This window comes from Indicator indicator, chromosome 14, assembly GCF_027791375.1.
Source record: "Indicator indicator isolate 239-I01 chromosome 14, UM_Iind_1.1, whole genome shotgun sequence".
Classification (NCBI taxonomy): domain Eukaryota; kingdom Metazoa; phylum Chordata; class Aves; order Piciformes; family Indicatoridae; genus Indicator; species Indicator indicator.
In genome coordinates, this window is record NC_072023.1 from 17,262,374 (window position 1) to 17,316,177 (window position 53,804).

A 53,804-nucleotide genomic window follows, 5' to 3' on the forward strand; every position below is an offset into this window, starting at 1 on the left:
CCTGGATGCTTTTTTTGGACAGAAACTGCCTGGGAATGTTTCCTGCCTATTGAAGATGGATTGTAAGTTCACCTGCTGATCTGAAGAGCTGTGCCATTCCCTCCACTGCTCCCCAGCCTGTCGTGTTGCCTCTAAGTCTCTCCTCTACCACACAGTGCCTAGTTCAAGTTTTTTCCATTTTTAACTTCTTCCCAGCATTTCTCCTTTTCCATTCCAGCACTGGCTCTGGAACAGTCCCCAGACACAGTGATACGACAAGACCAGTCGGTGAATCTGAGCTGTTCCAAGAAGAAATCCTCCAGCACAGCTATGTACTGGTACAAGATGCCTTTGGGGAAGGACTCCAGGCTGATCATAGTGGCTTCTGCACTAGCGGGTGGTAAAGCAGATGTTGAGGAGAATTTCAAAAGCCATTTCAAGAGCAGCGAGATACAAGGAGACAGGATAGAGCTCTTGATAGAGCATGCCTTCCTCAATGACTCTGGCACCTATTACTGTGCGGAGAGTGAGGCACAGTGGCTGGGCTGCTGAGGGAGCTGAGCGCAAACCTCTCCCTGCACAAAAGGGACCTGCTTTTTTCCTCACAAATGCTGCATGAGGCAAGATGATTCCTTTCCACTCATTACCTCCTCTGCTTTCTAGCCTTCCCTCCATCCTCTTGCCCGGCCTTCTCTCCTTGCTGCCCCTTTCCTCCTTCATTTAACTCATTACATTATATTCATACAGGGGAACATCTTCACTGCAAAGCCCATGACAACTTTCAGCAGTCAGGCACTTGCTCTCTTTTATGGGTTAACCTTCCCCTGCCACACGTTGCTGGGCCCACAGCATGGGCACAGGCATGCAGAGGCTCCATCTGGCCTCTGATGCACAGAACCAGGGTACACGAACTGGGAGCCTTACTTCCTGCCTGCAGTGATTACCCCCAGCCTTGGGTTGGTGAACGAGGCTCATGCAGAGAAGACAGATGTTTTTTCCAGCTCTGTCCATTCTCATCCTTCTGCTCCTGTGCAGAATTCTGCAAAAGGGAGATGAGCAGTCAGCTCTTCTCTTCTGGAGAAGGCTAAGTCTGTACCATCACGTCCCATGGTAAACTTGCTGCACGGTGAAGTCTCCCTAGAGGTAGACCCAGTACCGAGCCAAAGGTAGCCTTTTCTCTCCTTGAGATCTCCCTTTGGAGGAAAAGAAGAGCAGTCACAGAAATCCTCTCTCCCATGATACAAACAGACACCAGGATGAGCAGTCAGCAGTGTTTCCCATACCTGGGCAGCATAATGAGGGGCACTGGGATAAGCTGAGAAGATTCCACATGGCAGCTTGCAGAGCAGGGAGTCTCTGAGCGTGAGGGTGTCTAGAGGGGAGACTCAGCACAGACACAAACATGCATTTCTGAGTTCTCTTTCTCTTCCCTTCATTTGGTGCCTCTGTGCTGTGCACGCACTCAGGCAGCCCCATCATGCTCCTGTGATAACACTTTGCCTCCTGCCCATATACACACCCACACATACATACAGCAGGAAGTTGGTGGAGCAGGATGCGTGCACTTGATGCCTGCATGCAGATGCCACTCCCCACTGTTCTCAGCCAGCCAGCTGCTCTCACTCATTGCCCTGCCCACCTGTCCACAAGAGACATCTCTCTTGCTCAACCTCTCCTCTTCATGAATCTTCCTGCCTGTGTCATCACCACGGGCAGGTTGCTGGAAGGAGGTGGCCTTTCTCCATGGTTCTCCAGTGGTTCCTTATGACCATCCTGGTGCCTGTTGGTAAGCAAGTTTCCCTTCCACTTGAACAGCTGCACTGGAGTTGCTGCAGCTCCCTCAGCTGTCTAGCCAGTTGCTGGCAGTGCCCCATTCCCCAAGACTTCCAGGAAGAGGATGGGCAATGAACAAGATGATCTTTTCCTCCACCTCTTTAGTCTGAAAATTCTACAGATCTACAAAATTAGGTTTTTTTGGTTTTTCTTTTTAAACCCATCTTAATATTTCAGATGAGAGTACTAAAGGAATTATTTTCCCAACAAATTTTCTGTTTTATTTGAAGCTGGTTTGTGGAGTTTTATTTCTCATGCATGTCTCTCTCAGAGAAATGGAACACTGTCCCATAGCTTGCTGATATCATTAGCCACCCTATCCCATATCATGCTTCAAAGAAGTGCTTTCATGCCCCTTTCAACATATTTCACTCCTCCCATTGCTTCCCTTCTCTTTGCAGGCCAGGCACTTCAATCGCCAGACATGGTTGTCCGAGTGGGAGACTCTGTGACTCTGGACTGCTCCCAAAAGACAAATGCATTCTTGACCATGTACTGGTATAAATTGCCCATGGGGAAGGATGCCACCCTGCAGTTGGTTGTATACTCAATGGAAGGTGGCACAGCAGAGATTGAGAAGGAATTCAGAAACCGCATCCAGAGCAGCGGGACGAAGGGCAGCCGCTTATCTATGAAGATAGATCATGCCCTACTCAATGACTCTGGCACATACTTCTGTGCTGAGCAAGACACACAGTGACTGCAAAGCCAGAGCAGCACAGCACAAACCTTTCCATGCAGACAGGGATCTGGCCATAGCACATGCACAACCCTCTATTTGACAGTACCAAATTTCTGCTCTTGCCCTCCAGCCCTGCCTGCATAAAGTAAGAGCTGGTACAGTCTGCTTCTCTTCCACTTGGCTCTAATTTTTTTCCTATTCTATCCCACCTCAGAAACACCTTTTGACCCTTTTTACCTATATACACTGCCTTGCCTCATTTCTCTTCTTTCCATAGATTTCCTTTCACTTTACTGCTCTACTCATTCTGTCCCTTTCTCCTGTGTCCTCTCTCTCACCTATTTCTCTCCTGGTTTCTTATGTTTAAGCATATTTTTAAAACATGCCTGTTTTTGTCCAATCTGTTGAGCTTCACAAAACTCTTATCAGTTCATTTACCCATCTAGTTGAGGTCCCTCTGGATGATAGCAGTCTTCCCAGTTTTGCATTGCCTGCTGGGGGTGCTCTGTCCCATTTTGCAGGTCCTTAACAAGCACGTTACATACTATTGGCAAATCAGTAACATAGCATTAACAACTCAGCCCTGTGCTACACCTCTTGTGACCAGCCTCCAGCTGGACTTCATGTGCTGGTTACAACCCTTGGAGCCTGGCACTTTGGTCACACACCTTACTCCCCACTTATCTAGCCAGTATTTCATCAGAGTGCATATGAAGAAGTGATGGTGAGAGATGGTGTCAGATGAACTCTGCACATGTCTGTTGCTCTTTTTAGACAACACAGAGGAGAAAACAACTTTGTAAGTGTGCTGGTTTGGGGCCAGACAGATCTTCTCTTGCCCCGAAAGGGACAAAAGAATAAGACTCACACAAACGGATTGGAGAGTGATGGAAAGTTTAAATGGAAAAGCAATTGGTGAAGCTACAGAAGACTACAAAGTATAGTGGCAAAGAATATCCCAAAGCGTACAGAACCCCTCACAGAATTCCCAAAGCTTCCCAATCCTCCTTTCCTCCCACCTGAGGGTATACCCAAAACCCCCAGGGCTCTTTCTTCCCCCTCCCACTGCTAGGCAAGTCTCAGGCTGGCCAGGTCTGAGACTGCCTCCCCCCTCCATTCTCCTCCTGGCATTAGGCCTAGACAGGCCTAAGAGGCCTGAGATACTCCCCCGGCATTACCCGATAAGAGAGAGCATCTCCCATGGGAGCAGAGAGGGAAGAAAGAGGAAGAGAATGACTCTGCAGATGGCTTTATAGGGCGCAGGATTTATGGGTAGAAATACGCCGTTTCCTGTGTCCACCCCTCTGGGTGGGCACCCACGACACCAGAGGTGTATCCCATGTAGCAGTGGCAGGGGGCACCCAGCCCAAACTGCCACAGTAAGCTACCTCTTTTCATGGCACAGTCCACTGCAGGCATTAGTGATGCTCTAACCATGTAAGAGGGGAAGTCCTATGAGGATATTCCATCAATCTGAAAATCAGAAATGGCCTAAACTCTGGGAAATGGAATTCTTCTTTACCCACTGGAGGCCTTAATGATTTGTGAGAGAAAGTGACAGAGGACTGAGGCTGATTCCAGACTGTTCTTCTCAACGTTCCTGTCTGCCATATTTCAGAATGCACTAATGATAGTATTTCTTTGACCCTATTTTCATCTCATTATTTCTTCATCATATGCTCTCCTCTGTCCTCCAAAATTTTTCTCTCCTTTCTCCTAACATACCAGGCAAAGATATCAACCACCCCCAACTTACAGTAGTCAGAGAAGGATACATGGTCAGGGCATCACAGGTCAGGGCATCACAGGTCAGGGAATCTGTGTCTGTTAACGCTCTCAAATAAGAATTCTGTCTCCTGATGGAAACACACTGAAGGGAAGGATGCTGGGCTAGAGCTCAGGGCTTTTTCTGGAAAGGGCAAATACTGAGAAGGGATTCATCCAATGCTTCCAGAGCAATAGGACACAGAGCTACGGTCTGACCCTGTTTGTACATTGGGCCTATCTCAACAGTGTTAGGAGATACCTACACATCCCACTGGCAACTTTATCACCTTTTGCATGGACTTCCAATTTCAGTGCTAGATGGGGTCAGGAGGAGTTAAAAGCAGAAGCCAGGAATATCCATGTCCTTTTGAATCTTTCAGGATAACCGGGCAGTCCCAACACAAGCAGTTAACTGAGTAGAATGGTGTAGACAACAGCCTCAGTGGCATAAGTACAAGAAGAGAGCAAGCTCTAGCAAGAGGTTGTGCCATTCACCAAGAAGAGCTTTTGAGGAGGTTCCACTAGGGACTCTTCAGTCATACCTTTGAGAGTGGGAGTGGGGGCAATGGTGAGCGCTTGTGTGGCTGCCTGCTGTTTTCTACAGCAGGAGTGTGCTGCCTGCAGACTCTCTCAGCTGCTTTAAGCAGTTTTGTAGCCCCTAACTACATGCTGATAAACAGCAAAGATGTTCTGCTCCAGAAATGGCTGCATGTGTCTGATGGAAATGTCTGCAAAATGGTCCAAAATCCTGCCAGCTGAGAGGCACTACAAATATTAAATATTTTGCCCAGAGTGACATTCCCTCCCTCTGTCCTCTGTATCTCACCCTATGGAGGTACCCAGAGATATGCTGCACAAATAAGTTGTGTCTGAAGATTTTATTTTTGTATAGTCTTGCCATGACCTGTCCTGCAATGGAAAAAAATGTGGAAGAGGAAAAGGAGGTCACAGAGTGAGAGTGTCTCAGTTGGCAGCAATAGTTGATTTGATCCAGGAGACGTAATTGCAGACCTTGGTGTAAACCCCAGGGTAGCCTTCCCTTGCACATCCAATACCCCAGGAAACAATGCCCTGGAGCTGTCCGTTGCAGACTACTGGACCGCCAGAATCGACCTGTGCACATGAAGAATGAGGATATTCAGCAAATGGTATCAGTGTAAGTGATGAGCAAGAACACTGCAGAAATTCAAGGGAGCTCCACTGTGCTTTTCCAATTGCCAGGTGTGCTCCTTTTCCAGACTGGATGAATCTTGGAATACTGGCTCTTCATTTCTCAGTGACTCCAGAATGAACATTTGCATCCTAAGCTCTAAAGTTCTTGGAATTACCATTGACTCTCTAGTGCAGCACTCCTCCCTTTTCAATAGCCTAAGGGGCAAGAGGTGGCATAGTCTGCTTGTGGAGATTTAGGGCAGAGGTATTTGCTTCCTCAGAAAAGGGCCAATGGCTAACTGAGGGGAAAAACCTAGCCTCACTCAAGAAGCAGCTCTCACCTGAAGTCTCCCCTGTTGATCATAAAAACAACATTCAGCTGCAGAGAGTATTAGTGGATTCTCCAATAGGATGGCTCCTCTACTGGCAAAAGACAGGAGAGAAAGCTATGGGAAAGGAGAGGCAGATGTTTTACCTGGCAGGAGTCTTTTCCTCCCTCCAGGAATCCGACACATATCATGTTGTCTGTGATTTGCCCAGGGTAGGCTTGGGAGCAGGCACTTGCAGAGAGTACAGGAGCCTTCAGGCACTGCAAGTCATCTGGGAAGTTACCTACAAGAAAAGGAGGAGAGGTGGTTGATGACATCTTCCAGTTTACTGGCAGAAACATAATCACTAAACATGCAGTTTGAGTGGTCTTTTGTTCTCTGAACTGGCATCACAGCATGGATTCCTTTTGTTTAGATGGAACAGCTTCTGCCATAGGACAATGCCCTGTCCTACCCTGCAGCTATGTGAATTTTTCAGATACCTGGAAAACTATCGATTGGCAAGCACAGAGCTAAGAGCTACTCTTGTGGCACAGATGCTGGGAGGAACCGAGGGCCTCAGGAAAACCACCATCCCCTGCAGCACAGGCTTAATTGTCATCAGTGCATTAGACACCAGTCGCCAGCCAGACCTCTGACAACTGGTGTGAGAGAATGGAACTGTCCTGCAGGAATTTTAGATCCAGTTGTGGACTTGGACCTCGTTGGCGGAGAACCGACAGCCCTGTGGATCTTAGTTGAGTGCTTGGCACTGTGCAGCTACCTGTGCCAGGCCACAGAAGTTGTGGCAGCAAGAGGCTGCTGTTGAATGGAGCATGGATGACTCGAGTGAGTCCAGGTTTGGAACACCAAACAAGAGGAAGGACTTTGCAAAAGCTTGTCTTTAAAGCAGGTAAATGAAAACTGCCCTACACAAATGGATCACCCCAAACTCTCTGTCCCACAGCACTTCTCTGTGCTTAGGCTGTACTGCTTGGACTTAATTGTGAGGCCCTAGAGTGTCTCCAGGGCCCTCATGATGCTGTACATTCCCAGAGGCTACTCACTGCCGCTGCTGAGTGTGTTGCCCCAGCCAGAGATCAGGCATGTGGTGCCTGCTGTCACACAGCTAGTAGGCAGAGGAACTGTCTGGACAGCTCTGTTCAGCTTGGCTGGTGTGGCAAGCTTGATGAGCATGATGTCATTGTCCAGGGTTGAGCTGCTGTAGCGGGGGTTGCGGATGACTTTAGCTGAATTAATGAACTGCTGAGTGGACTCCGTGGCTGCCAGGTTGTTTTTGCCGAGCTGCACCTGGATACGACTGCAGAAGAGAAGGAATGGCCACATCCATTACTGCTCCTGACAGGGCATGGGCAAGCTCCCTGCCACCATAGGCACTCCCTTCACCACTGCTGTTGTAGCAGCTGCAGGTGGAACACATAACAGTGCTTTACTCAAGCATTCTGGAAAAGGGCAAACTGCCTTTACCTTGACCACATTTGTCTTCCTGTTCTGCACTGACTATCTTTTACCAAGAGTAGTGCCACAGCCCATACCTGGCTATGAGATTATCACATTGCCATTTCAGAAAGTGCTCTGCATGCACAGAAACACTTGCAGGAGTGGAAAAGCCCTTCAGATGCCTCAGCCCAGCTTCCTGAATGAGCCACCCATTCCTTGGTTGTCCCCTGTCACGCCGGAGTCACTTACGTATCTGGATCTCAAAGCTCGGAATACCTGCTGGCAGGGAACTGGAAGAAAGAAGCAGGCTATGGAAGCAGAAATTTTATTCCACTCACGACTTGTAGCAGTGAGCAGCTGAGAGGACCCACTGGCTGCTGATGAGAGAACCTCCACAGAAGTGATACCCAGAATTCAGGGACACCTGATAGGGAACAGAGTTCTTTGCACAGGTGTAGCCTCCCACGATCTTGTCATCATCATCATCATCATCACCGCTGATGGGATAGGCAACTGGGAGAGAAGAAGAGGCACATGTCAGCATCTGGCATAAGGAATCCTGTGCCCCTGTGCCTGACTGAAGCACCTCACTTGTAGGCTCTGCTTCCACAAAGACTCAGAGTAGCAGTGGTGGGGAAGTCTAACGGACACTCATTTGCTGCTCCCTAAAACAATGCCATCAGGGTTAGAAGCAGATGGGTCTCACACACCTGCATCTCAAGCACTGGCTGCTAGTCCCAGGGCGTCTGTGCCAGGATGCTGCCCGCAGTAGCGGTCGATAGGGGACCGAGTGCAGGTACAACACAGGTCTGCAGTGGCATTTCCTCGGCACGCTCGCCCTCAGCTCACACATTTACAGCAGCTCCAGGACTTTCTGGGCCTGGGCATTATCTTTGTATTTCAGAGTCCTTAAGAGAGAGGCAGTCTGGTTTTTTGAGGCTATGGCCATGTTTCAGCAGTCCTGCATCAGAAACCCCTGGGAAGGGATTCATTCCTCTTTCTGTGACACGAGTGGTGATCAACAGGCAGCAGTCAAAAGAGGTTGTAGGCTCTGCCTTAGAACTTGTGCAAGCTGAAACTGAATTTCACTTTGGCAGCACACACTACCTTGTGAGTTTGCTCAGAAAATGAGCTTCCTTACACACTGCAACAACAGGAGTGAAAAACATACTCACCAGCCACACCCAGAAAGGCCAGCAACAGTATGTGCTTCATGGTCTCCACACGACCTCAAGCCTGGAGAGGTGGACTGCAAGTGTGAGCTGCTAGAAATACACTTTCTGAAATGGCCTTATCTCCCATCCAAGGCTTTTTTCCAGGCAAAAATTACATAGTGGAAAATTCAAAGCTCCAAATGTGGGCACTGGTAGAAAGTACAAATAGCATATCAGTTAATCATAAACCTTCCTTAGGATAGAGAGCTATTTTAAAATTATTTCAGAAGGCAGCCTTCCCTTTGGAAATACTTTTGGGCTTTGGAAGATCTGTGGTTGCTGGTCTGCATCATTCTCACATGCAGCACCTGTTGAGAGCAGCCTTCACACCCCTTTGAGCTTCCTCTGTGCTGATGGTGTTGTCCTTAAAAATGTGAAGTTTTTGCTGGAAGCTGTAAGTTGCAGCTAATGAACCCTAAGACACTTCTGCATTTATTCTGAAACAAACAAAGCCAAGTCCAAAACTTCTCAGTGCTGTTAAGTTCATTTGAGCAAATTCCTTTTCTTGATTGGAGTGTGTGTGTGCTTATCATATAGGACACAATCTTTTCCCAAAGGAAAACGTTCAAAAATAAATTCAATAGGCATGAAAAAAATCTCTCCACTGCCTCCCATGTGAAGCTGTTCAGTTGTGGGCTTGTTCCCCATAGCTCTTGGGAAGTGTTTTTCTCTCCCCTAGTCCATATGATAATCTCAGCCTGGGTACTGACAATTCTTTCTTTTAAGACTCTGCCTGAAATGTAAACACTTCTTCTGCTCAGTGCTGCTGAACATCCCACTGTAAGGGGTTTTTAAGGGTCTTTAAAAGAGATATGCTCCAGCTGCAAACAAGTTTCTCATTTCATGCCTCAGAATGCTGGCAGCTCCAAGGGCACAGAAGGGAGGAGGATTGGTGAATGGGGGGCACCTGTGTTAGATGTTATCAAAGGACAAGCAGAGGCAGCTGGTCTTTCTAGAAGTCCATGCTCCTAGTCCAAGTGTTTCAGTCAGCTGTATCATCACTGAACTCAGATACAGTAAATAAATCTGTCCAGGCTGATGCAAGATCGTGGGAAGGGGAAACCTGGAAAAACTATGGGCTGGCAGAGAGAAAGCTGCCCAGGAGCATCAAGTGGGAGAGTTTCTCAGGATAGCTCTTGTACTTCTCACAGAGCTTGGTGATACTCTCTTCCCAAGACTGTCCTGCTTTGGAGCAGCTGTTACATTCTACAAAGCTTCTGACCCTGGAGCTGTTCACAGCTGTGCAAACCTTCTGTCACACCCTCTTGCTTTGTCCTCTCTGTCTGTGTTTCTCTTTTCCCAGTGGCACAGTGTTCTGCTTTCACGTCAGAGATTTGGACTCTCAGTTTCCCAGAGACAAAGGACTGTACAGTAACTGGGGGCTAGTAGGCAAATCTAGGGCCTTGGTAATTCCTCCTTTTTCAGGAAACCTGCTGTTGGTATTGATGCTGCCAGCATTCCAAAAGAAGATTGGATGAGTCATTGGCAGAGTCTGCCTGAAAACCCAAGCCCCACTGCCTAGATAGTGCTGTGAGACAGACACCTCTGCTTCCAGTCTAAACCTCTCTTTCCCTCTCCGTGCCTTCCCAGGCATTGTGATATCTAGGGTCATTTTACCTGAGGAGCTTCCATGATGCATACCAGCACTAAGAGACAGTCAGGAATATAATACAAATTAGCTCCTGCATTGCTCTTTCCTCAGCCTGGGGCACCTGTGCCCTTCAGGTTGGAGCTCTGCAGGATGCCGAGCCCAAGGCTAGATTTTCAAGGGAACAGCGAGATCCTGCCACTTCAGCCCTGTCTGAGCCAAGCCCTAGTATATCCCCACCAAGTTTCTCAGTACTTCCAGTCTCTGCCATGGTTTATCACTTATTTCTCTCTTCTACTACTCCCTTTTGCCTCAAATTTGTTTGGGTTTTTTTTTTCATCCACATTCTCCAGATTCTCAGGCATGCAAGACTTCGGCTCAGAGACTTCAAAGCAATGTCAATGAATTGCCACAGTCCAGTTGGTGGCTCCTCAAAGAGGCTCTTCCTCTTGTCCCAGAGAAGAGGGAGCTGAGAGAGGACTGGGAGTCAAGATATCTGATGTGAGCACACAGGAGAGTGTGTGTGCTCGTGCACCATGGTGTGTACCCAGGTGTGATAGGCTGTGGTGTGCGTGCGTACACATCCACATGTGTTTGTCTGTGTGTATGTGTCCATTTATCCATGCCACCTCCCACCCTCAAACTTGGTTTCCTCTCCCTGGCCTGCTGCATCAAGGATTGATTTTGGCTGGTGAGCTGATCGGGATCGACACCGGGTCCGCTGTGCCTGCTTTGGGATCTCTCTCTTTTCGTTTCTTTTCGGGGTTTGCGGGTCGGAAGGACCCCTGGCAGAGAGCGACAACCAGCGGTCGTCCTCTCGCGTGCCTGCTCGGGATTGTGACGTCAGCCACGGGAATTTTTAAAACCCACGGGGCTGAGTGCACGACGCCATTTTGGCTGGTGAGCTGGGCTTCTTGCCTGGTTGCACGTGCCAGGTCAGCTAATAGGGTACGGGGGAAAAAACAAACAAACAAACAAACAAAAACCCACACAAAGACCCACAAGCAAACAAACAAACAAAACCTCTCAATAAAATCTCCGATCTCAAGATCTCTTGCCAGCAGGTACCTACCATGGTAACAACTCGGACAAAGGGTGTTAAACATGCAGTAGGTTCCCAGACTGAGTCTCTCTACAAGCATGCTGGTGTTCAGGCTTCTAGCTGCAGTGAGTGTTCGAGCCTGGCACTTGCTGTGGAGGGTGAAGGAGACACCTGTGTCAGGTGTGACCAGGTGAATTTTCTCATAAATTTGGTAGCTGAGCTGAAGGATGAAGTGGCTGAGCTGAAAGCGGAGGCAGCAAGGCTCAGGACCATACGAGAAAGTGAAAGGGAGTTGGATATGTGGGAACAGGCTTTGCAACCCTCTCCAGTTGAGGGGAGCAGTGGAGGATGGATACAGATCCCTGTCAGGGGAAGCAAAGGGAATGCACCCCCACCCTCCTCCCCTCCCCCGCTGCCCTTGAGCAATAAGTATGAGACTCTGCAGGCTCAGGGCAATGTGGACGAGAGTATTGTAGAGGAACCGATCAAGGAGATGCCAAAGATGAAGCAGCCCCCCCAAACCTTAAGGACCAGTGCCACAAAGAAAAAGAGAAAGGCTATAGTTATTGGAGACTCTCTCTTGAGGGGAACAGAGCGACCCATATGTCATCCCAACCCATCCCACAGGGAGGTGTGCTGCCTACCTGGGGCCCGGGTGAGGGACATCACCCAGAGGTTACCTAAACTAATCCATCCCTCTGACTATTACCCATTGCTGGTAATCCAGGCTGGAAGTGAAGAAATTGAAAAGAGCAGCACCAGGAAGATTTAAAAGGAATTTAAGGCCCTTGGGAAATCGATTGACGGGGCAGGACCTCAAGTGGTGTTCTGCTCAGTTCCCTCAGCAGCAGTGGTGTACTCTGAGAGGAACAGGAAAACCCACACCATCAACAGTTGGCTTAGGAGATGGTGCCAGCAGCGGAATTTTGGCTTCTTTGATCACGGGGCAACTCTTACTGCACCCGACCTGCTGGACCAAGTTGGGTTGAATTTATCTAGAAAGGGTAAGAGGGTGCTGGCACTGGGGTTGGCAGGACTCATTGGGAGGGCTTTAAACTAGGTCTGAAGGGGGTGGGTGAGGAAACCAGTCTCCCTGGAGAGGAGGGGAAACCACATAAACTGGTGAAATCAGCAGCCCAGCTGAAGTGCATGTACACCAATGCACACAGTATGGGCAAGAAACAAGAGGAACTGGAACTCTTGGTTCACCAGGAGAACTATGATGTAGTTGCCATCACAGAAACATGGTGGGACGACTCTCACAATTGGAGTACCGCACTGGGGGGTTATAAGCACTGTAGGAGAGACAGGCAAGGGAGAAGAGGAGGAGGGGTGGCCCTGTATATTAGGGAGTCCTTTGATGCCTCAGAACTTGAGGCTGCAGATGAAAGGGTTGAATGCTTGTGGGGTAAAATCAGAGGGAGGCCGCACAAAACTGACATCCTGGTTGGAGTCTGTTATAGACCACCATACCAGGACGAGGAGGCCGATGAGATACTCTTTAAGCAGCTGGAAGCTGTCTCAAGATCATCAGACCTTGTCCTTGTGGGGGACTTTAACCTACCAGACATCTGCTGGGAACTTAATTCAGCAGAGAGGAGACAGTCCAGAAGGTTCCTAGAGTGCATGGATGACAACTTCCTGATGCAGCTCTTAGGTGAACCTACCAGGGGCAAGGCTCTGCTTGATCTGCTGTTCTCAAACAGAGAAGGGCTGGTGGGAGATGTGATGGTTGGAGGCTGTCTAGGGTGCAGCGACCATGAGATAGTGGAGTTTTCAATATGCAGGGAGATAGGGAGGAGCAGTAACAGAACCCTCACTTTGGACTTCCGGAGGGCAAACTTCAGGTTGTTCAGGCAACTTATTCGGAAAGTTCCCTGGGTAACAGCCCTTAAGAAGAAAGGGGTCCAGGATGGTTGGACCTACTTCAAACAGGAGCTCTTAAAGGCACAGGAACTGGCAGTTCCCACATGCCGTAAGATGAGCCGGCGGGGAAGACGACCGGCCTGGATGAGCAAGCAGCTCCTGAAGGATTTAAGGGAAAAAAAGAGGGTTTATCGCCTTTGGAAAGGGGGGGAGGCAACTAGTGACATGTTTAAGGATGTTGTTAGATCATGTAGGAGAAAAGTTAGAGAAGCAAAAGCACAGTTAGAAATTAAACTGGCCACTTCCGTGAAGGACAACAAAAAGCATTTTTATAAATATATTAATGCTAAAATGAGGGGCAAGAGGAGCCTCCACTCTTTGTTGGACGTGGAGGGTAACATTGTAACTAAGGATGAGGAGAAGGCTGAGATTCTAAATACCTTCTTTGCCTCCATTTTCAACAGTAAGGCAGGAGGACTTCAGGATAACTGGCCTCCTGAGCTGGTCGATGGGGTCAAGGAGCAGTGTTGTACTCCTGAAATCCATGTGGAATTAGTTCGAGACTTGTTGAGTCACTTGGATATTCACAAGTCCATGGGACCTGATGGGATTCATCCTAGGGTGCTGAAAGAGCTGGCAGATGAGCTGGCCAAGCCTCTCTCCATCATTTTCCACCAGTCCTGGCTCACTGGAGAGGTCCCAGAAGACTGGAAACTGGCCAATGTGACACCCATCCACAAGAAGGGACGGACAGAAGAACCTGGGAACTCCAGGCCTGTCAGCCTGACCTCAGTGCCAGGGAAAATCATGGAGCAGATTGTCTTGGGGGCAATCACTGTGCACCTGAAGGATGGCCAAGGAATCAGGCCCAGCCAACATGGATTTAGGAAGGGCAGGTGCTGCCTCACCAACCTGATCTCCTTCTATGATCAGGTGACCTGCCTGGTGGACGTGGGAAAGGCTGTGGATGTAGTCTACCTGGACTTCAGCAAGGCCTTTGACACCGTCCCCCACAGCAAACTCCTGGCCAAGCTGGCAGCCTGTGGCTTGGACAGCAGCACTCTGTGCTGGGTTAGGAACTGGCTGGAGGGCCGAGCCCAGAGAGTGGTGGTGAATGGTGCCACATCCAGCTGGCAGCCTGTCACTAGTGGTGTCCCCCAGGGATCAGTGCTGGGCACCATCCTGTTCAATATCTTTATTGATGATCTGGATGAGGGGATTGAGTCCATCATCAGTAAATTTGCAGATGACAGCAAGCTGGGAGCAGGTGTTGATCTGTTAGAAGGTAGAAGGGCTCTGCAGAGGGACCTTGACCATCTAGGCAGATGGGCAGAGTCCAACAGGATGGCATTCAACAAGTCCAAGTGCCGGGTGCTGCACTTTGGCCACAACAACCCCATGCAGAGCTACAGGCTGGGGTCAGAGTGGCTGGAGAGCAGCCAGGCGGAAAGGGACCTGGGGGTACTGGTTGACAGCAGCTGAACATGAGCCAGCAGTGTGCCCAGGTGGCCAAGAGAGCCAATGGCATCCTGGCCTGCATCAGGCATAGTTTGGCCAGCAGGAGCAGGGAGGTCATTGTACTCCTGTACACAGCACTGGTTAGGCCACACCTTGAGTCCTGTGTCCAGTTCTGGGCCCCTCAGTTTAGGAAAGATGTTGAATTGCTGGAGCATGTCCAGAGAAGGGCAACGAGGCTGGGGAGAGGCCTTGAGCACAAGCCCTATGAGGAGAGGCTGAGGGAGCTGGGACTGTTTAGCCTGGAGAAGAGGAGGCTCAGGGGTGACCTCATTGCTGTCTACAACTACCTGAAGGGAGGTTGTAGCCAGGTGGGGGTTGGTCTCTTCTCCCAGGCAACCAGCACCAGAACAAGAGGACACAGTCTCAAGCTGCGCCAGGGGAGGTTTAGGCTGGAGGTGAGGAGAAAGTTCTTCACAGAGAGAGTGGTTGGCCATTGGAATGTGCTGCCCAGGGAGGTGGTGGAGTCACCATCCCTGGAGGTGTTCAAGAGGGGATTGGACATGGCACTTGGTGCCATGGTTTAGATAGTCATGAGGTTTAGGGTGACAGGTTGGACTCGATGATCTTTGAGGTCTCTTCCAGCCTTCTTGATTCTATGATTCTATGATTGATTGGCAATAGATCCAGATTCTGGGCCTGAAATTCATCTTTCTCCCAGGGGAGAGAGAATCTCATTTCTGGCACACTCTGGAGCACGATGCACTCACTGTAGGCAGTGGGGGCTGGAAGACACTGAGTACCTGAATTCTAGGGCTCTTTTCCCATTTACAGGGAGATTCCAGGACTTAGTGAAATAGAAGTGATGGACTGGGGGAGCAGCCCAGGCACCCAAGTTGTATTGGATGGATTAAATCCCCATGTGGAGGAATTAAGGCTCTTGCTTTTGTGATAATTGTGCCTGTCTTATATGTGGGCAGGCTGCTTTGCTAATGTCCAAAGATGTCCCCTGAGGCAGAGCTGCCTGCCAATGGACATCATCCTGGTTCTGCATTTGTCATGCCAAAGACAATAGTGATTAACAGCCAGGAATTAAATCACCGTGCCTGAAAGCTGAGAAGAGGACCCAGGGATCTGGTTTCTCAGTCTCTCTTTCTCTTCCTGGATTGCTGTGGCTATCTGCTTCATGCCCAGGGCAAGAAGGAATCAAGATTTTGGAGCTGCTGTTTCTTTCATGCCCTGCCCCATACTTCTTTCTGACAGAGAGGTGACACAACTGATTTGAGGTGGGGTGCAGACAACCTTCCCATTTAATGCACTGGGGAGTTTATTTGTCCCATAAATAAAGCCCAGCTGAGAACATGCACGTTTGGACCAGTGCAGGTAAGATTTTGACCTCTTGGTAGCACCGGTTACTGTGGACAGAACAGGACTCTGCCTTTCTCTGTGTCATGACTCACCTCACATCCTTGATCTGCAGCCACTTCTTCTGAAGGGTGCAGAGCAGCTTCCAGCCCCAGCCCAGCAGGCATCCAGCACCTCACTGAGGTGCAGCACTCCACTGAGATGCTTCAAAAGCAGAGTCCTAGGTGCATGGCCTCCACCCCACTAGCAGTTTCCCCACATTATCCATTAACCCCCATGTTGCCAAAACCTTCTGCCTCCCTTGCCCAGCATAAGCTCCCCTCAGCCAAGAGGGGACTGTATGCTCGCTGCCCACCTCAACATCACAGGTTAACTGCAAAACACCTCCTGACCTTTTCCCCAAAAGCAACTGCGAGAGGCTGTTCCTTCATCTGGCTGTAAACCCTTTGCTTCCTCAGGAAACCAAACATCCAGGCATGCCCTGCTCTAATTCTCCTCTAAAGAAAACAGGGTGTCTTGGCTGCTGCCTCTGGCTCTAATGTGCAGATGCCCCTGGCTTCCCAGAAGTAGGCTGAGAAAGCCATCAAGGTAGTCCTTCCCACTCCCAGATCCACAAAATTCTCAGAGAAGAGTAAGCATGACACTGAAGCAGGAAGCAAATAAACTTGGCGGGCACTGGAGGCCAATTCTCCTAGGGTCAGTGGAAAGAAGAGGTGGATGCAACACATCTAAGGATTCTTCACATGCATGGCTGAAATAGCCATGGCTCAAACAGAGCCATGTCAACTTCTCACCATTTATCATCCACAAAGGACAAACTCAGGTCTTCACCCTCTCCACGTGTAACTCTCCACTCTCTTCAGTGTGGAGCCATGGAGCTCTGGGTTTGTGGAGAACCTCTGCTGTTTCCTAGTGTCTGATCTAGCCACTTGCTGCATCCTCTGCCACAAGATGGCTGCCCTGACTTGCTGACTTTTCTTTATCTTCAGTGTCACTGAATAGTAAAAGAGAATGGCAGTCCCTAGCAGAAGCTGATTCTCAGGTATATTTTCACAGTCCACCAAAGACATAAGCTGAGAAATCCTTCATGCAGTGTGAGACATAAGCCTTGTCAGGGGCTCTCCAGCTCATGCTGCAGCTGCCATGGAGAGGGAGATGCTGACACGTAAGTGAGCTGTGCAACTCCATGGTCTCCACCTGCTGATTCAGTGCCTCCTGTGTACAGTTTTTTTCATGCCTTTCAGTAACCTTTCTTCCTTATACTAACACTGAATTCAGTGACATCCCATTTGCCTTCTCTTTCACAGAATCATTATATGGAAGCACCAGCAGGCATCCTAGCCCACTTCCACTTGTTTATACTTCCCTGACGCTAGGCGTACATCCAGGCACAGAGTTCAAGAGCTCCTGTGAGGAGGGGAAAAGTGTGGCCAGCAATGCTCACCACGTTGAAGACCTCTGTCTTTTGTTGTCTGAGTTCCTTTCATCCTTGTCACTCTTCCATCTGTGGATCCCTATGCTCATTGGTTTCCCCAGGTAGCCTGTGCTGAGTTTGCCCTGTTCAAAAGGTCATTAAACATCCTTCTGAGCAGCAATGCCTGAGGTGCTGCGTAGAGGATACCAGGGGCCTGAATCTGGTGAGGCTGTGAGCAGAGCAGCAGAGGGGTGTCACTGGTAGAGCATGAATGAATGAACTTACACTGTACAGCTGCTTTCAAGACCCTAGTGCTCTCACCAGCTGCATTCCAGCACCACCCCACACACAAGACATGCCAGCAGGCAGAATGCTTGTGCTGTTTTAGTGTCTTTCCTTGTCCTGCCTCCCACTTATGTCAATTTCTGTGCACAGAGAAGAAGACCCCTCACACAGCTTGGGGGAGAGGGGGGTGTGGTATGTGTAAGAATGAGCCATGGGAGAGACCATAAATGCATGGGGAATTGCAAGGGACCTGTGTGTGTTCTTCATCCCTCATTTTCCAGCTCATTTTCCAGGGTCTTCAGAATGAAGCAGGGATCTTTCTTTCAGCATTACTCTGCCTTGCACACACTCCCATGCAACCTCAGCACAGTTCTGGCCATGCAATCCACTCATCCTCTCCCTGTACCTCCACCCCCATCTCTGCAGGGTTTTTACCCTCCTGTGATTGTGTGCATCATCCCCACATGTTCCCAGCCAGCCAATGCTTTTGCACATTTCATGTCCTGCCCAGCCCCAGTATGTTTCACCCTCACTTAATACTTCCTCTTTATGTGTCTCTGGGCAACTACAGAAGGTGGGTCCCTGAAAGAAGAGGGGCTTTTCCCCCATGGTTCCTAGCTGGTTCTTTGTGGCCATACTGGCCCCTATAGGTAAGTGAATCCATCCCACCCCTGCATACCTACATCGAGTCCACTGCTGTTGTCCCACCTGTGTACCCAGTTGCTGGCAGCGCTCTGTTCCCCAAAACATTCAGTGCCCAGGCTGGGCAATGAATGAGGTGGGCAGGAATCCCTGAACCCTCCTGCGACGGCTGCCTGGTTTTGCTTCTGTGCACAGTCTCCTGGATGCTTTTTTTGGACAGAAACTGCCTGGGAATGTTTCCTGCCTATTGAAGATGGATTGTAAGTTCACCTGCTGATCTGAAGAGCTGTGCCATTCCCTCCACTGCTCCCCAGCCTGTCGTGTTGCCTCTAAGTCTCTCCTCTACCACACAGTGCCTAGTTCAAGTTTTTTCCATTTTTAACTTCTTCCCAGCATTTCTCCTTTTCCATTCCAGCACTGGCTCTGGAACAGTCCCCAGACACAGTGATACGACAAGACCAGTCGGTGAATCTGAGCTGTTCCAAGAAGAAATCCTCCAGCACAGCTATGTACTGGTACAAGATGCCTTTGGGGAAGGACTCCAGGCTGATCATAGTGGCTTCTGCACTAGAGGGTGTTAAAGCAGATGTTGAGGAGAATTTCAAAAGCCATTTCAAGAGCAGCGAGATACAAGGAGACAGGATAGAGCTCTTGATAGAGCATGCCTTCCTCAATGACTCTGGCACCTATTACTGTGCGGAGAATGAGGCACAGTGGCTGGGCTGCTGAGAGAGCTGAGCGCAAACCTCTCCCTGCACAAAAGGGACCTGCTTTTTTCCTCACAAATGCTGCATGAGGCAAGATGATTCCTTTCCACTCATTACCTCCTCTGCTTTCTAGCCTTCCCTCCATCCTCTTGCCCGGCCTTCTCTCCTTGCTGCCCCTTTCCTCCTTCATTTAACTCATTACATTATATTCTTACAGGGGAACATCTTCACTGCAAAGCCCATGACAACTTTCAGCAGTCAGGCACTTGCTCTCTTTTATGGGTTAACCTTCCCCTGCCACATGTTGCTGGGCCCACAGCATGGGCACAGGCATGCAGAGGCTCCATCTGGCCTCTGATGCACAGAACCAGGGTACACAAACTGGGAGCCTTACTTCCTGCCTGCAGTGATTACCCCCAGCCTTGGGTTGGTGAACAAGGCTGTGCCTCATGCAGAGAAGACAGATGTTTTTTCCAGCTCTGTCCATTCTCATCCTTCTGCTCCTGTGCAGAATTCTGCAAAAGGGAGATGAGCAGTCAGCTCTTCTCTTCTGGAGAAGGCTAAGTCTGTACCATCACGTCCCATGGTAAACTTGCTGCACGGTGAAGTCTCCCTAGAGGTAGACCCAGTACCGAGCCAAAGGTAGCCTTTTCTCTCCTTGAGATCTCCCTTTGGAGGAAAAGAAGAGCAGTCACAGAAATCCTCTCTCCCATGATACAAACAGACACCAGGATGAGCAGTCAGCAGTGTTTCCCATACCTGGGCAGCATAATGAGGGGCACTGGGATAAGCTGAGAAGATTCCACATGGCAGCTTGCAGAGCAGGGAGTCTCTGAGCGTGAGGGTGTCTAGAGGGGAGACTCAGCACAGACACAAACATGCATTTCTGAGTTCTCTTTCTCTTCCCTTCATTTGGTGCCTCTGTGCTGTGCACGCACTCAGGCAGCCCCATCATGCTCCTGTGATAACACTTTGCCTCCTGCCCATATACACACCCACACATACATACAGCAGGAAGTTGGTGGAGCAGGATGCGTGCACTTGATGCCTGCATGCAGATGCCACTCCCCACTGTTCTCAGCCAGCCAGCTGCTCTCACTCATTGCCCTGCCCACCTGTCCACAAGAGACATCTCTCTTGCTCAACCTCTCCTCTTCATGAATCTTCCTGCCTGTGTCATCACCACGGGCAGGTTGCTGGAAGGAGGTGGCCTTTCTCCATGGTTCTCCAGTGGTTCCTTATGACCATCCTGGTGCCTGTTGGTAAGCAAGTTTCCCTTCCACTTGAACAGCTGCACTGGAGTTGCTGCAGCTCCCTCAGCTGTCTAGCCAGTTGCTGGCAGTGCCCCATTCCCCAAGACTTCCAGGAAGAGGATGGGCAATGAACAAGATGATCTTTTCCTCCACCTCTTTAGTCTGAAAATTCTACAGATCTACAAAATTAGGTTTTTTTGGTTTTTCTTTTTAAACCCATCTTAATATTTCAGATGAGAGTACTAAAGGAATTATTTTCCCAACAAATTTTCTGTTTTATTTGAAGCTGGTTTGTGGAGTTTTATTTCTCATGCATGTCTCTCTCAGAGAAATGGAACACTGTCCCATAGCTTGCTGATATCATTAGCCACCCTATCCCATATCATGCTTCAAAGAAGTGCTTTCATGCCCCTTTCAACATATTTCACTCCTCCCATTGCTTCCCTTCTCTTTGCAGGCCAGGCACTTCAATCGCCAGACATGGTTGTCCGAGTGGGAGACTCTGTGACTCTGGACTGCTCCCAAAAGACAAATGCATTCTTGACCATGTACTGGTATAAATTGCCCATGGGGAAGGATGCCACCCTGCAGTTGGTTGTATACTCAATGGAAGGTGGCACAGCAGAGATTGAGAAGGAATTCAGAAACCGCATCCAGAGCAGCGGGACGAAGGGCAGCCGCTTATCTATGAAGATAGATCATGCCCTACTCAATGACTCTGGCACATACTTCTGTGCTGAGCAAGACACACAGTGACTGCAAAGCCAGAGCAGCACAGCACAAACCTTTCCATGCAGACAGGGATCTGGCCATAGCACATGCACAACCCCGTATTTGACAGTACCAAATTTCTGCTCTTGCCCTCCAGCCCTGCCTGCATAAAGTAAGAGCTGGTACAGTCTGTTTCTCTTCCACTTGGCTCTAATTTTTTTCCTATTCTATCCCACCTCAGAAACACCTTTTGACCCTTTTTACCTATATACACTGCCTAGCCTCATTTCTCTTCTTTCCATAGATTTCCTTTCACTTTACTGCTCTACTCATTCTGTCCCTTTCTCCTGTGTCCTCTCTCTCACCTATTTCTCTCCTGGTTTCTTATGTTTAAGCATATTTTTAAAACATGCCTGTTTTTGTCCAATCTGTTGAGCTTCACAAAACTCTTATCAGTTCATTTACCCATCTAGTTGAGGTCCCTCTGGATGATAGCAGTCTTCCCAGTTTTGCATTGCCTGCTGGGGGTGCTCTGTCCCATTTTGCAGGTCCTTAACAAGCACGTTACATACTATTGGCAAATCAGTAACATAGCATTAACAACTCAGCCCTGTGCTACACCTCTTGTGACCAGCCTCCAGCTGGACTTCATGTGCTGGTTACAACCCTTGGAGCCTGGCACTTTGGTCACACACCTTACTCCCCACTTATCTAGCCAGTATTTCATCAGAGTGCATATGAAGAAGTGATGGTGAGAGATGGTGTCAGATGAACTCTGCACATGTCTGTTGCTCTTTTTAGACAACACAGAGGAGAAAACAACTTTGTAAGCTACCTCTTTTCATGGCACAGTCCACTGCAGGCATTAGTGATGCTCTAACCATGTAAGAGGGGAAGTCCTATGAGGATATTCCATCAATCTGAAAATCAGGAATGGCCTAAAATCTGGGAAATGGAATTCTTCTTTACCCACTGGAGGCCTTAATGATTTGTGAGAGAAAGTGACAGAGGACTGAGGCTGATTCCAGACTGTTCTTCTCAACGTTCCTGTCTGCCATATTTCAGAATGCACTAATGATAGTATTTCTTTGACCCTATTTTCATCTCATTATTTCTTCATCATATGCTCTCCTTTGTCCTCCAAATTTTTTCTCTCCTTTCTCCTAACATACCAGGCAAAGATATCAACCACCCCCAACTTACAGTAGTCAGAGAAGGATACATGGTCAGGGCATCACAGGTCAGGGCATCACAGGTCAGGGCATCACAGGTCAGGGCATCACAGGTCAGGGAATCTGTGTCTGTTAACGCTCTCAAATAAGAATTCTGTCTCCTGATGGAAACACACTGAAGGGAAGGACGCTGGGCTAGAGCTCAGGGCTTTTTCTGGAAAGGGCAAATACTGAGAAGGGATTCATCCAATGCTTCCAGAGCAATAGGACACAGAGCTACGGTCTGACCCTGTTTGTACATTGGGCCTATCTCAACAGTGTTAGGAGATACCTACCTACACATCCCACTGGCAACTTTATCACCTTTTGCATGGACTTCCAATTTCAGTGCTAGATGGGGTCAGGAGGAGTTAAAAGCAGAAGCCAGGAATATCCATGTCCTTTTGAATCTTTCAGGATAACCGGGCAGTCCCAACACAAGCAGTTAACTGAGTAGAATGGTGTAGACAACAGCCTCAGTGGCATAAGTACAAGAAGAGAGCAAGCTCTAGCAAGAGGTTGTGCCGTTCACCAAGAAGAGCTTTTGAGGAGGTTCCACTAGGGACTCTTCAGTCATACCTTTGAGAGTGGGAGTGGGGGCAATGGTGAGCGCTTGTGTGGCTGCCTGCTGTTTTCTACAGCAGGAGTGTGCTGCCTGCAGACTCTCTCAGCTGCTTTAAGCAGTTTTGTAGCCCCTAACTACATGCTGATAAACAGCAAAGATGTTCTGCTCCAGAAATGGCTGCATGTGTCTGACGGAAATGTCTGCAAAATGGTCCAAAATCCTGCCAGCTGAGAGGCACTACAAATATTAAATATTTTGCCCAGAGTGACATTCCCTCCCTCTGTCCTCTGTATCTCACCCTATGGAGGTACCCAGAGATATGCTGCACAAATAAGTTGTGTCTGAAGATTTTATTTTTTTATAGTCTTGCCATGTCCTGTCCTGCAATGGAAAAAAATGAGGAGGAGGAAAAGGAGGTCACAGAGTGAGAGTGTCTCAGTTGGCAGCAATAGTTGATTCGATCCAGGAGACATAATTGCAGACCTTGGTGTAAACCCCAGGGTAGCCTTCCCTTGCACATCCAATACCCCAGGAAACAATGCCCTGGAGCTGTCCGTTGCAGACTACTGGACCGCCAGAATCGCCCTGTGCACATGAAGAATGAGGATATTCAGCAAATGGTATCAGTGTAAGTGATGAGCAAGAACACTGCAGAAATTCAAGGGAGCTCCACTGTGCTTTTCCTACACACAAATTGTACAAAAATTAATTTCTGATTGCCACTCTATGCCTGATGCTTCCGTACCTCACTTGAGCTCCCAGTGCACCACAGCTAAGGACGAGTAAGGTGCCTGGTTCTGATGGATGCAGTCTTGGCAGACACTTAGCGTGTGGATGTGCATCTTAAACATTATTCTACCAAAGAGCTCTGTGGGGACACACTCATGTGAAATGAAGAACAATTGCCAGGTGTGCTCCTTTTCCAGACTGGATGAATCTTGGAATACTGGCTCTTCATTTCTCAGTGACTCCAGAATGAACATTTGCATCCTAAGCTCTAAAGTTCTTGGAATTACTATTGACTCTCTAGTGCAGCACTCCAATCCCTTTTCAAATAGCCTAAGGGGCAAGAGGTGGCATAGTCTGCTTGTGGAGATTTAGGGCAGAGGTATTTGCTTCCTCAGAAAAGGGCCAATGGCTAACTGAGGGGAAAAACCTAGCCTCACTCAAGAAGCAGCTCTCACCTGAAGTCTCCCCTGTTGATCATAAAAACAACATTCAGCTGCAGAGAGTATTAGTGGATTCTCCAATAGGATGGCTCCTCTACTGGCAAAAGACAGGAGAGAAAGCTATGGGAAAGGAGAGGCAGATGTTTTACCTGGCAGGAGTCTTTTCCTCCCTCCAGGAATCCGACACATATCATGTTGTCTGTGATTTGCCCAGGGTAGGCTTGGGAGCAGGCACTTGCAGAGAGTACAGGAGCCTTCAGGCACTGCAAGTCATCTGGGAAGTTACCTACAAGAAAAGGAGGAGAGGTGGTTGATGACATCTTCCAGTTTACTGGCAGAAACATAATCACTAAACATGCAGTTTGAGTGGTCTTTTGTTCTCTGAACTGGCATCACAGCATGGATTCCTTTTGTTTAGATGGAACAGCTTCTGCCATAGGACAATGCCCTGTCCTACCCTGCAGCTATGTGAATTTTTCAGATACCTGGAAAACTATCGATTGGCAAGCACAGAGCTAAGAGCTACTCTTGTGGCACAGATGCTGGGAGGAACCGAGGGCCTCAGGAAAACCACCATCCCCTGCAGCACAGGCTTAATTGTCATCAGTGCATTAGACACCAGTCGCCAGCCAGACCTCTGACAACTGGTGTGAGAGAATGGAACTGTCCTGCAGGAATTTTAGATCCAGTTGTGGACTTGGACCTCGTTGGCGGAGAACCGACAGCCCTGTGGATCTTAGTTGAGTGCTTGGCACTGTGCAGCTACCTGTGCCAGGCCACAGAAGTTGTGGCAGCAAGAGGCTGCTGTTGAACGGAGCATGGATGACTCGAGTGAGTCCAGGTTTGGAACACCAAACAAGAGGAAGGACTTTGCAAAAGCTTGTCTTTAAAGCAGGTAAATGAATACTGCCCTACACAAATGGATCACCCCAAACTCTCTGTCCCACAGCACTTCTCTGTGCTTAGGCTGTACTGCTTGGACTTAATTGTGAGGCCCTAGAGTGTCTCCAGGGCCCTCATGATGCTGTACATTCCCAGAGGCTACTCACTGCCGCTGCTGAGTGTGTTGCCCCAGCCAGAGATCAGGCATGTGGTGCCTGCTGTCACACAGCTAGTAGGCAGAGGAACTGTCTGGACAGCTCTGTTCAGCTTGGCTGGTGTGGCAAGCTTGATGAGCATGATGTCATTGTCCAGAGTCCAGCTGCTGTAGCGGGGGTTCTGGATGACTTTAGCTGAATTAATGAACTGCTGAGTGGACTCCGTGGCTGCCAAGTTGTTTTTGCCGAGCTGCACCTGGATACGACTGCAGAAGAGAAGGAATGGCCACATCCATTACTGCTCCTGACAGGGCATGGGCAAGCTCCCTGCCACCATAGGCACTCCCTTCACCACTGCTGTTGTAGCAGCTGCAGGTGGAACACATAACAGTGCTTTACTCAAGCATTCTGGAAAAGGGCAAACTGCCTTTACCTTGACCACATTTGTCTTCCTGTTCTGCACTGACTATCTTTTACCAAGAGTAGTGCCACAGCCCATACCTGGCTATGAGATTATCACATTGCCATTTCAGAAAGTGCTCTGCATGCACAGAAACACTTGCAGGAGTGGAAAAGCCCTTCAGATGCCTCAGCCCAGCTTCCTGAATGAGCCACCCATTCCTTGGTTGTCCCCTGTCACGCCGGAGTCACTTACGTATCTGGATCTCAAAGCTCGGAATACCTGCTGGCAGGGAACTGGAAGAAAGAAGCAGGCTATGGAAGCAGAAATTTTATTCCACTCACGACTTGTAGCAGTGAGCAGCTGAGAGGACCCACTGGCTGCTGATGAGAGAACCTCCACAGAAGTGATACCCAGAATTCAGGGACACCTGATAGGGAACAGAGTTCTTTGCACAGGTGTAGCCTCCCACGATCTTGTCATCATCATCATCATCATCACCGCTGATGGGATAGGCAACTGGGAGAGAAGAAGAGGCACATGTCAGCATCTGGCATAAGGAATCCTGTGCCCCTGTGCCTGACTGAAGCACCTCACTTGTAGGCTCTGCTTCCACAAAGACTCAGAGTAGCAGTGGTGGGGAAGTCTAACGGACACTCATTTGCTGCTCCCTAAAACAATGCCATCAGGGTTAGAAGCAGATGGGTCTCACACACCTGCATCTCAAGCACTGGCTGCTAGTCCCAGGGCGTCTGTGCCAGGATGCTGCCCGCAGTAGCGGTCGATAGGGGACCGAGTGCAGGTACAACACAGGTCTGCAGTGGCATTTCCTCGGCACGCTCGCCCTCAGCTCACACATTTACAGCAGCTCCAGGACTTTCTGGGCCTGGGCATTATCTTTGTATTTCAGAGTCCTTAAGAGAGAGGCAGTCTGGTTTTTTGAGGCTATGGCCATGTTTCAGCAGTCCTGCATCAGAAACCCCTGGGAAGGGATTCATTCCTCTTTCTGTGACACGAGTGGTGATCAACAGGCAGCAGTCAAAAGAGGTTGTAGGCTCTGCCTTAGAACTTGTGCAAGCTGCAACTGAATTTCACTTTGGCAGCACCCACTACCTTGTGAGTTTGCTCAGAAAATGAGCTTCCTTACACACTGCAACAACAGGAGTGAAAAACATACTCACCAGCCACACCCAGAAAGGCCAGCAACAGTATGTGCTTCATGGTCTGCACACGACCTCAAGCCTGGAGTGGTGGACTGCAAGTGTGAGCTGCTAGAAATACACTTTCTGAAACGGCCTTATCTCCCATCCAAGGTTTTTTCCAGGCAAAAAGTACACACTGGAAAATTCAAAGATCCAAATGTGGGCAATTAGCAGGCACTGGTAGAAAGTACAAATAGCATATCAGTTAATCATAAACCTTCCTTAGGATAGAGAGCTATTTTAAAATTATTTCAGAAGGCAGCCTTCCCTTTGGAATTATTTTTGGGCTTTGGAAGATCTGTTGTTGCTGGTCTGCATCATTCTTGCAACTTGGAGGTCATCCAGCAGACAGACTGTTTCAGAACAGCTATTCAGGCCTTCCCGTGAGAACTGTGAGGGATGAACAGACTCCTTTGCATTCAGGTTGTAATTGGAACACCTCCTCCCATCCCCTTCTCTCCTCCATTCTTTCTTTTAATACAACAAATCTCTACATGAAATGTAAATACTCTCTTCTGCTCAGTGCTGCTGAACATCCCACTGTAAGGGGTTTTTAAGGGTCTTTAAAAGAGATATGCTCCAGCTGCAAACAAGTTTCTCATTTCATGCCTCAGAATGCTGGCAGCTCCAAGGGCACAGAAGGGAGGAGGATTGGTGAATGGGGGGCACCTGTGTTAGATGTTATCAAAGGACAAGCAGAGGCAGCTGGTCTTTCTAGAAGTCCATGCTCCTAGTCCAAGTGTTTCAGTCAGCTGTATCATCACTGAACTCAGATACAGTAAATAAATCTGTCCAGGCTGATGCAAGATCATGGGAAGGGGAAACCTGGAAAAACTATGGGCTGGCAGAGAGAAAGCTGCCCAGGAGCATCAAGTGGGAGAGTTTCTCAGGATAGCCCTTGTACTTCTCACAGAGCTTGGTGATACTCTCTTCCCAAGACTGTCCTGCTTTGGAGCAGCTGTTACATTCTACAAAGCTTCTGACCCTGGAGCTGTTCACAGCTGTGCAAACCTTCCGTCACACCCTAGGCATTTCAAAATAAAAACCAAAAAGGCTCTCAGTCTAGCTACTCTTCAGATGGTAGCAACATGATAGGCAGTTCCTGAGAGACACACTAGAGGTCCTGAGTTACATGTTCCAGAGACTTCCTTCTTTCCAGACAGTGTACGATGATTTTGTGTTTCCTAAGACACAAAATTTACTCTGTATAAAAATCTTCATCCTGGGATTAGCAATCCATTCTAATGGATGTGACTAGATGAGAATGTACAGCCCAGCACAAATCATTTTGCCTTGTCTTAGAGTTCTTAAACAGCAAAATCTTAGGATTAATTCCCAGTTTGTTTCATTTCTCATCACATCTATGACATAGGTTCTCTCTTCAGGAGTTGAAGTCTGGTTACCACTAGAAGAGAAGGTTTTTAACAGGTCCAGCATAACAGACAATAAACTAAAAATCCTGTAGTGTCTCCATGCACAAGACATGTTGGGGTCACTTGAAGAAATTCATCACAGCAGCGGTGCCCCATGGAACAGACTCAGCATGGCCCACAGAAGTGTCTCAAGGTGTAGCATCCTAGTAGTAAAGGGAAAGGGCAAAATGTCAATAAATTCAGATGGTGAACAAGCAGAATCAAGACAAGACTCCCATGGAAGATAAAAAGAATAAGTTGTGAGGAGTAAAGGCTAAAAATTATGCATCAAAAGAAAATCTGTGTCAAACCCATAAATGAATGTGAAGGTAAATTTTGCCAAACTGCTCTATTGACTTTCAAAGCAGCACAAAAATTCAAAGAAAAGTGAAAAAATATATGAAAGATAATAAAAATCTCTAGTCTGTATTGTCTACATTTTCCTGACAAGTCACTGAATCTGTAGGATGTCCAGCATGGGGGTCAGCCTTTCTGGAACATGACTAAGAAATAATTTCTCCTGAGAAAACCTTCAGTAGCAAGAACTGGCAGGGACAAAACTGTAGCCATTGTCAAAAGCCTATTTATCATGTGCTAAGTGCCCAGGACACTGCAGATCATACAAAACCTTTATACATCATACAGAATATCTTTTCTTTCCTGTCCGGGAAGGAGCTATATCCTCTCAGGTCATTTCTGTTTTCTTAAAAAAGTGAGATAGGGAACCTTTACTACCCACATCTTTGAGATTCACACTGCTCTGAATCATGTATAACCTTAGGAACTCAGCCTTAGAGCTAGAGGAAGTACAATACCACCAACTCACAGACCGACATGCCTTTTCTACAGGTATATGAAGATCAAAGGAAGATACGAATCTCTCCAGAGCTTCAGAAAAATACAGGAGGGGGGATATCAACAAAACAAAACACAACAAACCCCCCCAAACAAACAAAAACCAACCAACCAACCAACCAACCAAACAAAAACAACAAAAAAAGGAACCTGATTATGTACCAGTCCATGGGGTCAGAGCAGATGCTTCCATGAGCCCTGAAGGAACTCGTGGCCAAGGTTGCTAGGCCACTGGCTTTTGCTTTCAGGAAAACAGGCTGGCAGAGATGCCTTGCCTTTTGTAATCCAAAAGTGAATTAGAGGTCTCAGGAAGGTTAAACTGCAGGGAATATGCTGTCTGGACTGGAAAACTGAAGAAATGAAGATGTGATTAATTGTCACTTTTTGTTCCTCCTGCTATCCTGGTCTATCACCTTTGCCTCTGTCTAAAATAAGTTCTAAGTTGTGAGGTATCATCTTTCAGGAATTAAGAATGTCTCTCCAGAATGAAACAGTATCTATTTGCATTTACTGGAATAAACTCTTCTGGAAAGATGGTCACAGGTGTAAATCTGTCCAAAAAATAATCTATGCAGTCAGCATCCCCATTTTCTTAGCTGGGATCCAATACTCACACACATATAATGATGGAATGACAGAAAGTCCAAAATTCATCCAGCAATGGACTGGTCTGCAAGCAATTCCAGATTTTTGTCAGGATCTCAGAACACTGCCCATCTTGTGGCAAGGCTAAAGCAAAACTTACAGCCATATGAACACTTAGCTTTGCCTTTCATGGCTCACATCAAAGGTGGACAAATTCTTTGTTCTCTGCCCCATCCTGATGTGAAAATCAGAACAAGGGGAGGAGCATCAGTCTCTAGTCTCTTCTCTCTTAATTCACAATGAGCAGTAACACACTGTTCTGGGACAGCTAATGGGCCATGCTGGCTGTTTTGCTTGTTCTTTTATCTGGTGAGATAGATCCATCTGCAGCATGGCTCTCCTTCAGGCCATGCAGGGCTGATGTGAGTTAAAGAACCCTTTTTGGCTATCATCTGTACTTCTTCACCTCCTTTTCTCTCTTTTTCTCCTTCACTTATACAGGTCCTGGGGTTGGAAGTCTCATCCTACAGTGGCCAGAGCAAACCCTTAAGAGAGCTGGAGACACTGTGGACATTTCCTGCTACCAGAGTTATACCAGGCTTTCTTACATGTTCTGGTACCAGCAGCCTCCAAGAGACAGTATGAAGTTATTAGTCAGTACTTCTACATGGATGCAGAACTCATATGAGGAAGGCTACAGTGAGACCAGGTTTAAGATAAGCAGAGACGATAATGATCACTTTGTGATGACAATCAAGAACGTGACATCCAAGGATGAAGCCACATATTTCTGTGCTGCAAGTGATCACACAGTACAGTGAGGGGGTTGTGCACTATGAAAAAAATCTCTGCCTTGCCTGAGTGAGAGATGGGAGCTGAAAAAAGTGAGTGAGACAGATTGGAGAGGAGCAGAGGGAGAGCAGAAGTAAAACAAGGAAGATGTGGGGGAATAGAACCAGGAGGTTTTTCGGAGGGAAGGGGGACAGACAAAGCAGTGCAGCAGCATGTAGTTTCAAAGACAAGAACTTTTACAAATGCCAACCCATAGATCAGCATTAAGAATTGAGGCACCACTGATAGGGCTTGTGAAAGACTGCAGATTGGTACTACAGAAGCACAGCCATGTTCTGGGCCACCAGTTCCCCATGGACTCCACCATAAGACCAAGAAAAAAGTACAAAACAGAAGAATTCAAGGTTGTGCTACATTGTGATCACCAACCCAAAAGTAGATATGCCCAAGGAGAGAATGACTGGTGTGGGGGGAGAATCCAGCCTCTGATTATGGACATAGAAAGGATGGAATGGATATAGGTGGGACCTGGTATACCTTCTACTGTGGAAGGGTTAGCCCCTTGGCAGCTTTACAATCAAGTGTACCCTGTACCACTTTTTGTTCACCTGCTCCACACACTGCTTAATTGAAGGATGTCTCTCTTTCCTGCCACAGAAGAGCATATAGTTCTGAGCTGCACTAAGGCACCTCTTCACAGCAGGGGCAGAGAAAGAAAACCACACAAAGGTGCCATCACCTGGTGCTCCCATTTGAGGGGCAGCTGAAGGCAGAAACTGCCTCCCATCCTGCCTCTGTCTTCATTGCTTGCAGAGATGAGCTTTTGATGAACTAGTTGCTTTTCAGTGGCGGGCCTGGGGAAAATGAGGGCAGGGTATTAATAGAGTTCTCCCACTTGTCATTCCCTGTCTGTGTTCCTGTTTTTATCATATAACCTATGTGATGGTTTGAAACTTTTTCATTTTTCTTTGCAAAGTTCAAGCAGAGAAAGCTAAAGAGTGTAAATAAGTCACTATTGGGTGTAAGAAAGCAAAATAATGATTGTTCAAAACACTTTCATTGGATAAATAGAAATGTTTAAGAACCACTACTCAAAACAAAGTAGGGGCAGTTGGGGCAGTCAGGGCAACTTGCTGGGCTGTCTGGCTGCTGCTGCTTCTTCTCTTCTGGCTGAAGATAACACACTGACCTTGGCGAGCTAAGGTAACAGCTACTTTGCTTTTAACTAACTCTGCTTTCTGCCAGGAGGCTCTGGGGGGAGGAGGCCCCTGGGAGAGAGGCCCCTTGGGAAAGGCCCCTTTGGGGGGGAAGCAAAGGCAGCTTGGTTGTGGTTTTCTGTTGATTGTATATATTTGTAAATGGTTATGAATTGTGTATATTTGTACATATTCATTGCTTGTGAATACAGCCTTCATTTGCTTCCAGTCTGAGCTAGCCTGGTTATTGTTGGTGTGGGGGGAATTTCAGCTCACACTGATACAAACCTAGGACTTACCTTTTCTTTGAAGGCTAGGGAAATATGGATGCATGACAGAAACTCGTGTTCATTGTAATCTCACCCTGGCAGCTGCAGCGGAGGAGGACAAATCTAGTTGCATCCCAGTTCTACCCCAGTCCTCCAAAGACATTTCTGAAAGAATTTCGTACATCACTCCTTGCACATGGTGGTAGCCAACATTCTTTTGACTCCAGAAGCTGCTCAGTGATGGGTGCAACAAACCATTCATTGTTCCCAGGGAGCATTCATCGGCTCCTTAGAACACTCCCAGGTCCCTGATCTACTTGCTGTTAGTATCAGACTATAAACACACAGCAGGAAGCACTGAGAAAGCATTGTCTGTCACATAGCAGAGACACAGTAAGTTCCTTATTCTCTTCAGCCTCCAATCTTATATAGAGACATGACTGGTGATCCAAAATCCCTGTGAAAATTTTAGGAGAAGTAGTTAATGTTGGAATCATTAAGGAATGTAAACACCATGGTGACAGCTATGGGAGAGACTTCTGGGTGACTTTTTTTCAGATTTGCTTTTATCCTCTTTTCATGAATTACCAGTTCCTAAAAATCATAATAGTCCTAGCTCAGATCTCTTGCATAAAAATGGAAATTAAGGTTTATCAGCTCTAGGGACAGAGGAAGGATCCTTTTCTACTTCTTCTCTCCTCAGCATTTTTTAGTTCAGAGTGCCAAATGCAATTTTAATGCTCTGTGGAAGCAAACTTATCAGTAGCCTTCAAGATTTCTCAAATTAATGAGCTGGCTATTGACTGATCACAGCTGTGCAGTTTCCAGGTGGTAGTAGAAAACTACAGGGGTCTCTAGAGGTCATTGATATCCTGATATTCTGCAAAATTCTCTATTCCAGCTCTGAAGTCCATGTTTTTCTTATGCAGGAATGACAGTACAGAGAACCTTGTGTTCATCATCCAGTACAGACATGGGTTTGGGAGCAGAAGATGAACACTTGGGAAATAATATTGTTCTTCAGTGGAACAACTTGCATGCAAATCAATACCACCTAACAAGCAGCTTGAGTAAGCACAGACTGGAAGAGAAGGGAAATGAATGTAAGGAAATACACATACCTTTAAGTGTATAGCATAGCATCACAGCATATGGATGTGTGTTGGATCTAGCTGGGTTTGAGTTAACTTTCTCCACTGCAGCTCTCATAGTGCTGTGCTTTGCATTTGTAGCTAGAAAGCTGTTGATAACACACTGATGTTTCAGGTACAGCTTAGCAGAGCTTGCACAGCATCATGGCTGTCTCTCCCAGTCTGCCCACTCATCTCACCCTGCTTCAAAGGCCAGCAGGCTGGGGGTGGGCAAGAAGTTGGGAAAAACAGAACAGCTGACCCAGTCTGACCAAAGGGATATTCCATACCATATGATGTCATGCTCAGCAATAAAAATCTATGGGAAAGGAGGAGGAGAGGGGACATTTGTTATTAAAGTATTTGTCTGCTGGAGCAACAGCTGCATGCACCAAGGCACTCCTTCACAGGAAGCTGCTGAACATTGTTTGCAGGTGGGAAGTAGAGAAGTATATTGGTTTTCTTTTGCTTCTGCATGCAGTCTCTGCTTTTCTTTATCAAACTGCTTTTATCTCAACCCATAAGTTCCTTTTCATCTTATTTTCTTCCTTCAAGGAATGTCTAAAGTTTTACACAATTTAACCACAAAGCCTTCTATGACATGGAAATAAAAACCAAATGAGCATCTTTCCTCTCTTAATCTCCCTTTCACTCATTTGAATTCCTGGGCTGCAATGCCTTTTCTTTTGACAGGTTACAGAGGGATAAAGTGGGACAAGGCTGGTCTCTGCTGGCATATCCTGGAAATTGTTTTATGAACAAGCTCTGAGGAGAAGTCAGCATCACATTATAACATTCCTTCAACATTAATACAGAGGTGATTTGCTTGGTTTTAAAACACTACATGGAAGAGAGTCTGTTAGTGACAGTAAGGACATTAATGAAGCTGTATACTGGAGCAGGAGAAAGAATAATCTTAAATTAATTTTAGTAGAATAGTCTTAGACCCTGAATAAACAGTGCTGAAATCAGAGGTAAACTAAGACCAAGGCAGGCAAATAATATCCCACTATTAGCATTATTTATGCAGGGCCAGAAAAACAAAATCCTAAGCGTATTTCTAAACACAATTCAATTTAATCAAAGATAAATGTCTGTAGCTGTTCCCATAGTTAATGACTTAAGCACACAGTTTTGCTGTTGTAGAACAGAGGAACACCTGAGATCACCTGTTCAGTATCTTGACTTCTGTAGACCTGTGTCTTAGTCCTAAATGTTCCAGGTTAATTGATGTTTCTCATTCCCTTCCCTGGGACACTAAGGGTGATTCCCAGCTGAACAGGCCATAGCAGAAATTATGGATCCTTCTGTGATATCTGAAAACAAGAAAACATAATTTGTGATTTTCCTAGTGGAATTAGATAATTTCAAAGGATTGTCCTCTGCTGCCTTTTTTTTTTTTTTTTGGTTAATATAAAGACAGACTGAAGCAAAACCATTAAAGAGCAATAGAAACAAAATGTTTACTTCTGTTGCTGACTATGTGTTGACCTGTAATGTAAGAAGATTAGGCTGAGATGGGCTGTTTGTTCACATGCCTCTTTCCCTGGATTGCTTCAGTTTGTGCTGGCACACACTGTCTCACTGGCATAGATCTTTCCCTCTTGGGAGCTGCATCATACCTGGACAAACCTATGAGGGGAAAAAGATACAGTTCTGTGTCTCCAATTCGTTATATGTAAAAGAGGGTGATAAAAGTATCCTGCTACCAGTCACCACCAGTCCTTACCCTCTTCAGACAATTTCCAAAAGGAAGGCACATTTTTACTTTAGATGAAACCTTTTCATACTCATGGTCACAGGCACTTGGGAGAAGCCTGTACTTCTGCTTCCTGTAAGAGGGCAGTCAGAGGAATACAAAATTCAGAATCCAGCATCCTACTTCCTTCTCTTTCAGAGCAATTGTGACAAGTGCAGCACAGACCAAGGAGGACATCCAGGCCAGGCTGTAACCAGAAACACTGGTCTGTGTAAAGCAAGTTGCTCTCAATGCAAACCAGTTCCTGTGGGCTCGAAGTCTGTTTATCACTCTAAGACAGAAGTAAAGAAGCAGGGAGGAAAGCAGCATGAACACCCTTGTGAAGTTACCAAGTCAAAAATAACTGCATTTAAAAGCAGTTAATAACATTTTTTAAAATTACTTTTATATATTGGGAAAAAATGCCAGGATTATAAATTCAGGGTTAACAGATAGACTGTCATGGGACTGTCACACAATACCAGCAATGACAGAGGAAGGATGTGGCCTGTGGCAATCTCTCATGGTGACTGGGTGACAAAAGCAGGAGAGAACCATGAGTGGGATTGTTTTTGTATGAGGTTGTAACGTTGTGGGGACAGGGGGTACACAATGATACATTCTCCAGGAAGTCTTTACAAAAACCTCTATGGGCATAAGCCTCGTGGGAGTGCTCAGACAGCTACAGAGAATTCTGCAGCACAGCAGTCATGTTCTGTCTTGTTTTTTCTTGACAGATCTATAATGCTAGGATTTGTTTTCATTGTCTGAGAACCAAGTCTGGCTTCTCTAGAAAACACTGAAATAATTTTCTGCTAACCAGATTGACTGCAGATGCACCTAAGACCTACCAGAGTGTGTGAAGCAGAGAATCAGTTTCTTTCTGATGTGATAATGTTTGCAATAGACCACAAAATAGTTCTTTGTTAAGGTGATAGAAGTGTTAGAAAAGGAATTCTGACAAGTAGCAGGTCTCACTTTGAGGCACTACATAAAATGTGTTGAAGCTCTTCACTACGTGAAAAACAGGCTGGGCAGCCAGGACCAAAGAGTGGTGGGGAGTGGAGATAAGTCCAGTTGGCAGCCAGTCACAAGTGATGTTCCCCCAAGACTGGGGCCAGTCCTGTTTAACATTTTTGTTGATGATCTGGGTTGGGGATTGAGTGCTCCCTTAGTAAGTTTGTGGCTGTGTCATGGGTTCAGGTGGCTGAATCAGCTGACAAGTATTTAATACCATACAGACATCATGCCCACTGTAGGAAAGGGCTGGCTGGGGCAAAGTATGGTGGGGCTTGGAGTTCAGACTGTGGCATGAGATGCTTTCTGTTTCTGAGGGCTTCTTCCAGCTTCTGGCTTGGGGTGTTGGTGTTTTCTGCTTTGCTCTCTGTTGGCTTGGATGCTGCCCTTTTCCACTTGCTGGCTTGTTTGCTGATTGTTTTTGCTGGCTTTCCCCGTTTGCACGTTATTGTACATTGTATTATTCTATTAAACTCTCCTTGTCTCCACCCACAGGGCTTTTTGTGTACCTTCTGCTCTTGATCTGTGTGTGGGAGGCTTGCTTGTGTAAGTGGTCTGTTGGAACTCCACCAGCAGCTGAGTCCTAAACCAGAACAGGATGACACCAAGCTGGGTGGAAGTGTTGATCTGCTCAAGGGTAAGGATGCTTTGCAGAGGGCCAGGCTGGATCCGTGGGCTAAAAACAGTCATATGAGTTCCAGTAAGGCCAGGTGCTGGGTTCTGTACTTGGGCCACAACGACCCCCGCATCACTACAGGCATGGAGAGGAGTGGCTGGAAAACTGCTCAGCAGAGAGGGACCTGGGGGTGTTGACTGATAGCTGGCTGAACATGAGCCAGCAGTGTGTCTAGGTGGCCAAGAGGGCCAGTGGCATCCTGGCCTGTATCAGGAATAGTGTGACCAGCAGGACTAGGGATGTGATAAGCTGTACTCAGCACTGGTGAGGCTGCATCTCTAATACTGTGTTCAGTTTTGGGGCCCTCACTATAAGAAGGACATTGAGGTGCTGGAGTATGTCCAAAGGAGGGCAATAAAATGGTGAAGGATCTAGAGAAGAAGTATTAAGAGGGACAGTTGAGAGAGCCGTGATTGTTTAGCCTGGAGAAAAGGAGGCTCAGGGGAGACCTCATTGCTCTCCACAACTACATTGAAGAAGATTGTAGAAAGGTGGGGGTCAGTCTGTTCAACCAAGTAACAAGTTATAGAACAAGAGGAAATGGCCTCAAATTGCACTAAGGGAAGTTTAGGTTGGATGTTAGGAAGAATTTCTTCTTTGAAAGGGTAATCAGGCATTGGAATGGCTTGCCCAGGGAGGTAGTGGAGTCCCCATCCCTGGAAGTATTTGAGAGTCATGTAGATGTTGTGCTTAGGGATATGGTTTAAGCAAGGACTTGCCAGTATTAGGCTAATGGTTGGACTCAATGATCCTAAAGGTATTTTCCAATCTAGGCAATTCTGTGATTCTATGATTTAGTTTAGTTCAGTGCCACAAAGGCAAATGACCTATATGAAAAAGCACATGACTGTGACAACCACAAAGAAAATATTATTTGGTTATTAACCACAGCTTACAGAAATGAAGTCTTCACAATGTTTAGAGGACAAGACTGACAAGACTCTCTAGTTGTAAAGAAATTGTATTTCTAGACAATGGCAGCCTCTACTGCTTTGGGAACATCGGAATGGTTTTCACATCTTCCAAGTAGAATTGCACATAATATCGATGCGGTAATGTGGAGACCAGAGAAAAGTTGTAAAACAGCTTGAGGTGAAATGCAGGCAATAAAAAAAAGTATCAAAAAACTCTGGGAAACACTTTAATAAATGCTACAGATAATGCAATGAGATTTCAAGCTGGTTTTCTATGAAAGACCTTCAGAGAGAGACTGAGGGACCATTTGGATTACAGATACAATGAACACTGATTAAGCTTCTGTTCACCAAAGTCAACTGCAGCGCATCCCTTTGCTAACTTCTGATGCAGCACTTTGTCATGGTGAACAATCTCGTTTTCGGCAGTGGCACCAAACTTACAGTAATAGGTAAGAATTTTTTTTATTTTTTCTTTTAGAGATCACTTCAAATCCCAGGTTTTCTCTTTGGAGAACTTCATTTCAACCTTATTCTCCCTTTCTTTACTAAACTGGTGTTTTCCTGAAGCGCTAGTAACCCAATCTCTTTTGGAGAATAGACTAAGTTTAGTACCTTAGGCAGGGACACACAGTTGATTTTGGAGAGCTGAATTAATGTATTTTCAGTGAATAAAAAGTTGTCCATAGAAAGAATTGGGATGAGGAATGCCTTAAAAAAATATGTACATATCATAAGTACATTCCCTTAGTAAAATGACATCTGCAAAAGACACTATTTCCCCCAAGCAGAAGTGTACATTAGGACAAGTCAGTGAAAGGCTGACTTATCCTCAGCTCTGGAAAGAGCTGAGTTACATTTACACTTTGGACAGGTCTAGAAAACAAATTACTTTGTGTCTACACACAAGTATGTATTATCTTAGATAACTGGGGAAGACAAATTGAGTTGAAAAAGGGAAGCCACATATAAATGCTCAATTTTATCACAAGCAACACTAGCAGCTCTCTGCAGCTGTTTAGATCCTTGTTCTTACAGAAAAAAACTCTCCAAAGCAAGTTTCTTTCCACAAAACAGATTTGTCAGAATGGTCTCTCCAAAGTTAGGGGAACACAAGACTGCTCCTAAGACTTTGCTAAGTGACAGTGGTCTCTTCCTCTCATTGTATTGCTCGTGGAAGAATTGATGCCTCAGGCTTTTGTATCACACTGTTTCACTGCAGAGTAAAATTATTACAAGTGACAAAATTCAATCCTTATTAAAAAAAAAAATCAATAATCAGCATTTTTTTTTTAAATCCAGTGTGAATCTGAGGTACCTGAGCTGGTCCCTCATCGACCATAGTAATTTATACAGCTAGCTTTAATAATCATGGCTAAGAGAACAAACAGAATAAAAGCAGAGAATTCATTCCAGGGAAGAAGAAAGGGAGGGATGTTTAGGAACTGCTACCATGGGGACAGTTGTCTAGGATGCTGTGTTACATATTACAAACTATTTTGTAAGTAAAACAAACAAACAAAGACATTTATTTCATAAGAGAAGAAAGGAAGAAATTAAGGAAATTAGGCTGTTTAATTGAAAATACGCAGAGAAAATTAGTCTGTCTGCATGTGGGAAATATTTTCTAACAGTGCTCCAAGATAAAAAGATAAATACCCTCTAAAGAAATGGTGACAGCTGCAACAACCAATTCACCTAAGCCTGAAGCAAAAGAGGTATTTCTGAGATTGATCTCACCTGCTTAGGGGTGGTGGTGTTCTCCTACAGACTTTTCACTGGTTCTTAGGGGATCATAAATTAATGTACTTTGTGTTTCTTCTTTTGCTGGTAATATATGAGGGGAGGGTTAGTCAGCAGCTTTGGCTCAGAGGACTGAGAGGAGAGGAGAGGTTTTTCTGCAGCTTCAAAGCAGTGTGAATAATGAAAGACTGAACTTTGGCAGTGGGACAAAACTCACAGTCCTAGGTAAGACAGAGTTCTGATCTTTGTGATATGTGTGATACTGGTTTAGGGGCAGGAGCATTCTTAATTAACAATAGAATAGTCATGAAGGCAGGATTAGTGCTTTATTGGTTGCTTAGTAAAGTGAGACGTGCTAATATGGAAGTGCAGGGTTTGAAAGTGCAAATTTTGTGTCTGTTGCCTTTGTCCTTTACTGGGAACTTCGTGAAGGGAGAAAGGAAGAAATAATTCTGTTTCCTTCTGTTCTCCAAGAACACACCTGTGCAACAATCAACAGAGTATCTCAGAGGTAGACTGTGGATTCTTGTGTCTGATGAATCGGGCAGGGAATGAATATTCCTGCTGGTACTTTGCTCTCATGTCTGTAGCTGTTAGGCAGGCTTTTTAAAGGTGCTTTGGTACGCTGGCTTCCTCTACAGCCCTTTTCACAACTTCTGATTATCCAAAAAGACTCTATTTTTTTTCCCCCATGGATTTTCTTCATTATTTCTCTTTTTACCCAGTTACTTTCTTTGCCTTCTCTCCTCCAAGGAAAAGATTCAATATCACTTATATCCAAATTAATAAGTTTGATTTTAAGTTTGATTTTAAAATGAGAGTAGGAGTGAAAGATAACAAGAAATCATGAAACTGACCTTGTCATGATGGGAATGGAAGAATTGTAATACATTTTCACTTAGGTGGGTGAAGAATGTGTGACAGAGAATGTGTGAGTTTGTGCCAGTGTCTGCCATGAATGCTGTGGCAGATCAGAACAGAATGGGCTGTTGATACAATTTTTCTGATTGTTTCTACTTGTCTTTGTACCAGTTTCATTATTCTAGTTTAAGCATGTTCATTCAGTGGTTTTCTTTGTCTTTCCAGTAGTTTTATTGTTCTTTCTGTCTGCCTTTTTTCACTTGCCTTCCTCTTGGTGGTGTGTGTGTGTGTATATATATATATATATATACCACCAATATATATATATGTCTGACAAATCTCTCTTAGTTTTCTTTTATGTTCTCCCTGTTTCCTTTTCTTTACTCATTAGCAATTTGAGTTTATGTCAGCAAAACTTCTAAGATAGGTAAAAACTTCATAAAGCCAAGTGCTTGAAGAGAGCAGTGAGAGTGATCAACTTCTCCTCATAACCATGGGAAGGAAAACAGAGCAGTGCCAAACCTTCTAAGGAGCTACTTCTATTATCCAGTTTCCTCTTCTGTATAAGCTCACACATTTTCATAGAGGCACCCCAAGTGATCTTTGTAGAGTAACCATTGACTATCATGATTAAAGCTAAAAGCTGAAAGCAAACACTAGGACTTACAGGTCAATATCTTTGCAAGATACAGGTTTCTGCTAATTCTCTCCACTCTAGAAAGGAAGGAACATCTACAAGTGCCTTCACATTATATATATAAAAAAAAAAAAAAGACAAAAGTTGTCCCTTTCACTCCATAGTTCTACTGCATTTCTGTTTGTATTGCACTCTGCAGACCTGGTGGGTTTATCATGCTAGATGAGGAAAAAAGACATACTAAAAAAAAAAAAAAAAGACAATGGCTTTTAGGGTCACTGCTTAGCTTCTGAGTAACATCTCAATGTTGTCTTGTATATACTTTTGACTGTAGAAGTCTATTGCCTTTAGTCTTATATGTAGATACTAAAACACTTTAGGACAGGGAACAACTTTTGGTTGTGAGTGTATAGAATCTTGCATCATTTTGGGAAGATGCGTAATCCGGGATGAGGGCTTCTCATAGTTAGAATAACCTAAATAATAAGTAACAGGGAGAGATATTTCATCATTTCAAAAAAGTTGTTGAGCAACTTAACACCTGAAGCAAAACTTGTCCTAGCTAGATTCAGCTTACCTACGTGGCGTGTTCTTCACTTCAGATAGTGAGAAAGATTAACTCCTTCCTTTCAAGTCACCTCTTAGGGGTGGGGTGTGGGCCCAAACCAGTTGACACAAAGAGGTATAATTCTGAACACTGCAATACCCATCATGTCTTATTACATTTCCAGGCATGTAATACAGTCTGTGGAAGATGCTTACGTCTTATAACACAGACTCTTATTTATTAGTACAATATTCCAAATGCAGGCACTGTTGGGTACTTTTCTGCCTACTTGTCTGTTCAGCCTTGTGTCGGTGTGAGCTGAAATTCCCCCCCCTACCGACAATAACCAGGCTAGCCCAGTCTGGAAGCAAATGAAAAGCTGTATTTACAAGCAGAGTCTAAAATCTACAATGAAATGCAATGAATATGTACAAATATACAAAATTCACAACATTTACAAATATATACAATCAACAGAAAAGCACAACCAAGCTCCCTTTGCTTCCCCCCAAGGGGACCCTCCCGAAGGGGCCTCCCTCTCCCAGGAGCTTCCCCACAGACCCCCCTGGACAGAGAAGCAGAGTTAGTTAAGCAGAAAGTTGTTAACTTAGCTGCCAAGGTCAGTACGTGTTATCTTCAGCCAGAAGAGAAGAAGAAACAGCAGCCAGACAGCCCAGCAACTGCCCCCACTGCCGAACGCAGAATGTGCAGAGTGCCTACTTTGTTTTGGGTAATGGTTCTTAAACATTTCTATCTATCCAATGGAAGAATAACAATCGTTATTTTGCTTTCTTACACCCAATAGTGACTTATTTACATTCTTTCACTTTTCTGTTTTGAACTTTGCAAGAAAAAAATTAAAAAGACAGTTTCAAACCATCACAAGCCTATTTTCAGCTTTCCTATTCTTTTGACAGAGAAAATGCTAGAGATTTCTGCAGCTGGACCTTTTATGTATCTGTGCAATGAGTGCAGACAAATGCTTTCAGTCTTCTGGGGTCTACATATCTAACAGATAATAATTACCTAAAAGACATTGGTTAAAAGGCCAGGTGTATCAGGAGTCGCACAGCACAAATGCAGAACAGTTTCAAAAGCTTTCTGACTGAAGACAATAATGGAGGCTCTGGGCCACATTGCTTTGTGTTTCAGGGAAGAATGATGAGATCATACCTCCAGCTCTGGCCATATTTTCCCCATCAAAGCAAGAGATCCAACAGAAGAAGAAGGCCACTCTGGTATGCCTGGCCTCTGGGTTCTACCCTGATTACATGAATTTGGTCTGGAAGGTGAATGGTGCTGAAAGGACAGAAGGGGTTGGAACAGATGAGTTTTCCACACAGAATGGAAGTACCTACTCACTGACCAGCCGATTGAGGATCTCAGCCTATGAGTGGTTCAACCCTTTGAATAATTTTGAGTGCATTGCCACGTTTTTCAAGAATGGAACCCTGGGATCAGCACGCAAATTCATCTACGGTGATGCTGGTGAGTAAAAATCGTGTATCACCACGCTTTACAAACTAGAAATCACAAACCAAAAGGGTGTGGGCTACAATGTGAAACACATCTCTATCCAGCTTCCACATGGGGTGTGGTTATGACACAAACATGTATGTAAATATGTATGTCCCTCCGTATTCCTGGACCTCTATATCTGTATCATGATGTATCTGTAGTTTTTAAAAGGTTTCTTCAGAATTTCACTGAGAAATCCCAATATTGTAAAATATATAGTATAATAGATGATGTGGTATAGTAAAATGAGTCAGATAGTGTATTGAAAACAAAACTTCTAAAATTGGTGTTCTGTTTGCATCGAAGACAAAAGTGACTTTTAGTTCATTTTTTTTCAGGTTGTACACTCACGGAAGGTATGTGTGTCTTCTCCCAGGTACAAAATACCTGTATGTTTTTTATTTCCATTTTTACTGATACCAAGTACAAGGTGTGTTTTATTATACAGAATAAAATAAGTATAATAAATATAATAACTTCCACTTCCTCATCTAAGTAACTTGTATGTTAGGTTTAAGAAAAAAAAATACTTTGAGAGTATTTTAATTGCATGCTGCATGTAGCTATGTTTTGGTTTTCTACCTCTTTTTTACAATTCCCTTTAGAAATAACAAGAAATTGTGGAATCTTATTGTGGAATGTAATTAGCTCTTTTTGTCATCTCTTCCAGTCCTTAATACTACCTTCTGTTAGGAAGTTGCTTGGTCAGCCATGAAAAAAACCAGTCACATTTAGTGTTTATAATATCAAGATTCAGATTCCAGAATTCTGACTGTTTCTCAGTACGAATTTCAGAATATGTCTCATTTTACAAGTCACATTCCCCTCTGAACTGTAATATCTATATTAAAAATTAGGTTTCCTTCCTCCTTGTATTCATATTTACATAGTCTTGTTTTTCATCAACTTACTTAATGCTTCAAGAATCTTAAGACTGATGTCTCAAAACTACTGCAATCCCTTAAGAGTGAAAAATCTGCAAGAATCAAAGTTCTAGATACTATATTGTTCTGGGCTATGTGAAACTTCCCTGATACATCAGCAGTACTCTCAAGGTCACTCTCATTGACAAGTGTATAAAATTGATAATCTGTGATTCAGCTTAATTTGCTAAGAGGGAATTCACATAACAGCCTAGTTTTTCAGTAGGTATGGCAACACAATGTTTAAACATTGCCAACCAGGACACGTTGAGTTTTTTTTTTTTTTCAGCATAAAGCCGGTCTGTGTCTTTCCTAGACTTGCTTTCTCTTTTGGTTCTTTAAATCACAATGTCTTTTCCCAGCCCTTGCTGTCTTGTGTCCACAGAGCCATCCATTTGACTCTAGTTCCTTTGTGCTCCTTAGCTAAAGACTTCAAGGGCTCTTATCTGATTAAAACTACATTAGATTTAACCTTTTGTGGCAATGATACTTCAATACACAAATTATGTTTGATTTGCAGAGTCCTATTTGCGGTATGGAAATTCTCTGAAGCTCACTTACCTCATACTCTGTGGCAAAGCCTTGCTCTATGCAATTTTGCTTAGTGCTCTGCTGTGGACAGTCAAGGTAGGTTAGTGTGCTACTCAAACTTCAATCTTGCCCAACTAGTACAAGTGTCAGTAGATACAGACTAAATCTATTCTTAGCTGTGGGGTTGCTCTCCAGGTTTTGAAAAATCACAAGTGATGAGCTTTCCGTTATTGTTTTTCCAGAATTCAAAGCAAATCAGTGAAATCTATCAGGGAAATTCCTTCTCGGAATATTCTTTAAACAGACACTCCCTTGGTACAAAAAAAGGAGAGAAAACAGAGAGGCAACACAGTCAATTCTGTTAATGCTCTCAGGAGACACAATAGTTATGACACTGATAAATAAAGTCTATTGTTTTGCAGATTGATGTATTTGTTCCTTTTGTGTGGTTGTGTTTGCTGTTTTTTGGGGGCTTTTTGGTGGTGGTGGTTTTATTTCTTGGCTTGTTGGGGGTTTTCGTTTGTTTATTTTATTTTGGTCTGGTTTTATTTGTTTATTCTGTTTTATTTTCAATTAGGTTGGTGGCAATTATAAAGAGAATAAATGAAGAGTCCTCTTCATCACATCAATCAGGAACACAGCAAATTTCTACCTTTCCATAGCAAAGGATCTATGCTTCTGTCTAAGAACTTCTGAATATTACTTCTTGGTGATTTTCTCTCCCACTCCTGTTTTTTTCCAATTTATTGTAGTCACTACTGGGTTTTCCCTCTGCTTCCATATCATCATATCATATTATATGCCATATCGGTATCATGTAGTACAACATTAAAGCAAACACCTTCTTAATACTCAGAGGCTGAGAACCCAGCTTCTTGAGTTAGCAATAAAGTTTAACTTCTTTTCCATTCAAGAAACATGAGTTATTTTCTCATTTGTTCTTTTCTAGCAATAATGTCCTACAACACCACTTCCAGTGATGTGTAGTATCATTAAGGAACTCATACTAAAGAACAATGAAGAGCCTCAATGAAGAGAGACTTCAGGGCCTTAGGGTGACAGGTTAAGGGATTGGGAGCAGGAGTAGTTTTCTCAGCTGCAGGGTGTGGTGAGAGAATAAACAGGAAGAGCCCCAAGATCAATACCTGGCTCCAAGCCTGGTGTCTCCTGCAGGACTTTTGGGTTCTTTAATCATGGTTTGGTTTTCTGGACACCAGGTCTGTTGGCAACAGACAGGATATGCCTGTCTCAAAGAAGGAAAAGGATCCTAGTACAGGAGCTAGCAAGGCTCCTAGCTAGATTGGAAGGGGGAAAGGCACAAACCCAGGCTTCCTAGAAATAAACCTGAGGGCAGCACACCAATATTGGAGGGATGGTGAGCTAGTGAGGTCTGTCAGTCTGCCAGTGAAGGCAGGGAATGGAGACCCACGTGGCAGCAAAGACTCGAGGGTTATCGATGGGTTAGTAACAATGGGAGAACCTGAGAAGAGCCAGCTAGGAACTGGGACTTCTCCCTGTAGAAAAGGTGCTAGGACCATTCCATCAGCTGAAGTGCCTCTAATACTAACACATGCAGCATGGGAGCGGTCCAGGATAAGTGAAAGGCTGAGGGCCTTGCTGCCGTCTTTGTCTCAGTCTTTAGTAGCAGGAACAGTTGTTCATTGGGCACCCAGCCCCTCAGCTGGAAGTTAGGGATGGGAGACCAGAATGAAGCCCCCATAGTCCAAAAGGAGATGGTCAGTGACCTGCTACACCACTTAAACATACATAAGTCTATGGGACTGGATGGCATACACCTAAGGGTACTGAGGGAGCTGCTAGAAGTGCTCACCAAGCCACCTTCCATCGTTTACCAGCAGCTCTAAGTCAGGAGCTGTAACAGCATATTCCATTATATTTGGAATGTGTTCCATTATATTTGCCTGTGTGACTGCTAATAATAGTCTTCCGTTTCTGGTATCTGTCATCTAAGCAAATCTCCACATATTTGCTAATAAGAAATCGATTGATTTCTAGCCAAAATAGATGTAGAATTCTAGGGTGTTAGAGAAGGTAACAGAACACTACCTAGACAAGAAGGGGCAGCCTTTCAGGAAGGGCACCATAGCTGCTGCTTCTCTCACTGTGTTCTTATTCAACTTTCAGCTTTCTTTGGTAGCAAAGAAAAATTTGGTGAAATGACAGATTTGAGGGGAACTTGGCATATCTTTTTTTATCAGATAAAAAAGTTAATCTAAGTTATAGAGGACAGACGTGTACAATCCCATAAAATGGAGAAATTTTCCTGCTCTGTACTGAACAAAAAGATTTATTTAGTGTTCTTATTACAACTGTTACTTATGTAGTCTCATGGTTGTTTCAAACACAAGGGAGAATTATTTCCTTAGAGGCTTTTTTTACAAAAATGACTTTACAAGTCTCAAATTCACAAGGCGGGAACAAAAGGAACAATTTTGATACCACCTAAATGATGTCCCTCAAGAATTCACATAAAGTCTTTTAGTTTGTTTCCCCACTAAGGAGTGAAATTTGAGTTGACTTCACTTCTACACAAACTCGAACCACACATAGTAAGAATCTTAGCCATTCAGACTTCTATCTCCTAGATTCTAGCAATAATTTTATCTATGCTTACTGCAGTTTGGAGGAGGGACCAAGCTGATGGCTATTATTAAAAAAAATGTTGTTTACAAAGTATGCTTGAAACAAAGCAAAGGAAACCCAGAAAGAATTTTGTCCAATATGCCAAGCTGATGTGCTTGAACATATCTCTTAAAGGGAACAGCAGTTGGTTTTTTGCAAAACAGGATGTGGTTTGACATTTAAGCAAAACCCAATTTTGATAGCACATCAGCCTCTTACCACAACACCCCCCAGCTTCTCAGGATGAGGCACAGTGTGCAGCTCTCTGTTAACTGTGTTGCAGTTGAGCAGGAATAGTACTGCATACAGGCCTTATGGGAGCTGGTGGGGGGTTTGTCTCGTGTTATCTCACAATCTTCTTGTCACTGAAGCCTGCAGATGGGTTTTGCATGTGCAGCTGCTGTTTCTGTTGTGTAACACACAGAACCCAGAAGACTTGTGGTGTTCGGGGAGTTGCTGACCTGCTTTTGCAAATTAAAAAAAAAAAAAAACAACAACAAAACCCCACAGTTTTGTTGACATACCCCTATGTATGTCAAAATAGCAAAGCAAGATGATAAAAATCATATACTTGTAGAAAAACTTTGACGGGAGGGGACTTCTGGAGGTCTTTAGTCCAAATTGCTCCAAACGGAGATTATGCTGCTCAGAGCTTTGTCCAGGTGGTTTCTGAATATCTTTAAGGGCAGAGATTTCACAAGCTCTCTTAGAAATATGTTCCAGTGTTGGTACACACTCAAGAGGAAGTATTTTTTATTTTGTTATGTCTAATCAGAGTTTATCTTGCTGCAGATTGGCTTTCACTGTGCCCCTTAAAGACTCCAACTCTGTTTAGGCAGTTAAATCATGCAATTAGCCATCCTTGACACCTCTCAAAGACAGAGAGAACTACAAGACATTGAATGAAGAACATTACAAAGTTGCCTGGGGTTTTAAAAAAAGCACCTCAGAACTCATCCATAGAGAGAAAGAATAAAGCAGGTTAATCTAGACTGTCTTTTTAAATTTTGAGAGAGGTGTAAGTATGAGGCATACAGAGAGAGATGTGACACACATAGTGGCATGTACTTCACAATGGAGCCAGAAGTAAACTGCATAGTCAGAACAATTTCTGAATAAATGTAAACCAATATGTTATTTTTCTTGAATGTGAATTCATTCTAAGCTGTATGCTACTCTTTACTGTCTCCTTTTCCTTTTTATATCCTCCATACACACATAACTTTTCAGGACATTACCATGGTAATGGATACTTTTTTTGTCATTTTACTCCAATCTGTGGTATGTTCAGTTTAAATGCTATTCTTAGAACATCTTTTTTTAGGCCCCTTCTCCTACTGTTGACAATCTTAGTTCTACAAACTTTTTGTGATCAGCGTAATCTCTTCAAGCACAATGGAAAGTATTGTGGCTTTCAGTGCTTGATAATATTCAGAGAGAAAAGAGGATGCACATAAAAGTTATTATCTCAAAAGTATTTTAGACATAGATGAGTATTTCAAGTAACTGTTCCTTGTCAGTTAAGAAAATGGCTTAGGGGACAATTTTTGGCTGTGTAGATTGCAGTTTCCATTTTCTTTATTTTGAATCATAGAATAGAATAGAATCATATGTTTACATGTGGTTTACAATTCTTATTGATTGTTCTGATGAGATAGAGGCTAAATGGCTGATCAGAAAAGAGGGGTTCAGCAATTAACCTGCACTGCAAAGACCTGCCTCTCTTGCTCCAACTCCTCAGCAGCGTCTGGTTTGTAAACAGGTTATTGGCCAACGTGCCACTTTCCTGTGCTGAGAGCAGCTCCCTTCTGAGGGAAGGTGCTGGAAAGGAAAGAAGTTTATGTAAAGAAAGCAAGTGTCTTTGAAGTGTTGTGTCTAAACTACTTGCACAGAAATAGACAGCTGAATGGTTCTTCTTCACAGATAAGATATCCAGATAGAAGTCTGAGAGGCTTAACCGTTTAGCTTTGTATCCAATGTGAATGTCCCCTTCTTTTTCTTGATTTGCACCAAAGGAATAATAGACCAGTTGCAGCCCCTTCCCTGGCTGCTGCAGATACCAGTACATAGAATTGTGATTATCATTTTGACTGCATGTCAGAGTAGCTTTCTCATCTTCTCTCAGCACAAGACTTGAGATTTGTGTGATTTTAGCTCCTACAAGACAAAGCAAAACAAAACCACAGTAAAATAAGTAAATTATGTGCTCCCAGCAGCAAATTAGGTATCATGGCTCTAATGATCCCTTACTTGCTCCAAAGAAGTACATGGCCACACACCAAGCTGTCCACATCCTCATTTCTGCCTCAGTAGTCAGTGAGCATGCCCCTATAAGGGCCTTATATAAGTTCATTTCACATGCTTCTCTTAAACCAATGGCAGAGATCTCTGTAACAGCTACATTGATGCTGAAAATCAAGCTCCTTCCTGCAAGAAACTCAACACACTTTGAAGTGCATCTTGAAAAGCACACACAAAGTTTCAAACTGACTCAGGTGGAAATTTTCTATCAGGAAAGATTCTGTTATGCATGACAATTGTCTTTTTATTTGTCCTCATACATTCTGCTTTACCTTTTGATATTTTGTTTCCATAATAAACCAGAAAATGTTTGATGTAACCAAGTAAAACTTCCCCCCGCTCCCCGTATTGGTGACTGATGTATTTTTTCTTTCTGGAAAAAGAGCAAATAAAATAGATATGCTCAGATTTTATTTTTCTTTCTTCTCCACTTGTCAGAACCAGCAGGCATGATCTCTCTTTTTAGAAGAGCTTTATATGGGAGCCTGTTGTAGCCTTAGCACACACCAAAAGGGAGGCAGGCTTGGGTTTCTTCAACAAACATCTAACATCTTTTTACCCTTAGTTGTCCCAGTAGTACCTGTAATAATTATAAACCCAACTTCCAGATTCAGAATGATACCATTGTCTCTAACACAATTTTTTAAACCTGTGTTAAGAAGACTAATCGCTGCCCTGCCACAGAATTTTGGATACAGAGCAGTCACCTTTGCCATCTATATCTTTGAAATGGGGCCCCAGAGATCAATGCCATAATCAAACAACCTAACATCTGTGCTACTGAAAATATTCTTATTTCAGTGAAAGGATACCATCTGGTGGGCTGATCAGGTCTCACGCAGACAGGCACAGCAGGTTTCTACTTTAAAGCATTAAAGAACAGCAGGTGACAATCACTACCACGATGGTGCACTGGTGGTCAACCAGTACCCCTGGGTCCTTTTTTTGCTGGGCAGTTTCTAGCCACTCTGCCCCAAGCCTGTAGCACTGCACGGGGTTGTGACCCAAGTGATGGATCCGGCACTCTGCCTACACTCTCCTACAGCTGACCCGGAGGTTGACGAGCATGCTGTCTGCTAACTATGCCACTTCTGTCCACAGGGCGGCACTGTTCCATCACAGAATACAAAGCGGAGCCCCTGGCCACACCACCTGGTTTTTGAAAGGGGCCCTCCTGAGCTGCGCACTTTGTGTGGCGTTACGCTACAGTAAACTAGAACTCAATGCTCTCTTCAAAGAGGAGTCAAGCAGGACCTTCCTTTCATAAACTGAGTCTGACCGGGCTTGATCACCTGCCTGTCCTATATGTGTCATATGACATCACTGAAGATGATCTGCTCCATGACCTTCTCCAGCACCAGGGTCAGGCTGACAGGTCTCTAGTTCCCTGGATAGGATCTGGCCCTAGATGGGCATCACATTAGCTAATGTCAGCTGGAACCTTCCCAGTCGGCCACAAATGCTGATTGAAAGTGGCTTGGAGGGCACTTAAGCTACATTCCTGAGTACTCTTGGGTAGATCCTATGTGGCTCCATAAATCTCTAAGTGGTACAGTAGGTTGATAACCATTTCCCCTTGGATTATGAGGGCTTCCATCTGTTCCCTGTTTCTGTCGTCCAGCTCAGAGGGTCTGATCTTATTGTTAAAGACTGAGGCAAAGAAGGCCTTAAGAACTCAGCTGTTTCATCATCCACTGTCACCATGTTTCTTGATATATTCTGTGACTCTATAATTCTATGATTCAGGAAGATAAGCAAGAGACCTGAGATGATTACAGCAGATCATTTCCCAACATGGCAAACAGAAGTAGCTGTTCATTGCTGCTGTTACCTTCCAGGTGCTTACTGACCTGCAGGATTGCTTCCTAATACATGGGAGTTTTAGCCTTCTCATGCTACACTGTGGTTAAACCTGGATGATTTTCCACGCCCACACCTCTAGTGTTTAACAGATTTACTGAACAATTGTATTTCAATAATTTCTGGAGGCATTCTCAAGTTTACCCTTAGTTTCATGCACAGGAAGGATCTTCTTTTTACGGTTGTAGCTTTTATGGGAAGAGAACAGTTTCAAGGGGCAGTGAAACCCCATCCCTATTATAGGACACTCAGTATTAAAGGCCTTATACTCTGAGGATTAGCATATGTGCACTTCAGCATACATCAACTGGGTTGCTGCTAGAAGGGGTGCTCTTGCCTCTTGCTCCCCAACTCGCACATGCTCTGCCGTCTCATCCATCTTCCACCTGCAGCATTTATATAGCTCCGTAAAGTCTCTTACATGCACTCCAAAATTTTACATATAATTTTTACTGCAGTACTTTCAGCCAGATCAGTTACTTTATCCAGGTCACTGCACAAATCTTTGCTGTTAGCACACAGAAAGTAATGAGGACGTGCAGCTCAGAGCAGAGAAAAGAAAGAGAGAAAGAATAAGGTTATCCAGCTCAGTGGAAGCTTGTATTCTTGTGGGTTTGAAATGTCTGTGGGCCCACAGCCTCAGAAGTTGTTCCCATTTTGCAGTATTTTTTTTTCTTTGAGATTTTAAACTATTTCCTACAAATACGATGTCACCACAAGGTTCCTGAACATGCCAGTCTGTATATGGGGGATGGAATAAGTGAATGAAGGGAGAAATTGGTGTTTCCTATTGAGAAGTTTCCTTGTCTTACAAATAATTAAGCATACCCTGAGGCAGAAACTGGCACCTAGGCTACAGACTGGGGCCCAGAAACTGCCAGGGCACAGACTTGTTCTGTTCATGAAACACTTCTTCTGCCAGCAGCTTTATCTAGCAGGCCATTCCTTTTCTGAAGAGGTCCTGGAATGAAGTGTTTCATGCTAAACAAAAGTAATTGTTTTAACACTTCTCATGTTCCTTTTCCTTCAGAAAGAAATTAATTTTACTCCAATGCAAAATAAATTTGTAGCTCTCTTTTCCTACTTACTTTTCAGCCGACAGCTAAGCTGAAACCACAGCCATTTATGTAACTCCTTTTTGTTACAACCTTGAGCTGGCTCAGAGACCCTGTATTTGACATAAGGTGAAGCAAGCTGTCCAGTTTGGGAGCTAGAGAATTGGTGCCTTGCAATCTCTTACAGAAGCTCAGCTCCATTCTCTTTCATTTTTTTGAGAGTGTTTAACCCTCACCATTCTGTCTTTCATCTCCAGTAACTTACTCTCCTTATTTTTCTTCTGGGCTTCCAAGAGTAAGCTGTATGTTATGGGATGTCGTTATCAGGGCCATTTTGCTTAAATCCCAGGCCCCAAGGAAATCCATGGAACTGCAGCTCCATTTTTCCCACTTCAGCATAAGCATGCAACAGAAAACAGAGCTCTTTGAAATCGTACACAATGTTCTGGAGATGTTCTTCAGATGAGCAACAGTCACTTGAATATAGCACAGATCTACTCTAGGCATGGAATACTTCCATCCACTTATTGAGGCAACAAAACAGTGGGATAACTACAATTTATCTGAGCTTCACTTCCTTCCAAGTCAGGCAAAACTGGAAAAATTCCAGTGCCCATTTCTGTTCCTGATGCGTGGCTGTAGAGTGCATGAATTTTATTTTTCCCCCTTTAGCAGCTTCAGAAACCCTGTAGTGTTTCGTGTCCCAACAAGCTTTAAATTTATTTACTAGATGTGTGCATTCAGGTAAAAAGCTAGCAGCCAGTATTGAACTTACCCAGCTGGATTGTAGGTCTATACAGAACTGACTAAATCAAAGTGCCCAGTCCCAAGCATGGAACTAGGCTTATTGTAAAACCAGTCATGGATTCCCAGGCAAGCACTTCTCCTTTTAAATGTTACTCAAATCTTGTCCCACAGCGTAAATGACTGGTTTTCATTCTGGGTGTTAGTATCATGAATGCTAGCAGTTAATCTGTGTGATAAAGGTGTCAAAACAGTTGGACTGAATAGGCAGATTGCTATAAAATTAATAGATATTGTAGCTCCAGTGAATGGGCACAAGTTTAGTTGTTTCCTCACCTTTGAGATTGTCATGAAAATTTGACCTGTGCCCCCAGAAGAGAGAGGCTAGGATGCAAAGAATATCCTGACAAGGGCAAATATTAATTAATGTGCATGGGGTGTCCCAGCCAAATTGGGACAAGCTGAATGTGGCTATACACACAGTTCTTATGCCCTTCAAACACTCAGGTACTGCATGATTTGACTAATAACTACCATCCACACTACTGATTACTAATTACAGTAAAACTCTGCAAAGCAACTATATTTTCACAGCGTACTTGCTGCTGGTCTATTGATTCAGATGTCCCTGGAGTTAGTCTTGCTATAGCTGCTTATCTATGATGTCAGATGGTGCCGAGTGGATTTCAAAGATGTGGGCTGGGATGCTGATGTTATTTTGGTTGTCTAAGGGTATCCTTTATCTTTTATGGACAAAGGAAGCTTCCAAGAAAAAAAAAAAAGTGTTTCTTTCCAGGACCAGACTGTCACTTAGTCTCTTCCACTTAAGCAGGAACAATACTGATATCTTCAGTATCTCATGACAATGCAGTGCATAACATAAACACTGTCAGACTGGTTGATATAATAGTTAAGAATGGGAATTTTCATAACAACTAATAGATATACTTAATGCCAATAGTCATTAAAAATATAGGTGGGTGTATATTCAGCTAATGTACATTGGGGTTTTTCCTCTCTCTGATTTAGATTTATTTCCATTAAAGCTCGGAAAACAATGCTCTAAACAGAAATGAAGAAATAACAAAGCAGAGAACAAGTCTCCTCCATAAGCAGAAACATACTGTTTATTTCAAGGAAGAGCTGAAACCTGTAAGAAGCCTCCTTGCTTGTAGAAAATATAATTTGTGATGAAGACTAAAAAAAACAAAAACAAAAACAAACAAAAAAGCATGACTGTATACCAACGACTACCAAGAGCCATTGCAGAGGCTGTGAAGCTAAAGGGTCTGATCTTTCAGACTCCATCTTGTGCTGTCCATCAGTGCTTTTACACTTCTGAGCATCCATAAATTGTCTTCAGTTCTCTTGTATTACTTTTCTGTATCCTTCTCCTCTTTGCATGCTTAGTCTTTCTTAGTGAAAAAATATCTTTGAACTTCACTAAACTCATCAACAAACAAAACAAGGTCAGAATATATGGTTTCCATGGTTTCAATTTACTGATCTGTATGATTTTTTTTTCCCCCCAGAAATCTGGAAAGGAAAA

General features: G+C 44.8%; 3 protein-coding genes and 2 gene segments (V, D, J or C); 2 read left to right on the plus strand and 3 right to left on the minus strand.

Moving 5' to 3' along the window:
* Nucleotides 1-1,722: 1,722 nt before the first annotated feature.
* Nucleotides 1,723-2,512, plus strand: LOC128971502 (T cell receptor beta variable 30-like). The segment is given in 2 exon segments: nucleotides 1,723-1,765; nucleotides 2,214-2,512. Coding segments are annotated over 2 exon segments (342 nt in total).
* A 2,712-nt stretch (nucleotides 2,513-5,224) lies between these two features.
* On the minus strand, nucleotides 5,225-8,397 carry LOC128971459 (trypsin I-P38-like). The gene is made up of 5 exons (XM_054387022.1): nucleotides 8,358-8,397; nucleotides 7,521-7,695; nucleotides 6,789-7,042; nucleotides 5,889-6,025; nucleotides 5,225-5,374 (listed from the first exon to the last, which is right to left on the minus strand). The coding sequence occupies exons 1-5, from the start codon at nucleotides 8,395-8,397 to the stop codon at nucleotides 5,225-5,227; spliced, it is 756 nt and encodes a 251-aa protein (XP_054242997.1).
* A 9,621-nt stretch (nucleotides 8,398-18,018) lies between these two features.
* LOC128971503 (T cell receptor beta chain MC.7.G5-like) lies at nucleotides 18,019-44,259 on the plus strand. The gene is made up of 8 exons (XM_054387083.1): nucleotides 18,019-18,061; nucleotides 20,471-20,765; nucleotides 33,742-33,745; nucleotides 37,287-37,344; nucleotides 41,833-42,168; nucleotides 42,537-42,554; nucleotides 43,642-43,748; nucleotides 44,230-44,259. The coding sequence occupies exons 1-8, from the start codon at nucleotides 18,019-18,021 to the stop codon at nucleotides 44,257-44,259; spliced, it is 891 nt and encodes a 296-aa protein (XP_054243058.1).
* On the minus strand, nucleotides 22,936-26,327 carry LOC128971458 (trypsin I-P38-like). The gene is made up of 5 exons (XM_054387021.1): nucleotides 26,288-26,327; nucleotides 25,451-25,625; nucleotides 24,719-24,972; nucleotides 23,819-23,955; nucleotides 22,936-23,085 (listed from the first exon to the last, which is right to left on the minus strand). Exons 1-5 carry the CDS (start codon nucleotides 26,325-26,327, stop codon nucleotides 22,936-22,938), a joined length of 756 nt encoding a protein of 251 aa, XP_054242996.1.
* Nucleotides 44,260-47,901: 3,642 nt separating the features above from the next.
* On the minus strand, nucleotides 47,902-48,594 carry LOC128971504 (T cell receptor beta variable 19-like). The segment is given in 2 exon segments: nucleotides 47,902-48,452; nucleotides 48,546-48,594. Coding segments are annotated over 2 exon segments (600 nt in total).
* Nucleotides 48,595-53,804: the final 5,210 nt, after the last annotated feature.

Bases quoted from the DNA above. Each gene is read 5' to 3' on its own strand.
- LOC128971459 (XM_054387022.1), bottom strand. From the start codon at position 8,397: ATGAAGCACATACTGTTGCTGGCCTTTCTGGGTGTGGCTG. The intron at 7,696-8,357 runs GTGAGTATGTTT...CTTCTCTCCCAG, and splicing joins GGCCTTTCTGGGTGTGGCTG to TTGCCTATCCCATCAGCGGT. The intron at 5,375-5,888 runs GTAAAACATCTG...TCATGTGCACAG, and splicing joins GAGGAAAAGACTCCTGCCAG to GTCGATTCTGGCGGTCCAGT.
- LOC128971458 (XM_054387021.1), bottom strand. From the start codon at position 26,327: ATGAAGCACATACTGTTGCTGGCCTTTCTGGGTGTGGCTG. The intron at 24,973-25,450 runs GTGAGTGGAATA...TCTCTTCTGCAG, and splicing joins GCTGCTCACTGCTACAAGTC to TCGTATCCAGGTGCAGCTCG. The intron at 23,086-23,818 runs GTAAAACATCTG...TCATGTGCACAG, and splicing joins GAGGAAAAGACTCCTGCCAG to GGCGATTCTGGCGGTCCAGT.
- LOC128971503 (XM_054387083.1), top strand. From the start codon at position 18,019: ATGGTTCCTAGCTGGTTCTTTGTGGCCATACTGGCCCCTATAG. The intron at 18,062-20,470 runs GTAAGTGAATCC...TTCTCTTTGCAG, and splicing joins GGCCATACTGGCCCCTATAG to GCCAGGCACTTCAATCGCCA. The intron at 37,345-41,832 runs GTAAGAATTTTT...TTTGTGTTTCAG, and splicing joins CACCAAACTTACAGTAATAG to GGAAGAATGATGAGATCATA.